We start from the raw sequence: 71,414 nt of genomic DNA, 5'->3' as shown, positions 1-71,414 counted from the left end.
TGCACTGACTCCCCTTGCTGTTGGCAAGGCGCAAAAAACTTGCAACTCTCTGGTGTGTTGTGACACTTGGCATCGTAGCAGCCCTTCAGAGCTGCAACTGCTTCGGCATACGTGATGAAATTGGGTGTCTGGCGCAATTCGGCCAGCTAGCACTTGAACTGTTTGCATGCTAAGAGCAGCCACAAGCAGCGGCCGTTGCTTGTTCATGTCGGTAATGTCACTGGCTTCAAAATATGCTTCTGCCCTTATGAGATATGGTTTCCACTTATCTCTGGTATCGCCGAACAGCAGTAGCTGGAGGCTATCCATGGCTCTCTTCGGTGCTTCACGTATCGGCAGTTCGTCTTGGCCCACTTTCATCATAAGGTTGGCATCTGTGATCTTCGTCGCCACTGTAGTAAATGGGCTATGACCAGGGCAATAGCATGAACAATACGCAGGCTCATAGAAAACAACATCTTTATTTATGACTATGGGCAAAACGAGAACAAGGTGAAAGCAGGAGCCAACGTTTCGACAAGTGGACTTGTCGAAACGTTGGCTCTTGCTTTCACCTTGTTCTCGTTTTGCTCATCATCTTGAATTTCTATCTCCCGCCTTCCCTGTGGTTTCCCCGACTTTATTTATGGTACCAATGCATTGTATGGGATGCAGTGCTGGAAAGGTTTGGGCAAGGGAAAAGGTAATAATGATATGGTCATTCAAGAACAGGGGGAGCAAAAACGGCTGGTCCGCAATGACGAACAACAAAACTTTAACACACAAAGGTCGCACAATCGACTGCGACTGGTGACCAAGGATTGACATAGAGTGACAAATGGTCACACCAGCTAGCTCAATTTGCCCATCACCGCCCAAAAATATGACAATCCACCTTTTTCATTTTCCTGTGCTGCCCTCTGCCACACGCCGCAGGAAACATTTTGAAAGGGTGCCAAGGCTTTTGCCAGTTGATTTGTGAAACTGCATTCATGCTGAGTGCATGTCGGTTGTGCATTTTGTGGATCACAACATTATTAATGGATTCTCCGAGGCAGCATGTCATTCCTGGAAGCCATTTAGCACTCACTCAATACTGGGTGAGCAGACCCGAGTGCACTGTTCTGCAAACAATGCGGCCGATAAAGGCACGCCAAGTTCTGTCTGCCGGCACGGCTGCCTTGGAGCTTGTTGTAGCTGATTTCTGCACTTGGGATCTCAATTTTTTTATTCTTTTACACGATTTAGACATTTGGCATATTCAAGAAGTCTTTGAGCGCAGCCTTCGGCGTCAGATTTACCAACACAGTGCACTTGTTTACATCGACATCTATTCCCAGAGATGATTGTTGGCATTAAATATTGTAGAAAAGGTGCATCACTGATATGAAATAATGTCAAAACGCAGCAAAACATACATATCTGTGCATATGTGCCGGGTTGTTTTACCCCGAGAAGAGTCGATATGAGCAGACGAACCACTTAAACAGCAACAGTGATACAGATAAATATATTACAAGCTGTTAATTTATAACTGATCATCGTTTTTCTTTAACTTCATCATACTTACAGTTTGCAAGCCATAAAGCATTCTTAGAGAAAACTGTGCTCACACAAGTACTCATTTATAGACCATGTTGTTCTCTCACGACTACGCGGACGCCATGACTGACACTATTGGTATAATCTAGTGAGACGGTTTATGCTGCTGTACTGAATGCACCATCTCTTGTTTCCTGTTGGACGCAGAAGTAAACAGTGCATGTCTGCAATTGAGAAATGTATCAGCTTTCCCTCAGCACAAGTACGAAGCTCAAGCAGTGGATGCGACATCACGCGAAATTTAAAATGTGCATTGATAAAAATCAGTGACTGACAACACATTCGGTGCTTGTTCATCCAAACATATGATGGTAATTAAAGAGTCATCCTCTCAGCAGAAAGCAGATAAACAGACTGAAGTTGCACTCCAGAATTCTTGGTGATTGGAAGGTAGGGAAGGTGGTTCCTGTCTATAAGTCAGGTAATGTACATTTTCCCTATAGTTACAGATCCATACAACTTATAAGCATCTCATGTAAGCTTCTCGAGCATGTTATTTATTCTCTTTTAATCAGACTTCTAGAAGACAATTCTTTCTTCACTAACTGCCAGCATGGTTTCAGGAAAATGTTTTCCTGTAAAATGCAGCTATTATATTTTACTAATCATCTCTTTATACATAATGACATGAGCTCTGACAGAGATTGCATATTCTTGGATTTCACTAAAGCTTCAGACACCACCTGACTTCTTAAATTAAGCAAACTTAACTTAGACACCAAGTTATTCACTGGATTAAGTTTCTTTCTGACTGCACACAATTTGTGACTGTTAAGAACTGTTCGTCTACTTTTTCTCCTGTCTCATCCAGTGTCCCACAAGGATCTGCGTTGGGACCCTTGCTCTTTCTCATTTGCAGTTACAACCTGCCTGACTGTACCGCATTTTCAACAACAAAACCTTTTGCAGAAGACTGTGTCTTCTATAAAAAAGCCCGACGCTCTGATCAGCAGGAAGTTCAAGATCTTATCCACTTGTCATCATGGTGCAATAAATGAATTATGTGTGATACGAATATCTCAGCGGGGCCACACTACTAGCAGCACATATTTTCTTGATGGACTCCTACTAGATACTGTGACTTCTTACAAGTACCTTAGAATCCACATCCACATCTTTCTTGCTACCGCAAGAAACCGCATGCTGGGTTAATTACGACATAATTTTTGCTGATCATCTTCATCCGTAAAACTATATCTATATAATTTATTTGTTTTGTACTGAAGGCTGGGGGCAGTGGGCATGGTGCTAGTGAAAGAGAAGATGATGAGAAGTGCTGGCTTCCCTGTTTTGATATAGCGCCGACCTGTTTAAGCCTACCGCTACAACCTAGAAATTAGTGCTGCTAGGCGAACACCCCCATTGTATTTGGTGGAGGTGCTGGGTTTCTCTTCGACATCCTGGAACTCCACAGTCGGACGCTACCACCAGCTATTGAAATGGATGAACCAAGACCGTCCCAGGCTGCTGCTCCCGTGCCCCCGGCCATCGTCTGCTCTGGCGTCACCCGGCAGCGCGATCCGGCTATATGTGGTGTCGTGCAGCGTGCACGACACCGCACGCTGCACCATGCTCAACCCGCTGCTGACATTACAGGTTCTGCTGTTCTGGCTGCCTGCTGCTGAATGCCCCTTCCCTCAAGTCCCGTCAACCGTTCACAGTGCGGAGTGCGCAGTCAACGACCGTGTGCTCGGCACGGTACTCAACGACGCTCCGAACCTAGCCCGGAAACCACTGCTCGCCTGGCAACCCATTCCTTCATCGACGTCATCAATCACCGGACCCGCCCACCCAGCATATATACCGTGACCCGCCACAGATTACCTGGGGCACGACACCGCACGCTGCACCATGCTCAACCCGCTGCTGACATTACAGGTTGGTTACCTGAACAATTCCATTAAATGCAAAAGTAGCAACCGCTGCCTTGTAGCGGTGTCTTGCCCCTATGTGATCAAGTGGCGTAGCGCTGTGCAAATGTGTTGTGACTGTATATTATCCCACCTGTTATCCCAACTGATGTTATACCTATCAGGCGACGTAGAGCTCAACCCAGGACCACCGACATTATTTGATAATTCATCCGTTCTAGAAGCCCTCAAACGCCTTGAGGACACACAGGTCAGCATATCAAATGAGCTAAAAGAATTTAAGGCTACGCAAGACAACCACGGAAAGCTAATATCCGAACTGAACAACCGCATTTCTTTGTTGGAATTTGCTCATAAGAAAGAATCAGCAGATTCGAAAATAGAAGAAACTAGCGAAATAAAACGAGAGCTTGCAGTCCTTCAGGCCGCCACTATTGACGCAAACAATCGTATGCGAAGAAACAACTTACTTTTTTTTGGCCTTAAGGACTGCGAAAAAGAAAGTTGGGAAGAATCTGAAAAACAGGTACGAGCCCTTTGCTCTACTGAGCTCGGTGTGCAACTAGACACAGGTAGTATAGAACGTGCACATCGACTCGGAAAATACTGTACGGATAAACAGCGCCCAATCATTATTAAATTAGCTCATTTTAAAACAAAAGAAAACATTCTGTCGTGTGGGACCAAACTTAAAAACACGGTCTACGCAATCAGAGAAGATTTTGCCCCTGAAACTCGCCTTGCTCGTTCCAAACTTCTGCAGTTCATCCGCCCCAAAAAATGTGCCTTCAAACTACGACTTGATAAGCTGCATGTTGGAAAACAATGCTTTACGTACAACCCCACTACTGACACGGTGACGGAATGTACGGCACGTGTTCCCAACGCCGACAGCAGTGAATGACGCGCAACAAATCATGTTCACAACAGACGTCCTCCATCTTACCTCGACATCCATATCGCATTTACCAACATAAGGAGCGTAATTCCAAAACGTGACCAGCTTCTTAGCTTCATCGACGACATTGACGCACACATTATCATTCTAACTGAAACCTGGCTAACTGAAGATATCCTCGATAACGAAGTCCTTCCCGCTAATCTTAACTTCACCATGTACCGTCGCGATCGCAGCAACCGTAGAGGGGGCGGTGTTTTAATAGCCGTAACAAATACATTGTCATCATCCTTAGTATACCACGACGACGTACTCGAATTATCATGGGTTCGTGTTCATACCTCATCTGTGAAAGCTATAATTGGCATTTGTTACCGGCCACCCGATTGTGGGACATTTTTCATCAACTCACTCTACCGTAGTTTAGCGTATATCAGGGATAACTTCCCCAAATCACCTCTTTTTCTATTTGGCGATTTTAATTTCCCCCAGATTAACTGGCCTCTACTTAGCGTACCTGGTAAATCGCAGTCCAGTGAGCCCAAGCAATTCCTCGATCTAACCCTTGATTTCAGTCTCCATCAAGCCATAACACTTCCGACGAGAGGGAATAACACCCTTGATCTCTTGCTGACGTGCAGTCCTGAAGACATTAGGGGTGTAACGGCTCTTCCTGGACTAAGTGACCATGCACTTCTACACATTTCCATATCATTACTGCTGAAAGTTAGATCAACCGCTGAAAAGATAATCTTTAATTACAATAAAGCGAACTTCGATGCCATCAACGCGGAACTTACACGGTTTTATGAGCATTTTCGCGAGTCTTATCTATCCAGAACAGTTAACCATAACCGGGAATTATATAAAACAGCAATGATAAACCTCAGAAACAAGTTCATTCCAAAAATAAATATTAGGTCCGACCATAGCAATGAGTGGTTTACCGTAAGCCTGAAACGTCTCCTAAACAAGAAAAAGCGTCTTTATCGATCAGCAAAGAAATCTAACTCCCCTACTACATGGGACCGATATCATCAATGTACAAAAACGTACATTGAAAACTTAGCTGCTGCAAAAAATAAATTCTTTTCCATCGATCTACATAAAATCCTACAGTCGAATCCCAACAAATTCTGGCGCATCCTATCCCCTAGTTCTCGCCCGAACCAAATCGCGCTTATGGGAACTAATGGAGAACCAGTCGAACCAGATCAGTGTGCCAGCGTTTTGAACCGCTATTTCGTCTCGGTGTTCGCTCCTGCAAGCATCTCTACCGCCATAACTTCACCAGAATCCTCATCAGTGGCGATGCCTATGATCCAGGTTGATACTAACGGTATCAGCAACCTTATTGCTTCTCTAAAACTGTCGTCGTCAGCAGGCTGTGATCATATCAATAGTAAACTACTAAAAAACACATCAACGACTTCGGCTCAGATACTACAATTGATCTTTACCCAGTCTTTACAATCCGAGGAAGTTCCGCATGATTGGAAAATTGCCCAAATCATCCCAGTCTTTAAATCCGGTGACCGCAAATTAGCCTCTAATTACCGTCCTATTTCCCTAACCAGTGTGCCATCAAAATTACTCGAACACATTATATCCACAAACCTAATGACACATCTTGAATCTATCAACTTTTTTTTTTTTTTTTTTTTTATGGTTTTAGGAAACACCTTTCATGTGAAACCCAGCTTGCAGAGTTCATACACTATTTGCTCCAATCCATGGATGCCAACCTCCAAATAGATGCTATATTCCTCGATTACTCCAAAGCATTTGATCGGGTCCCACACAATCATTTACTACAAAAACTTTCATCACTAGGAATACCCGTCAACCTAATTCGTTGGATCGAAAATTTTCTTTCAGGGCGCAAGCAGTTCACTTCTACAAATGATAGCCACTCTCCTCTTTCCAATGTAACATCGGGAGTCCCTCAGGGCGCCGGCCTGTCACCACTACTATTCCTAATTTACATTAATGACCTCCCTTGCAATATAAAATCGGAATTACGGCTTTTTGCCGATGATTGCGTCATATACAGAGTGATTAGGGCAACCAGCGATTCATCTTTTCTTCAGTCCGATCTCGACACTGTCTCCTCTTGGTGCGATAAATCCCTCCTCTCCTTAAACATTAACAAATGCAAATCCATGTCTTTCACCAGAAAACGCACCGTGAATCTGCACCAATACAGTATTGGCTCATTTTCCATTGATTCCGCATTATCCTACAGATATCTTGGCCTCCATCTAACACCATCGCTATCATGGGTAACTCACGTTCAAAACATCTGCGCTACAGCCTCTCGCACACTGGGATACCTACGCCGTAACTTGAAGGCCGCATCCCCCGACATAAAAAAACTAGCATATATAACATTCATTCGCCCAAAACTAGAATATGCCTCATCCATTTGGCACCCATCACAAGCGTACCTCGCCGCTGACCTTGAAGCCGTGCAGAATCGCGCCGTCCGATTTATATCATCATGATATTCAAGAAAAACCAGTATTACCGCGCTGAAACACTCCCTGGCCATCCCATCACTCGAGTCACGCCGCATTATATCTCGCCTCTGTCTTCTTCATCATTTCTACTATCACCCACACACGAGACACGAAAAGCTGCAACCCCCGCACAGGACGTCTAGCCGCCTAAGCCATGACCATAGCATCGCACGCATCAACTGTCGCACCTTAGCTTTAAAGTCATCATTTTTTCCGGACGCGATAGCACTATGGAATGGCCTGCCAAATACCATCGCATCATGCACTAACCGCAAATCATTCCGGGATAAACTAAATGACCATTTTTCATGAGGGCAAAAGGTTCTTCAATTCGGCACTCTGAACAGCTGATTACTTTTTATTTTTACTTGTTTCCCGTGTGATGCCTTTTTTACTGTATTTTTCTCGTGTATAATTGAGTGTTTCATATATATATCTATATTTTTCTTTTTTTCTCGTGTTGCAATCCCGTGAATTTTACTTTGCATTGTATACGCGTGACAAGAACATTTAACTGTTACATACTCTTTTTTTTGTTATTGTTCAAAAAATTGACCTTGATTTTGCTCCCCCCTTATGTAATTAATGCCTTCGGGCCTTTAAGGGAAAAATAAATGAAATGAAATGAAATATTTAGCGGCACAGACGACCACGACGTGGAAGACTGGCTCGCCAAATTTGACCGTGTAAGCACCTATAATAAGTGGGACGACCGCGCCAAGCTCACAAATGTCATGTTTTACTTGACTGGCGTGGCAAACCTATGGTTCCGCAACCATGAAGCCGATTTTACCACTTGCTCGGCTTTCACGACAACATTGGCTAGGTCTTCGGCAGTTCGCCGGCTTTATGCTGAGAAGCGCTTGCGTGGTCGAGCTCAACACCAGGACGAGACCTTCACCAGTTATATTGAAGACGTGCTCTCGCTCTGCAAGCGCGTCAACTCCTCTATGGACGAAGCTGACAAGATCAAGCACGTCATGAAAGGCATCGATGACCATGCCTTCTAGATGCTTGTCGCGAAGAGTCCCCAGACGATTGCCGAGGTCATACAGCTTTGTCAGCAGTACAACGAGCTACATAAGCAGCGTGCATCAACACGCGCTGCTCAGCAGGACACCGCGGATCTATCTCCGTTGCATTTCGGCCGCGACGCTGCCGACATCTCTGTTTTAATGCCGGAGAGAAAGCAGTTTATCCGTCAGGAAGTCGCCCGCCAACCCTCTTTGGCGAATAGCACACCTGAGCCGTCGACAACCTTGGCTCCTTCGCTTCGTCACGTCATTCAGACGCAAGTTGCCACAGCGCTGCCATCTGTCCCTCCTCCGCAGCCTGCAGCTGGACCGCTAACGTACGCTGACATTGTCGCCAGGCCTTGATGCTCCTGATGCTTACCGGGTCACCGGCGCTTTCCATGTGCCGCCACAACCTTCGCGTCTGATTGTCGTCCCTTACTCGGCCGCTGGAGCCCCTGTCGTCAACCCGTGGTGGACATCTAATAACTGACCAATATGCTATTCCTGCCATTTTCCGGGCCACATAGCCCGACTTTGCTGCCGTCGCAGCCCCCGTTTTCCTGACAGTGAGGCTTGTAGCCTGAGGCTACAAGCAAGCCTCGGGCTACAGGCCTGCTCGACTTCAGCGTCAGGGCCCATGTAACCTTCCTCCGGACTCGCCTTACAGTCGCCTCCCTTTCGATTCATGCCGGTCGCCTTCCCCACGTCGCCGATCCATTTCCCCAATAGTTCTTTATCTGCGTCTGGCAACCTCGCATCACGTTCAGCCGTCAGCGTCATGCATAGCCCGGGTCGTCATTCAAAGCGTTATGTCATCGAATTTGTCGTCCTACCTCGTTCCTCGCACGACGTTATGCTTGGCTGGAATTTCCTTTCGGTCAATCAAGCTCTTATCGACTGCGCTCGTGCCGACCTTACTTTATCAGTGCCATGCTTTGACCCTGACGACCATTATTGCTGCCTCTGACATCGATATCGCACCTTTCTCCGTCGCTCTGGCTCCTGTATCTTGTAACTCTGCTGCGAACTCATCTGTTCTGTTTACGCCGTTGGCCACTTGTGCGCGCCGCCAGAACTTTCTGGTTTCGTTTGCTATTGTCACTTTTTGCGACGGTTCTGCTGCCCTTTACGTGTGCAATCCGTCCGCCTGCCCATCATCCCTACTCCGCGGCGAGTGCCGTATCACCACGTTTGGTGATACGGCATCACTTCCGATTTGTGCCGTCACTCCTCCCACTTCGACCGATGCCCCTGAAGACGTCTTCGCTCGTGCCGTCGACGCTGAACTCACACCTGTGCAGCAAGCAGAAATCATCAAGCTCCTCCAACGTTTTCGTTCCTCATTTGTCATTGACCAACCATCCTTGGGCCAAGCGTCCGCAGTCTTTCACCGTATCGACACCGGTCAACAAACACCATTGCGCCAGCATCCGTATCGTGTGTCGGCCGCTAAACGCCATATCATCGACCAGCACTGTTGACGACATGCTGGAGCATGGCATCATCCAGCACTCTGTCCTTTGGCATCTCCGGTTGTCCTTGTTAAAAAAAAAAGATGGCTCCATTCGGTACTGCGTAAACTATCGCCGCCTTAACCAAATAACGCGCAAAGATGTTTATCCTCTGCCCCGCATCGACAATGCCTTGGGCAGTCTGCAGGGAGCGGAATTCTTTTCCTCGCTGGATCTGTGCTTCGGGTACTGGCAAGTGCCAATTGCAGAGACCAATTGCCAAAAGACAGCCTTTGTAAGTCCTGATGGGCTATATGAATTTACCGTCATGCTGTTCGGCCTGTGCAATGCGCCTGCCACTTTCGAGCGAATGACGGACACCATTCTTCGAGGGCTGAAGTGGAAAACGTGCCTGTTATTTAGATGACATTGTGGTTTTTTCCACCGACTTTGCGTCGCACCTCAGCCGCCTCGAGCAAGTCCTTGCGTGCCTCTCCACTGCAGGACTGCAACTAAATTTGAAGAAATGCCACTTCGGCGCTCGCACACTTACTATTCTCGGCCATGTAGTTTCAAAAGACGGCATCCTCCCGGACCCCACAAAACTTAGTGCCATATCCGAGTTCCCTAAACCAACCACCATGAAAGAGCTTCGCAGCTTCATCGGCTTGTGCTCATATTTCCAACGCTTCATCCGTAACTTTGCCACTATCATCGCCCCCTTAACAACGCAGCTTCTCACCGGCAGTTCTGACCTATCAGCCAGGTCCCCGGCGTGCGACGACGCATTCCAAGAACTGCGACGCGTTCTCACCTTTCCTCCAGTACTGCGACACTTCGATCCCTCTGCTCCAACTGAGATCCATACGGATGCCAGTGCAGTCAGGCTTGGCTCCGTTCTTGCACAACGCAATGATGGCTTCGAAGAGTACGTTGTCGCATATGCCAGCCGCAGCCTCACCAAAGCCGAGGCGAATTACTCGGTTAAAGAGAAGGAATGTCTGGCCATTATTTGGGCTATCGGAAAATTTCGTCCTTATGTGTACGGGCGTCCGTTTGACATTGTGACCGATTATGATGCCCTATGCTGGTTATCTTCACTAAAAGATCTAACTAGTCAGCTCGCTCGTTGGGCACTGCGCCTACAAGAGTACGACATCCGCGTTGTTTATCGCTCAGGTCGAACGCATTCAGACGCAGACACTCTATCCCGGTCACCCCTGCCCTCTGGTCCTGTCTCCTTGTCTATTTCCACCTGCGGAGCCTTCGCCCTCAACATTTCCGACAATGCCATCAGAGCAGCGCAAAGACCCATGGATCTCTTCGCTTATTGACTTCCTGTCTAACCAGTCGCCAGCGCCGATCTCTCGGACGCTTCGTCGTCAAGCTGCGCACTTCATCATTCGGTATAACCTGCTATACCGCCGCAACTACAATTCGAATGGCCAAAAGTGGTTGCTTGTTATACCCCAACACCTCCACTCCGACATCTGCGCCATGTTCCACGACGACCCACAATGCAGCCACGCTGGTGTATTAAAGGGAAGCTAAGAGTCTGTCGAATTCAATACGACGCTCATATATGGATGTGGGAACCTTATAAACCATGCAGGTAAAATTTTGGGGGGATTTTTCACTTAGGAGCGACGCAATCGTCGGTTAAAATTGCGCTGTAGCTCCGCCCCCCGTCGAGCGCCGCGCACTGCTGCTGACGCTGACGATGCGAGCGGAGACTGGATACCGCAGCATAGTGACGTCAGCACTGGTGTTCCGCTCCTTCGCAGTCTCCGCGACCGTGTCCGACCACGCTTGTTTCTGCGTGCGTGCCGTCATAATCTCCCTCGCTCGAGCCTGCATTCCTTTGATTGTGTGTATGTAGAGTGGTAGTTGACGTGCGCAGCATCAATTGAACTTGTAGGCCGATCATGCCGGCGTTCTGTGCAGCCTACGCTTGCACGAACACCAGCGGCCGCGACGACGTTCTGATGTTTCATTAGTTCCTGCAAGACAAGAAGCTTTCAGCTAAGTGGGAGGCTGCTGTGAAGCGAAACAACTTCAAGCGCTCAAGAACAACAGTGCTGTGCTCTAACCACTTCCGTGACAATTACTCAATAATGAGTTTATCAATAATGCGTGCTTTGGGTTCTCCCAAAAAAATCATTACCACGCTGAACGGAAGGTGCATGTTTATCTCCCACCCTTGACGCAGGTTTCATCGCCAAGCGCCGCGAATTTTCTATTCGCACGTGTGTTGTGAAACAGCCTGCATGCAGCTACCATAATGCAGTGCAAGCGTAAAGTTTGCATGTGTTGGAGAGCCTGCTCACGCCAGGACGCTGCGCTCCCCCTTCTCTCGCACACATAGACAAACCAACCCTATTGAAAATCCCAGCATTGCCCATCATAAATTTATGCTGGGCATGATGTAAAATGTGCTGGGCATGATGGAAAACATGGTGGTGATGGTGGAATTCATCGTGGGTATAATGGGTCGATGGTGGGTACAGTGGTAGATGGTGGGATGTATTGGTGGGATACATACTGGGTGACTTGTCTCAATGGTGGGCGGGCTGGGTGAATGGTGGGTGTAGTGGGTGGATGGTGGGATGACTACTGGGTGACCTGTGGAAATGGTGGGTGAATGCTGGGCGTGCTGGGAGGATGGTGGGTACATACTGGGTGAACTGTGGGAATGGTGGGTGAATGATGGATGTGCTGGGTGAATACTGCATGTACGTACTGGGTGAAATGTAAATGGTGTGCATGCTGGGTGAATGGTGGGTTTACTCGGTGGTTCGTGAAACACATAGTGAAGAAAAATTTTGCTTTATAGTACGATTTCTACAGCTTGATTGCTATGATATTTCAACCCCACTAGAGGCATTTTACTGTCAAGCAGGAACAGGACACTTATTGAAGAAGGCGAAGAAGACAAAATTAGTCATAATGTGACGTCATGTCCCACTTTAAAAACACAATCTAATCAATATTTAATTAAAAATTGAGAGACCTCTTTAAAGAAAATGTAAATTTATTAGTACAAAAAAGAAAAGTATAAAAAAAAACACCTTGTCAACCGGGATTCGAACTTGGGACCTAAGGATCACAAGCCTAGCATCTTACCACTGCACCACGGCGCAATTGTGTAAAAGCGTACATTTTAGCTATGTCGACAGTAAAAACCGCTGTCTGCGTTGCTGTTTACATTTGTATTTTAAAAGCCAAGATGCGGGTTCCCTCCTCCACGTCAGTTGCCGCATCTCTAGAAGAGCACAAGTGTTGTTACCATCGGCAGGTAGTAGTACATCGTGGAGTGATAGAACATCGATTTTGCTGTACGATATGCATATTGAATAAGAAATTCAGAAATAGACAACGGTGACCGGGGACATTGTTAGGGTTGTTACTGCTAATTTCGACAGTTGTCTCTCGCTCTTTACACTTTTGAGCGCGCACATAATTCGAGTGCTCAACGCAAAATAGCTACATAAACACTCGTGGATGAGTCTTCATTCTGACTGCACACTGGCTTCTCACGGCAGCGCTGTACCAGATTAATGAGACCCGAGCGAGACAGGTTTTCACGCAACTTTGTGGAACAACCGAAAACTTCTTTTCCGCTTCGCATAAGCTTGCGCAATAATTCTGGGAAATTAACTAATGTGACAATGTAACCGCACATGTAAGTCCACAGGCTTGTGTGCCACATCTTACCAAATAAAACAAAACGGATACGCAGCCATTCCCGCAGATGGTATGATTTTGATCAGCGGCCGATTTTGAGGAGGCGGGTAGGTGCCGCGTGGTCACGGCAGAACTATAACAATTGGCCACGTCGACTTTAATACCGGTGTCGGTGCTATCAGCATTGCCGGCTTGAGAGAAGCACGGTTGAATACCGCGCAAGAGAAAAGTACAGTGCACACCACCGATGCGAAACTGACAAACAATTTTAATGAGCAGCGACGGAAAGCGCTTCTGTTGCGACTTCAGAACTCTTGGCCGTCGCGACCGAATGTTTCTGTTGCGACGTCAGAATTGCTGTCGTAATGTCAGAGTCGCTGTCATGATAGAAAGCTGTTGTTCCGACTTCAGAACTCTTGTTGTCGCGACAGAACGTTTCTGTTGCGACTTCAGAGATCTTGGTCTTCGCGACAGAATGCTTCTGTTGCGACATCAGAATTTCTGTCGTAACGTCAGGAATGTCTGTCAACTACGGAAACGTGAGGAACTTCTGTCGTACAACAGAAATTTCTCTAGTTGCGACATGAATTCCTGTTGTCTTTATTAACTGGGGTACCTTGTGGATTCTATCGCAGACGCAAGTAAATCACAAAGCTAATGAAGAAACACTGAATAAAACCGTGCATAAGCAGCCGCGTCTATTCGCTGGAATGCACGGTAGCACTTGCCTGCGAACATATTGTACATACACCGCCGCACATTTCTGGCACCCACCACATAGGACACATTCACGCGGCAGAGACATATTGTGGTTTTTTCGAGGAATATTCGTGGGCCGCACGATAAATACAGAAGGCTTGGACGACAGGAGCGCAATACGCACACATTCACCACACCAACACGAAAGCAATGCGGAAGACAAGGGTGTAACCCGCGCCACACGAGCGATTAATCCTCGTAGATTTGATGCTTTCTGACTGAATAAGTTACAACGCGCACGGAAACATCGCACACTGGACGTGTACCTCCGAGATCATGTCAACGATTTCTAGTGCTAGTGACAAAAGCAACGTCGTTTAAAACGAAGTGACGGCGCAGGTTAGCACGGGTCAATGCAAGGGCAGTAGCGCAAGGCGTCGTGGGTGGGCATGGATGGGCTTCAAAACAGATGAAAGTAGGCGGCAAACTTTCCGGAAGGGAGCAATGGGAGACTTGGCTCGCCAGCCTCGACCAGGCACGGCGGACCGCACAAGCCAGTGGAGTTCTGGGCTAGGGGCTCCACCCCCTCGCTTTCCACACCTTTTTTTTTTCTTTTTTACTAAACCTTTTTATATATATTTCTTCAAATTACAGCCCAGAGAAGGCTTCCTAAGAATGGCATATGCGAATCTCGAAGGCCATCTTTTTACTGCCCGCATGCGGCGGAAGCTCCTGGAAATCGAAAATACGTCATAGAATTTCTTTCTGCGCTAAAGTATAGCGGATAATATAAACTGTGCGATGGTTGTTTATGCATTGCAACATCTATATGTAGTTGGGCGCAACAAGGCACAAAGCGAGTGTGTGCTGGTTATTATTTTAATCCACGCGAAGGCCAACCAAACTCCCAATTTCACAGGTGGCGCCACCCACCGCCCCGTTTCAAAGTGGTTGCTCATAGTATCCATCCGCCAATCTTGTTCCCTTGTTTACATGTGCTGTCGGTCGTACGAGTTGCTACGATGTGTTTGTTTGATCGTGTTTTTGCGTTTGCTGTAATGAATTGTGACTTAGTTCGCGTGCACAAAAGTGTCAGAAGATAGCTTGTGTCTCGCTGCAAACTCGCGGTATGCGTGGTGCGCCAGGCAAACGTGGACCAACGATTTTCATGCCATGGAGTGCGTTCCCTTTGTCCGTGGTGATTGTGGAAAGTTCGGTGGACGCCGCAAAGAAATGATGCGCATTATTAGCGTTCCGCAGGTCGTCCACTACGCAACTGCGTGTATGCGGGAATAACTTTGCAGCTCCGGCAACTTGGAGGGCGCTTTTCGACCGCATCGTACGTACCATTTAAAAGGTGAGTACTCGTGCTTCCTACCTACACGCATGCTGTGCGTGCTTCTCGTGTGTGCATAGAGCGCCTTGCGAGCGTAGGAAATAGGACTCCCGCGACGACATTGACTGTGCTGATGCTTGCTAAGCGCTGGTTGACATAATTTGGTTGCGCAATTTTATTGGCTTAATGCTAAATGAAAAATGTAGATGAGCGTTTCCTTCCGGTGAGAGGGGTTAGGTTCGGCAACAGTCCTCATTTGCGCGAGCTGCCGCTTTTCTGCTGAAGTTGGATAATAATTACTCATCTGCCTCTTCACCTATTCTTACTGCAATGACGTTTCCTCTCGCGTATGCTTGGAGGTTGTAAATAATCTCTGTTTACGCGGTTGTCGGTTTCCGAGCAGTTATAGGGAAAAAGTATAAACACCATGCAAGTGATCTTGCGTGCGACAGCGACGCGATGTAGATGGCTGTCGCGCTCGCTCGTTTCCTACAATCGGTACCCTATGCGAGCGACGACATTGAGAGCCGTCTCCCCGGTGTTGCTGGTATGAGGGCAGCAAATACGCGCCAATAGTGGTCAAACGTGTGCTTTATTAATTTAAGTTGCTGTGTTTTACTCAAAGGAGCAGCGTAAAACATTTCTTTAAAGTCTTGCAGTAGGTTCTTAACCTTGCACGTATCAAAATAGTCGTTTGCTCGTTCCGTGCAACAAGCAGTAGACTCGACTGATGTACATCCAGTTCGGGCTTCACGCTGTTGTCTAGTCGCCCATAGCACTTCTGGGCGACGAGCGACGAATTCTAGATTTCCAGAACCAGGCGACAAGAACGAGCGATCTGTTCGCGCGACGGCCCGTTTTCTCGCTCAAAGCCGTCGCGCACGAAATCTCCCTAATAGGGTTTGGGCTAAAAAATGTAAGCAATCACGGCTTGCTACTACTACAGCTTACGTTTTGAGACAACGTGTTTTGACATAACTTTGACATAACTTGACAAGGGAAAGTTGCTTTAAGTAAGTGATAGAAAAAAAATGAATTGTTACGTAAACAAACATTTGTTTGTAATCTACTGTAGCTGCATGTCTTAAAATTTTGCTGTCATGAAAGGGTCCCTATTATTACGATATTCATCAGTGACTTCGACCTTGTGCTCTGTTCCCACCTTGCAGTGGTGCAAACATTGTTTTTGTGACTTTTTAGGTGCTCCTTGCTTGTGTTCACAATGTGACTTTTTAAAGTGCCACTGCTATAAGTTAACACAGAACTTATCTTGCAGTGGCGAGGCCGTGACCAACAACAGTGTCCACGTCGGGGAGGAGCTATGGCTGCAGCAGCACGGTGTGTAATCGGATGGTCTGGTCAGGTATGACTGAAGTGTATGTTTGCAAAAGTAGGATTTTGGTATCTTTCGTCGATATGTTTATGGACATATTACTCAGCACTGCTTACTATATCGGCTAAATATCTGTTCAACTTTATTCAACTTGCTGCTTATTTGTGTTTGTAGACATTATGTACACATTACCTTGTTCACTTTCAAACTAGACCTAACCTGTCTTGAGGTTGTTTTTTTTTTGCATCAATCACTTGGCTGCATGTTACATCTTATTTTACTTAGTACACATTATATCTACCCTTTGTTTTATTGATTTGAAACTTTCCTATGTTATACTTTTTATATCCACTTTCCTTTCCGTTTATGCTACACGCTTGTGCTGTTTCTGCACATGTAAGGATTCAAAGTGTAATGGGCAAATATGTCACAGGTCTAAGCATGCAGCATGCTTACCACTGTTTACCAGGTTCTTCTCAAGGTACAACAAACACTCCTTTATCAGTGAGGGAGTGCTTACAGCTTCATCAGCAGCTTTTGAAATGCCAAACACCAAATATTTCCTTATCTAACTGCCTGGCAAACCGTCTGAGCACTTGCTTGTTTTGAAAACACAGGTAGCATTTACGAGCACATCTTCGGCAGTGGTCAGCCAAATTGGCAGTGCCTGCTAGAGCGTTCACAGCGTTCCGGTGCTCCCTAAGCCTCTCATTCAGGCACCTGCTCATTTGTCCAATACAGCACTTTCTACAGGGAAGTGAAATCTTGTATACCACCCCCACATTGCAGTTAAGAAAGTGAGTGACATGCTCCTTAGTGCATGTACCATGATTCCCGGCATTGCTTACCAACCTGCACATTCTTGCGAGCTTTAGTGGCGCTGAAGAAAACACCTGCACTGCACTGGTTTGCCACTTTCTTTAGGTGGTGGGACACCCCTTGTACATATGGCACAGCCACAGGGCGCCCACTGGGACGTGCGTTATTGCACCGAGCAGCTGCCAGATCAGTTTTTACCTCTTTAATGAGGCTCCTAGTAACTGACACCAAGGTGTTATCGAGATAGTTGGCCCTACATAAATGGCTCGCTTGTTGCTGAGTGCTGCAGGAAACCTGGTGCACAAGATTTAACCAGAACAGCTCTCGGGCAGCTAGGAGCTATGCATCTTTTAACATGGAGTGTTCCAAACAGTAGTCGAGCAAGGGCTTCTTTTTCCTAAGAGAGTATATATAAGAAAGGAAAGTATGATTTAAAATTATACGAATATCGAATGATTGCATGCGACCATCTTCTGGCAACTCGTGTGAACTTGAGTCCTACTGAACACTGTTCAAAAACACGCACAATGTTTTTAACAGCAAAGCCAGCACAACAAGAAAGTCATTGGCACTACCACATTGCCCACTGGACGTGCAGTAACGCATGTCCCAGTGGTAGCCGTGCAGCTCTGTCATACGTACACAGGGTGTCCCACCGCCTAGAAGAAAGGTGGCGAACAAGTGTGGTGTAGGCGTTTTTTTCAGCACCACTAATGCTCACAAGAATGTGCAGGTTGGTAAACATTGCCGGGAGTCAAGGTACATGCACTAAGGAGCATGTCACCCACTTTGTTAAATGATATGTAGTGGTGGCATACTACATTCCACTTCCCTGTGGAAAGTGGTATATTGAACAAACAGGTGCCTGAATGAGTGGCTTGTGGAGTACCGTAACGCTGTAAATGCTCTCACGGGCGCTGGCCATGAAGTCCCACCTCTAAGCGCCTGTGCGCTTGCGCCGCTTAGCTTCATTGCACAGCCATGCCATGCACGCTGGCAATCCGCGGAGTTCGGCCACTCTGCACCATCTTCGTACTAAGAATGGATCACCTTGTACATGGGGCAGACTGGCAAGTGCATCACCATGTGCCCAGGAGAGCACCATTATTCACTCAAGGGGCAAGTATGCTCGTCCCACTTGACAATGCATTGACACGACTGGTGATGCACGCCAGATTTAGATTGTTCATCTGTTTTCTTTACTTAAGGCAACCGATTGATCAACAATATCACTGAGGCATACCATTTAAAAAAGAGGGGCACCTGTCAGCCAGTGCTCATTAAGATTGCATTACAAAGAGGAATACTCTCTAAATGACACGGAATAGTGATCACTCCGTGCTTATTTGTTCTATTTTTATGCAAGTACTGTTTATCATGACTTTGTACATTTGTATTGCAACTTGTGCCCTTTGTCTTAAAAGATCGCTTGTGCAGTACAAGGGCACACGCAGTATAAATATTATATTTAATTTTTGCATCAAAATTAATGTTGAATTGGTAGCTTTTGTGTCCTGTTGTCTTCCTCCTGTCCCTTATATCACTCAAAAGATAAACTTTAACGTACACCAACTTTCTCAGTTACTTGCTTGTCAGTGTTGATAAACTTGAAATGTTGTTTTGAGCCTGAATATTCTTACTATTTCTCATTTCCGGTCAGCATAGTGCTACTCCTCCGGCTTTTTATAAAGCGTGCTAATATGTACTTCTCATTAATGCAATATTTAGTGCTAGTAGGTGATAGCTGAACTTGGACATCATGACAAGCGCAAAGGCACACACACACACACAGAGACACAGACTGGACGGGCGCTAGACATCAACTGAAGGGCTTAATGATAAAAAGCAGCAATGCACATATTGCGCAAAAACCTACAAAAAGATGTAGAAGGTGCAATTGTCACTCAAGGGAATTCCACTTCCGCATGAGATATGCGTTTTTCTTGTCATGCAAGGACTCGTTTATCAACTTCATTGTTAATGCGCAATGTTTCAAATATTTTTCTAGCTTGCTTTGCAAAGCTGCGCATGACACAGGTGCCCTGAAAGTCAGGCTTGCACAAGCATCGCCTGCCGTGATCTGCCATATGTTCACCCCCTGCCACCGACTTAACAGCAGTGCGGTGCTCTCTCAGACTTTCATTGGCGCATCGGCTGGTCTAGCTCGCATAACATTTGCCACATGAAAGTGGCATCCTGCACACCACACCCACTCTGCACTTCTCGAAACATCTAGTGTCCTGTGATCTGCAGTCTGCCTTGGCAGCGCTATTCACGACATTGCACATGCGTACAAGCCCTCCAAGTGCCGAAAAAATGACCAGGGTGGCGGATTTCCCAGCCACTTTCTTGAGGCGTTGGGTGAAGTCATGAATGTATGGCACAACAGGCCATGCCTTTTTAGTTTCAAGCTCATTGTGGTATGTCTGGCTCCCTCAATTCACTTCTTTAATCGGGCTTCCTGCTATAGAAGCCCATAATTTTGCAGGCATAGTACTTGGAGCTGAAGGCTGCATGCAACGTTATGGTCACAAAACTTTTTGAGAGGAGTATGCACGCACTATTTTGCAATGTGTCTTTTCAGAATTTTGCAATGGGCTAAACTGTAGCTAAGGACTGGCTTTTGGACCATGGATGGTATGAATAGCGCACCTGACCGTCATAAAAACAATATTGATATGAATTGAAGGCACCCCTCTTCAGGTAACTCAGACGTGAATTTGAATCTTTTGCCACAAGAATCAAAAGCACCAAGGACTTGGTTCACAAGCTCTTCAGTATGCTCAGGCCACACATCCTTTAGGATAACTCGCTAATTATCAACATATATGAAAATATGTATAATCTTAGATGCGCATGCTGTATCAAGGCATGTGCAAATATGTTTGTCACAAAATAATAACAGATCACTTAAACAGGAGCAATACATTGATTTAATACAAATCCCCTCCTTTTGAAGGACGGGGCTTTGATTACAAGGGACTGCTGTAGAGCAAAGGTAAAATCTTAAAAATTCCATAAGGTTGTCAATGTTTAAACGAGTACAATTTTGAAATGCAACAGGTCCAAAGCCATTGAGGTTTTCACGGAGAGCCCAAAAATGTTGGCTTTGCAGAATAGTTCGTTAATATGAAAAGTTTGTTAATGTGGTGTTTGTAGTAGCGATGTTTCACGGTACACTTCAGCCTCGAGAAACGTCACCTTCATGTTTGTTAATGTTCATGTTTGTTAAGCTCGATAATGGTTTAGTTTGAACTGTGCAACTTGTCATCAGCACAAAAAGGGGCATATAGAAAGGCACAGATACTGCTGAACACAAGCACTGAACTTCAAGGCTTTTATTCAAACAGTAGGCACTTTAACTTTAGGAGAAGATGAGCATGCTGATCTTATCTCCTGCTTTTGCATAGGGCCTTGAACCTTTTAAAAATCTTTCACAGGGACTGGAAAGTCCTTGAATATCCTTTAATTTCTCTCCCTGAGACTTTGTGAAAACCCTGGTTTAGGTATCTCAAACAGTTTTGGGTTCCGACAGTGGTGGAGGGCTCACGGATTATGCACACTGAAACTTCCATTCAGCCAGCTTCATGGGGAGGGGGATCAGGGGCTGTGACTGGAGGATGCTTGCTTCTGCTGTGCAATGCAACTCTTAGCTTTAGCTGCATTTGTAGTGCAGAAAAAAAAGGCGCGAGTAAGAAGTGTAGCGGAGAAGTGAGAAACAGTGGTGGCTTTCGGCAGTTTATCAAATGCCTTTACTTTTGCTGTTACTGGAGCACCATATTAAAAAAATTCTCGCAGTTGACATTCATATGCACTACAGTTCTCACTTATAAGAATCCCACATATAACGAATTGTTGGTTAAAATCACCATTTTTCATTGCATTAATTTACGATTTTCTAACCATGCTTGTTGAAACTGTGTCCACATATATGAACATACTCAATAGCGCTGTACTGTTACAACAAACACTTCAAACCTGGTCGCAGTAAAAGGAGCGTGCACACCAAGTTCGAAGTTGTGACGGGACTTGGCGCATTCGTCGCTGCAGTTTAGTCGTGACCAAAATATAACTGCTGAGATAAGTGAGTGGTGCAAGTGGTTTTCAGAGGCCGCAAGGGAATTCACTCGTTTTCAACCAGGCAAGGGTTATCGTACTTTCAAGGCATGTCTCCAGTGGGCTTTAGAACAAGGCCATGTAGTGTGTGATGGCAGTGGCCTTTGGAGACTGGCATGCGTAGCTCTCTAGGTAACATGTGCTGCACTGTTCTCTGCATTGCGGTGCACCTATTTGAATCAATTGTTTCACTTTCTTCGTTAATTTCATTATTGCAAGGTTAGAATGTATGAAATGTGAGTGTTTGCTGCCCTTAAAATGGGAAAATTTTATTAGTTTAATCTTTTACACAAAAATGAATTTCTTGGTGAGGTTGGGTTTAACCCCATCTTTTAAAACTTGTTCGAGGGGCAGTTGCATCAGAAATTGACGTACCTAATTAACGTATATCATATTGTTTAATACAAGTGTGTTTTAGTGTTAAGAGTACTGCTCAGGAAAAAGAAACACTTCATATCTATTGCAGGTACAGATTGGTGTGGGATTTGTGATGCCACTCAACAAGTGGCATTACATATTCAAGTCTCCTTCCGACAGAATGTGCACATTAGAGTTGGCATGGAACCTGTGGACACCACTGCAAGCAGATGAAAGTAGCCTGACTGGACAGACCTGCCGGACAATGTGCCACGCATCCAGGAAGCTTCCGGCAACACCGGAGAAAGTTGCTGCTTTGCAGAGTAAGTCAACAGTCACCTCATTTAAGAAACATAACTGCATATCTACAAGTTATCTGAATGAGTTAGCATTGCATGATGTATACAGAACGACAAGAAATGCCAAAGCAAGAATGAGGCAAGTGCCTATATGTATATCTTTTTCTTCTATTGTATATGCACTGTGTCTCGGCGCACAATTTAAATGTCTCTGTGGGTATGAAAAGCAGCACAAGATAATTTCGAGATATGGGTTTCCGGCGAAAACCACCCACAAGGTTTCCGCCATAATCAGTTTGAATGAAAAACAATGAAGTCGGGTGGCAGCTTGCATTCGCTTGCTGCTTATTGTCTTAATAACAGAATTGAACATTTAAGCACCTCATTGTCTTCAAAATTCTAATGGAGACTTGGCAAGTGTTATTGTAGCGTTCCATACTGAAGCTTTCATTTCACTGTTTTTGAAATAATGCTTCTCAAGAAAATTGGTTTCCGACACAGCTTGGAAATTGTAGTCTAAAAGAAGCCTTTTAAACCACTGCAGTTCCAAAGTGTTGACTGTGGCCACCTGATTTGCTGCTTTACAATCTGCAGCATTCACAGCCATGCAATTTCAAAACACTATTCTGATTATTGTGATGTAAAGGTTATAAACAGGGATAAAGTGCCTCAGAAAGGCTGGCCAACATTTTGATAGGACGACATATCTTCGTCAAAAGCTGCCTCGCCATTTTCGGTGTGTTAGTTTTAAAGGGTTAGCAGAGTGACGTCACGTGCAGTTGTCGGGAGTGGCTGGTTGTAAAGGGAGAGACTTGAAAGAGAATGAGTGCTGTCGCCTGATGTCTGTAAACATGATTCCTAAGACGAGGGAACGAGAGTGGGAGTGGGAAGGTGGGGAGAAAAGGAGACATAAAGAAAGAGACCAAGAGGGAAAGAAAAAAGAAAAGAAAAATAAGGGCATAGGAGGGTGTTCGGGAAGCGAGAGGTTAGGGAGCATTCAGGGGTGTCTTTGGCAGCATGTTCTCGTGGCTTTAAAACAGGCTGTCAGTGCTCGAGTAACAAAAAAGACCCAAAAAGACATCAGTTCAAAGAATGACTTCAGTGGCATAGCAGCAATGCGTCGAATAATTTAGGAGTTAAGATGGTGACAAGGAGTCTGGAATGCAGTGCATGGGGTAGCTGGAAGGCAGCGGCATGGTCTTTCTAGGGACTTTAGTCCCAGTAGCTCAACGTAGGTGTCGTCACAGCGGTATGCAAAAGTGGCGATACCCTGTGTCACTGAGGCACTGAAGAAGGTATCCTGGCGTCTGGTACTTTGGAATGTGGTGAGGGCATTTAGAAAAAATAACAACAGACAAATGTGGGGGCGAACCGAAACTGGAATAACAAATAAGAGGGCGACATGAGCAAAAGCGGGCTAAAGCATGTGTACATGGGAAAACATATTTATGCGAGCATATTTATGGTAATTCTAAAAGCAGATTTTCTATCGCGCTGCACTGACAAGCCCCACACATACCTACACTACATAAACGACATATTCATAATATGGGGACATGGTCAAGACAGCCTAGATAAATATGTAGGATTTCTAAATTCTTTTCACCCAACAATAAAATTCACATCAACACCTTCAATGGAGCGCATAAACTTTCTGGATACAACAATATATATTGACAATGGGAGACTTAAGACAATGCTGTATAGGAAACCTTTGGCAAACAGTAGTACCTAGAATATACAAGCCACCATTCCAGACATTGCAAAGAAGGCATCTTTAAAGGCCAAGCCACACGGCTACGTCGGATGTGTGTTGAAAACCAAGACTACATAGGTAGACTTGATAACATTAGAGAAACCCTATCAAACGGGAACCACCCCAAAGAGTGCCCTTCAGAAAGCCTACACCGATGCAACCAAACTTGACTGAGCCGAGGTCCTCAAGCCCCACCCTAGGATCACAAAATCAACGCCTCTTCTTACTACTAAATTCTCAAACACACTTCCAAACGTGAACAACATCCTCAATAAATACTGCCCAATTCTCACCAGCAACCAGAAACATAAGATTTTTCCCGCCCTGCCCACAGTAGTCTTGAGATGCAACACTAATAATAAGGATATTCTTGTACATGCCAAACTAAGGACAAAGACGCAGTTAGGAACAAGTCCCTTTGGCCACCCGGGTACTCTACATGCAAACATATTTAATCTGCTGCTACAGTAAAAAGTACAGCATCAAAGTACTCAAACAAGGTAACTTCGAGTTTCACCTGCACATCAAGCAATGTAGTCTACTGTCTAGAATGTGCCACTTGTAGCAAATAATACATAGGTGAGACTGGACAACAAATTCATAAAAGACTGAACGGTTACTGCGCAGATACAAAACACAATTTACTTAAAGCAGTAGCCAGCCACTTCAATGAACATGTCATATATGTGACAAAGCAAGGCTCTATATACTACAAACAAATTTCTGCTCACCTCGCTAGGGGAAATATACGGAATCATAACTCCTACACAAGTTTAAATGTCTACATCCAATGGGAATTAACACATAGCAACTTTGGATCTTTAAAAGCTTTAAAGCTGTAACTTAAATCTGAAAGTCTCATGTCATCAACCAAGGCACAAAACACATTGTGTCACCAGCTAAACTTAATTCTTAACCTCACCTATATCACCACTTCCAATTTTTACTTGCCTACTACTCAATTTAATATAGTCTTTCATGTTTTAACGTTTATATCAACTTTACGACCCTTTTTCCCATGCACATCTGCCTCAGCTTGCTTTTAATCATGTCAGCCTCCTATTCATTATTCCGGTTTCAGTTCCCCCCTTTTTTTTGTCTGTTTTGTATTATATTCTTTGAACACCAACACATTCCAAAGTCCCAGATGCCAGGATGCCTTTTTCTGCGCATCAGCCACACAGTTCTGTATACCACCATGACAACACCTACGTTGAGCTACTGAGGCTAACATCCCTAAAAGAGCATGCCTCTGCCTTCCAACTACCACATGCATTGCATCCCGGACTCCTTGTCGCCATCTTAAGTCCTTCAAAATTACCCGACGCATTGCTGCTACGCTACTCAAGTCATTCTTTCAACAAATGATAGAATGGACAAACCAGACAGCTTGCATCTTGCAGCTCTCCTGCATGCGTTAGAGACAGTGTAGCCAAATTGTGGCTCTCCCAATCTGACAGGAGTTTGGGCAGTCGAAGAGCAGACAAGTTATGCAAAATCAGAAGCCAAATATCGACCCATAAGGCTTTGAGTACAGCTGCCATGTGACTAAATTTTGCAGTTAAGCCAACCTCCCGATGAGAAGAGGCATGGCTTTGGCAAAAAACATACAAAAATCCCATGTGAATCTGCAAAACAGTGCGATGCATGTGTATGCATTCTGACTGCAAATAAACCTGTGCTGGCTTGCGCATTGGGTAGCATGTTTGTGTGTAACATTTGCTGCATTTTGTTATCTGAAACTTTTGTTGAATCGATCTTGCTATTGAAGTGATTGCAACAGATTTCCTTCATTCACTTATCGCTACAAATCATTGCAAAAACAATTTATTTCTACATTTATTGCACTCTTCCTTTAGGCCGCCTGGAGAAATACATAAGTGACCATCCAATGGGGCCACCAGCACCACCTCCGGAAAACCACCTTGCTTCTCTGCGGAAGCACCTTCGAAGCTTTATTTTACAGAAGCATATCGCCGGGGCAAGCAAGTGCAAAAGTAAATACAGTATAAGTCCAATGACGCTTTTTCAATAAAGTGTGATGATATGCTACATAGTATGGTGCTTTACAGATTGATTCATTATGGCATGGAAAAAGCCGTATACTTGGCCACATGTATATACAGACTGTACACTTCACAAGACTCAACATCACATAAAGATAGCCTGTCATGAGCTTCCAAATAGCAATGGCTGCTCCTTCAATTCATCACACAACTTGCCTTTGACGTGCTGTTCCCACAATGATATCCAACCCAGCGTCCACCGCGCCAGCCAGCATCCACCGTGCTGCCCAGCATCCACCGTGCTGCCCAGCATCCACCATGCTGCCCAGCATCCGCCGTGCCCAGCAACCACCATGCCGCCCAGCACCCACCGTGCCACCCGTCACCCACCATGTCACCCAGCACCCACCGTGCCACCCAGCACCCACCGTGCCACCCGGCATGCTACCCATCACCATAATCCACCATGATGATGGATGATGGATTCCACTATGCCCAGCATCGGGCAAATTTTCAATAGGGAACCATCTCACGTAGCCGACGGAATTCGCCGGTTACGAGTAGCGTGCGGATGGAGCGCTGATGAAGGTTCTATACTACACGTGCCACTACAGCCGGTAAACTTTTCCCGCGTTTAAACCGTCTGTGTAGATTGCCGACAGCTTTGGGGCAGCGCACAAATGCCGAAGGTCGCATCACTGCTTACGTTCTACGAGGAGGCATGCAGGAACATAACACTACAGTTGTTTTCCCGGAAACGTACTCACTGGAACGCTGAATGCAGCTTGGCAAAAAAATATACTCGCCAAAGAACATTTCCAACACAAGGAGATGCTAACACTTTCCCTTCGTTCGCTTGGAAAGCAGTGCTTGCACCAGCATTTTTCGCATCTTGGAGAGGCCGGCTCTTCGCAATCGGCTTGTACATGTAGGGAATAAAGTATAAACCCCTTACAAGTGATCTTGCACGTGACAGCGACAGCGCGACAAGCGAGGCGATGGCTGTCGCGTTCACTCGTCGCCTGCGAACCGAACTCCACGCGAGCGACGGGTTTGAGCGACGACTTCCCGGTATGAGGGCAGCAATATACGCGCCGAAACTAGCGTGACGCATGCTTTATCAATTTAAGTTGATGTATTTTACTGAAAAAGGAGCATAACATATTTCTGAAGGTTTTGCACTAGGTTCTTATTCTTGCACGTGTAAAATTCGATAGTTTGCTCGTTCTGTGCGACAAACAGTAGTATTTGAGTTATGTACATCCAGTTCCGGCTTCGCACTATTGGCTAGTCGTTCATAGCACTTCCGGGCGACGAGCGATCCTCAGAGAAACGCAAGCTCTCGAAATTTTACATGACCACCTCAGCAAAACAGCACCAAACTACCTTGCACCGTGCTTCGTGTGTAGCGGCAGCAGTTGGTCCGGACGAACACCATTGTTGACCTCACAAGGCGCCCGACCAATCACGGGCGGAAACGAGACGCGTGAGCTGGACGTGTTTGCTGCTGCACTTTTTGTCGAAATAAAATATGTTTGCGCTTTATTTCACTCAATTTTGATGCGATATTCGAATTCAGAGGGTTGAAAACTGCGACGTACTGCTCTTCACTCATTTTTTCTGGAAAAGCTTTCAGCTTCCCTTTAAAGACATACTCTCGCCTCCAGCTTCGGTACTACCGGCGCGGTATGTACCATTTCATTTGCCAGTATGTCCGGTCATGCCACATATGCCAACGACGCAAGACGCCACCTCAACATGCCACTGGCCCCTTGCAACCTTTAACATGCCCCGCGCACGCATTCGACCGCGTCGGCATTGACCTATACGGTCCGCTTCCCAACACTCCAAGCGGCAACCGCTCGGTTATTGTTGCTATCGACCACCTCACGCGGTACGCTGAAACTTCAGCCCTAGCATCTGCCACAGCAAAATATATTGTCAGGTTTATCCTTCAAAACTTGATTTTACGCCATGGATAATGAGACCATATTCTATAGAACCCAAAGTGGGACGCGGGGGGGGGGGGAGGGGGGGGGTAGGCAGGTAGGTAGGCATGAAGAGACCATTCAATCATACATTTTTATTTCAAACACGCAAAATCCATTTTCATTTTTCTAAACCAACCCGTGCGAAAAGTTTCTCCTTCTTTCGTACTTCTGGTTGGAATGTATTTTCTTTAGCAAGTGTTCCTTTTTGCAAGGTATTACTCGCACGTCATGCGTACATTTACCTTTAGCACAAGCATGGCTTTTAGTGTCGCCACTTTAAGCTGCGTCTTCTCTGCGGTCCATATCTTGTTCATGAGAGAAAACACCCTCTCTACTGGTGCATTTCTACCTGGCAGGCACATGCAATATTCCAGCACGGTCATCAAGTTCTCACAAAGCACATCATTCTTCTCGAAATGCCCGAGAATCTCCACCCAGCATTCCCCAACAGATATTTTCTGCGCCTTCCATTCCTTAATTTTTTCAGCGGTCACATAATCTGAAACATTATTGATTTCATCAAACATGGCATTCTCATCAACAGTGACATGATTGAACTCTGAAGTTATGAGTTCTACAGTTACCTGCACGTCATCCCAGCATGGGGGTGACCCAAGCGAGACCTATAGAAGGCTTCTGACTTCATCAAACTGCTGGCACCATCGGTCGAGGTATGACGCGCAAGTTGCATAAAACTTCACCACAGTATTCACAACCTGTTCTCTTCGAACTTGTCCCTATTCTTCGAGCTCTGTTGCCCTTGAGCACGCACTTGATGGCAGAAATGATTGCTCAAATATTTCTTGCACTTTGGTCTGCAGCTGGCTTAAGGCACTGTATACTTCCACAGCTGTCTTCGTGTCTCCTTCAATTTGGAGTACAGTAGCTTCAAACATAGCAGCTTGACTATGCAGAAAATAGAGCCATAGCTCTCCACATGGGTCTTCGAAAAACGACTTGATGAGAGACGGACACTTGTATATGGACAAAAAATATGCCTTTAAAGCTGGATAGAGCTTTAGGACCCTCTCAACAGCTGGCATCAATGCCAACCACCTGGTCTTGCTATAGCCCAGAAGCTGCTGGTACTCCACTGATGCAAAATCACAAAACTCTTTGAAAGACTCCACCCTGACCGTGCAAATGTAAAAGTACGAGTAGATTTTCACAATCACGGCTTCAATATCCAATGGTAGGCAATCGGCAGCAGTCTGAACGGTGTTGTGCACTATGTGCGCAGCGCAGCCAATTCCGAGGATCTTGTGATCCATAGAATCTTGCAATCTCGAGAACACATTGTTCTTCCCATTTCGCGCAGCACCACCAGAGTTGCAATTTGCGTTGTCGGCACTGAAAGCAACCAGCTTTCATGTGACTTGGTTGGCTTCGAGTGCATCTATTATGTACTGGCTCACCATTGCCGAAGTCTCACCTGGCAAGGTGTTAATCTCAAGGAGCTTCGTCTGCACTCCTGCAGCAGCGGTGAAATAGCGCACCATTATCGGGAGCACCTTCAAATCCTTGTGGTTGGAAGCATCACAGAACACTGAGATAAATTTAGCCTCCTGCAGGTCTGTCTTCAATTCTTCCTCTGCAAACGGGGCAAGCACGTTCAAAGCAATCGCTTCTGCCTTTGCGCGAGCGCAGGAAAATTTTTCATTGAACAATTTCTGCACAAGCTTTGAAGTGCAGTCCATTGATCGGAAACTATGGTTGTGAGCGATTGTGTGGAAGGCGAATACACCCTCTGATGCAGCAAGTTGGAGCTCCTTTTCCCCGGCACGTTCCTGTCTGAAGAACCAGGTTACTGCACTGGAACTAGCAGCCGCCGACACACACTGCTTGTGCTTGACAGAGCTGATGTGTTTTACTACATCCGAACGTCCACCGTGAGCGACTGAAAAGTCTGCCCCACATGCATCACAGCGCACATCCGCCTCTGACTTAGTTTTCTTGATGAAGGGGTACTCTTTTCCCAGCTGTTCCGTGAATTTGCACTTGCGTTTGGGCATTGTCGCCGCCGACACGACGAAACAAGTCGAAAACCCAAAAACAAAGCTGACAAAGTCACTTCGAGGCGCCGTCAACCATGCCATCAACAAATCGGGACAGTTGACTTTGATTATGGCTGCGGCTCGCTGGACAACGCAAGCCTCCGAGCTAGCACGGAAGCAAGCCTTGGCCGGCCTATCCAATATCTAGCCAGCCATGCAAGCAGACGAGAGTTTGGGGAGGCCACGGTCAGGCAGTGCTGCCGTACTGTGATGGATAGAGCGGATAAAGCCACTAGTGATGGAGACAAGGTATCTTTCTAGGCCGTTCCGAAAACATACGATTTGGAAAGCAGAAAAAGGAAAAAATAAACTTGCTCGCGTTGCTCGCACCGCCCATGTTTCAAAGGAGATGATCCTGAGAGCTATTTATCAACCAACGCTTCGTTCGGGAAAGCCAAAGCGGGACAAAACGCCGTCCCACAAGTACCTCAGTGGGACACCGGGACCATGGCTGCAAAAGCGGGACTGTCCCGCCTAAATCGGGACGTCTGGTCGAGGTGCTCCATGGCCCATGGAGCACCTCGAGAACTACTGAGCGACCGCGGTCGCGTTTTCCTTTCAGATGTCATTTTAGCATTACTAAAGGTGTGTCGCATCATTCACCGCACTACCACGGCATATCATCCTCAAACTAATAGGATGACAGAACGTTTCAACCACACCCTTGACATGTTGGCCATGTATGTTTCATCTGAGCACTCGAATTGGGATCGCATTCTGCCTTTCGTCACCTACGCTTACAATACCGCCACGCAAAGCACCACTGGGTTTTCCCCTTTCTTTCTACTTTACGGACACGAACCTTTAAGCACTATGGACACGATTCTACCTTGCCGGCCACATGCTTCGGAGTGGACGACTGTTTCTAGAGCGGCTGCTTACGCTGAAGAATGATGTCGCCAGCTCACTCGTTCGTTCACATCCCAGGGCCAGTGGCGCCAAAAGCATCGCCACGATTCATCCACTACGGCTATGTGCTCTGCTCCTGGCTCGCTGGTCTGGCTCGCGCTGGTCCAAGCTGCTCTCCAATTATCACGGTCCTTATCGGGTAGTGAAACAAACATCCGCTGTCAACTACCTTATCAAGCCATTAGAAGCGCCTTCTGACCAGCGTCGTCGCGGCCAGGAAATTGTCGTCTCCCGGCTTAAGCAGTGCCATGACCCCCCTGTGTTCTCCTTTCCTTAGGTCACCAGGATGGCTACTCTTTCGGTGGGGAGTGATTGTAATGAAGGCAGTGGGCAGTGGGCATGGTGCTAGTGAAAGAGAAGAAGACAACGAGAAGTGCTGGCTTCGCCGTTTTGATATAGCGCCGACCTGTTTAAGCCAACCGCTACAACCTAGAACTAGTGTTGCTAGGCAAACACCCCCGTTGTAGTTTGTTGATACTGCAATCCCCATATCGGGATTATCGCCGGGTGGGAAAAAGAAATAAGGGTGCAGGTTGAAGCTCTGCAGCCAGCATTAGGAACACAACATTTGAACAGACGTCAAACAGTAGACATAAAATATACAATAGAACAAAAAACTGACAAAATGCTGTAACACACAGTAGGTAATATATAACAACGTCAGTGACAGTTGTTTGCCCTAAATTAGATTACGCATGCACTATCTGGGACCTCAAAAACACTACACGTCCAGCAATTATTGAATGTCTAGAACTGCGCAGCTTGTTTCATTCTATCAAATCACCCTCAGCATGCCAGCGTATCATCAATGAAAGCAACACTTGACTTATTCGAACTATCTTTGTGCCGTAAATGCTCTTGCCTTTCATTGTTCCACGATATCTATGATTGTAACCAGATTCTAAACGACATTCATTTTTCCGTTCCCATCTACGTGTCATGGTGCTCAGACCAGAACTATAGTGCCTAGAATAGTACATTCTAGGCACTATACCAGAACTACTAAGTTGGTGTGCCGCCTTGTCGGACTAATACCTACAGCGAATCTTTCATTCCGAAGACTAGCAAAGAATGTAACTACCTGCCAACTTCCATCGCCGCCATCACCGACATCTTCAGGACTGCCATTGATAAAGCCTTTTGCTAATATGTTTTCTTTATTTGCTATGTAACTGGTTTTTTTTTCTTTTACGGTGCAAAACATTGGTTATTTACCACTCCTTCCTGTAATGCCCTCAGGCCTTGGAAGTATGCCACGACACTTTAGTCGAGATTACATGAAAACGTCCTACATCAAGGGGTTTATTTTTTAGCTTGCGAAGATTTGTTGTATGCTGACCTCTTTGAACCGCACACAGGCACGCAAGACAAACAATCACGTCCAATGCAAGCGCGATTTTTTTACGGTACAGCAGCACTAATGCTGCCAGTGCATCAGCACAGTTGTGACGTTCGTTTCCACGCAGTTAGAATATAGGGCAACGAAAACATTTTGCGCACTCGAACAGAACCGCGTTATGGTGCCGAGAAAAAGAACATCAGCATATGTCATAACCGCACTGATGGCATAACGAAAGCGGAGCAGTTACCGACGTCGTAGCTGTGAAAGCAAGAAGTAGTACATCGCAGCGAACGCAAACACGACACGCACACCGCCCTTACGTTCCGTACGTCAGTCGGGAGTGCGTTGACGTACAAGTACGGTGGCCGGAACATCTATGGTTTCGCGTGCCCCAGCAAGGAGCCTCTACCCCGCAGGAAACTGACGCTCACCTTGGCAACAGAAGCACCTCGTTACATTCCGGGCGAGCACCGAGAAGATGGAGGGCGCCGCTCCATCATAGATCAAAGAAGCATCTTGTGTCCATGGGAACGTTTTGGTCCATGGCGATGGTATCCGCAAGTTTCATAGGCACTGCGTAGCACCGTAGGCCTAAAGAGGCTAGAAAGCACTGTTCGACTGCTACATGCACTGCTTCGAGATGGGACGATGGCACCATAGCAGCGGCCTGGCAACAGTACGAAACTCTATGCATGCTATATGGCCTGACATAAACGCAATGAGCAGTACGGACGGTTGAAACTAGAGTGCATTTGAACCACTTGACAACCAGAAACAACGAAGCGACGTCTGAAGGAGTGGCGGCAGGACAAACAAACTTGTTATGACAGAAAATTTGCACACTGCAAATTCTATGCAACACATAGCACACTAATTTGCAGACTACAAGTTATTCTATGCGCGCGAGCGAGCGCATATACACGCGCACGCACGTGTCGCTCTTTTTTTTTTATTAGGTGATCTTTTCCATATCTTTTCTAGTTGGCCGGATCTAGTGTGTACCATAGAATAAAGAGTGTACTCTAGCCGGATCCTATCGCCCGCTTCAAAGGACAAGGGCATGGAGGAAGGAAACTAAGGAGAAGCCCAATCCCCTCCGCGCGCTAGGAGAGAAGTGTGGAAGCAATGACGTAGTAGGTTCTCCTCTTCTTTGCTGATTTTTTATTTCTTTGCCGTGGCGGCCAGGCCTTTCGGGCCACAATGGCGGCTTTGTTTTGGTTCTGTGCGCTCACACGTGTTGCTCTGTAGATTTCGTACCGTGGTGAAGGCGCTGTGCGGGCAGGTTCGCATTGGTCTCCGTGTTTTGTTGCGCTGCGTTAGCTGGACCGTGCTCTCCCGGATCTTGCTGTGGCCAGGTGGGACACGAGGAACTAAAGTTCGTTAAATGAACGCGCATGCAGCGCTGTACGCAATGTACCGCACCACGGCAATGGCAACGGACGAAGGAATATCCGCGGGAAATGTTGCCCTTTTTGGCGGAATCATGCTAACGTGCTAACGATTGTTTAGTTGCTGCGGAGCGCGCGCGTCCGAGCACCACGGTTGCGCGCAGCGCGGCGTAGTTTCGCGAGAAATGTAAACAAGAGAGGAGAGCTGGCCCGATAGGCGGAGCAACGCCAACTTCCGGCTTCACTTTATCTTCACAAAGAGTGACGTCAGGGCCTCTCCTGAGTTTCCTTCCTCCGTGACCTGAAGAGTGAGCCAGCAGCAAGCGCTTAATGGCAGTTCGGCGGCGCGTCCGACTAGCGTAGAAATTCATAGCTCTCTGTCTGGGTGTTAAATGCGCAAAACACTCGCAATATGGACCAAAATCTAGTTAAATCGTTGTTTCGCAGTCGCTAGCTGCATAGGCAACTTAGCAAGGGAGTCGGGCTTTGCACTACTCAATTACTGCCTCTTCGCACCGGCAGGTGGCGCTACGCGTCTTGCAAAACTCCAGAGTCTGACGTCCATGCACGGTACATGGGCGTTCTTGCATTTCGCCCCCATCGAAATGCGGCCCGCGGATTGGATCCCGTGAGCTCGTGTTTAGCAGGCATGAAGGAAACTAAGGAGAAGCCCTGACGTCACTCTTTGTGAAGCTAAAGTGAAGCCGGAAGTTGGCGTTGTTCATGGCGTTGCTCCGCCTATCTGGCCTGCTTTCCTCTCATGTTTACATTTCTCGCGAAACTACGCCGCGCTGCGCGCAACCGTGCTGCCCGGACCCGCGCGCTCCGCAGCAATCGTTAGCATGTTAGCATGATTCCGCCAAAGAGGGCAACATTTCCCGCGGATACTCCTTCGTCCGTAGCCATTGCCGTGGCGCGGTACATTACGTACAGCGTTACATGCGCGTTCATTTCACGAACTTTAGTTCCTTCTGTCCCACCTGGCCACAGCAACATCCGGCAGAGCACGGTCCAAATAACGCAGCGCAACAAATCACGGAGACCAACGCAAACCTGCCCGCACGGCGCCTTTGCCACGGTACGAAACCTACGGAGCAACACGTGTGAGCGCACAGAACAATAATAAAACCGCCATTGTGGCCCGAAAGGCGGGGCTACTACAGCAAAGAAATAAAAAAACAGCAAAACAAAGGAGAACCTACTACGTCATTTCCTCCAAACTTTTCTCCTAGCGCGCGGAGGGGGTAGGGCCATAGAGTTTGTCATGGGTAGGGCCTCTCCTTATAACTCTATGCTCTCCTTAGTTTCCTTCCTCCATGGACAAGGGCATTTGGCTTGCGCAAGGCCTACGTCATCATCATCACCATCCTAAAAGTAAAGGTTACATGATGTGGGATGTACCGATCTATAGGAGGCGTTGGATGTACGTGGTCGTGATATGGTTGTGGTCATAGAGTTTCATACATTAATGGTATGTTAATGGTTGTGGTTGGAGGCATTGGCTCGGAAATGCGAGCACAACCACGTGCACGTAGCGAGCCGCGCCAATTCAATGCAGAAGACAGAGGAGGAGGGAGAGCTTGGCGCTGCCAACATTGCAACTAAGCTCGGCGTAGGCCGTATTCCAGCAGTACTCTAGTTAGCGTTACCGCGTTTATTTTGCGCGTGGGTGCTGATGCAATTATAGCATATTAGCAGTTGGATGTGAAAGCTAGCAGTCGGCAGTAAGGAAACTGCGGTTCAAGGCTCATCAAGATCGCCGTGGCGGTATGCTCTCAGATATAATTCTCTTCGGGTAAGCGGCGACTGCAGTAATGAAACTACTCACGTTTTTAAGCTAGCAAGATGCTTTCTTTTACGTCTTCTTTCTTTATTTTACAGAACGTTGCTGCTGAATGCCGGTGCCGTTATAAACTTTAAGCTGTAAGTGTCATTCAGGGTTCCTAAGGCAAACGTGACCTTACTTTCCTACAGATAGATCTTCTAGAGTACACGATAGACGAATTTATATGTAAAGGCGCAATTATTGGCGAGACGAAGACAAAACCCCGTGTCGAAATGTTAGCTACAGTTACGTTTTTCTTTTTCACCCAGTGTTGATCGATGGAGAATGCCGACCACTGGTAGGCTGGCAGCAGTATGTGGCACAAACCATGTATCGCCATACTGTTCTGCGCATGTCGGCAACTGCCCCTTCTTTTAAAAATTGTGCTGGTAGCGTTATGTTCGGTACCGTGAACAAGGTTTGTGCAAGACTGCGCACGTAGGTAACTGCCTCTACGTTTGAAAATTGTGCCGGTAGAGTTATGTTCGGCACAGTAAACGAGATTTGTGCAATACAGCCTTAGAAACGTTGTTAGAGTAATAATCTTTTACAAAACTCGGAAACGGCGAAGTAGTGGAACTTTTGTACCCGCAGCGGTAGCCCAGTGGCTATGGCGTTGAACGTTGAACTGCTGAGCTCGAGTGGAACTTTTGTACTTTGTACTACGGAAAGAAGTTACGTCGCATCTTTTTTTTTGTTTTTGTTTTGCATAAAGTTACTTTTTATAAATCTCTAAAGCCCGTTTGTCGTTCGGAACGTTGCTTCTCAAGACGAAGCTCTAGCTCGTGCCCAACTCCGACGCGGCCTATTCAAATAATGTAAAACGCAAAAACGCTTTTCTGAGATAACGCCTGGAGCGATTTTAATGAAAGTTCTTGCATTTGAGAGAGAGTTAAATTCTAGTGACTGTTGGAAGCGGAATTTCGATTTCGGGCCTGAATTTTGTTTAAAGAATTAATATAAGCTCGTTTAGAAATTAATAGCTCTCCGCCAAGAACAGGTATCGCGGTTCTGTAAAGGGCATCCATTAAATCATTCAAAGCAGACAAACTCGTTGTGTCAATTTATATATTACGTCAATTTGTTACGTTATGTAGAAGGGTTCTGCAAAAGCTACATTTACACATTAAATTTGTTGAGATTCATGTGTAACCAGTGGCGTAGCTAGGTCGTCTGTAACCCGGGGCCGATAGCTCTTTTGTCACCCCCCCCCCCTCGGGTGTTGTCGAGGAAGGCGAGGATATCGACAATTTTCGGGTGTCTTCAGACATATGTAACACCCCCCCCCCCCCCCCCCCTCCCGTTGCTACGCCACTGTGTGTAACGTCGATTTTGTCCGTTTTAGGTTCAGTCATTATATTAAGTTTTTTTGTTTAAAGGCAACAAAGTTCAAGTTTGGTGCAGTGGTTAGCGAGAAAAACGAATTCTAATTTAGATGTATTTAGATAGGAGCACCCGAGCTAAACCTTCCTCTTAACAAATTACCTGTGGCAAATCCAAAGTTCCAGAATGTTTGATGGTTTATTAGCTATATGTAGCTGCATGTCACACATAACGAAAGCATTAGGGATGTCTTTCGTTCCCTGGGTCCAGCGGCTCCGCGGGGGGGAGTACTGGTTGCCAATCCGTCCGACATGTCACCTTTCAAGCATACAGAGAGCTTTCATGGACAGGCCACATACGGTGGGACAAATCTACGATTTGCAAAACTATGTACATACACTTTCGTGCATTTTTTTTCCTGATCAGAAACTTGTTCAGATTTTTTCTATCGAATGCACCGTTACTGACCGAACATTTGCATTCCTAGTCCACAAAGTTGCCTTGTAAGTGCTTGCTGGAAAGCCAACTTTGGTTCATTGCCCTTTCTAAGCATTGTTAGCCATGTGTTGTGAAGATTGTTATCCTTGAAGTAGAAGTAAAATTACACCCTGCTACTTCATGTGCATGGCGCATTGTGGCACACAGCACCAGAGCAGCAGGCAAAAAAAAAGAAAATTGGTCATGCTTTCCAAGCTTTTGGATGTCAGCGCACATGAACTGGATGTGAAATGAGGCTGATTGAAGTGCGAAACACAGAGAAAAAAACTTAGTGACGTTTCACTTCGTGAATGCAGGTGACGCGCTATACTATAGCAGAAACAACGCTATCGGCCCTCGGTGCGCCTATACACCACAGTACAGAGCTGTTTATTAACTGCACTGACGTGAAATGCATACAGAAAGACTATACCATGGAATAAGGTTTTGTCAGCTGCTATATGTTTGAAACTGAATTCCCATGTGCAAATGGATTTCAGAGCATGCCATGCTGCGAGTGAACTTACTACTGTGCAACGCAGTGCTCCATGATCGTATTTTTTACACTAACTGCACATTCTGTAGGGTTTTTCATTGCCAAATATTTCTTGTTGGCAGCGTAAGCAGCTACTTCCATTGCAATTTGCAGGCCAACTTCTCGGGATGAAGGATTCATAGAGAAAATGGAGATGACAGCTGGTATGATTCATTTGCACAGGGTATTGGCAGCATGTTGCATCACCATCTCTCCTTTCAGGCAGCAAGATTTGCAATCTCCTTGGCACCATTCGCTACTTCAGGGCTTTGATTGGTCTCTGGAACATCCTAGTGATGTTCCTTATGTTGGTGTGAGTGAGCCCTCAAGAGGACAGTAGACTTGCAAACTTATGACTGGTGCACTTGCTTTTTCAGGTTCTTCAGTTCCTGATGAAACCAAATGCTGCAACAGGAAAATGGAATGTGTTGATGAATAAAGTCTTTGGACAGCACATTTTACATGTGACAAAGCACAATATTTATTATTATGTGCACATGGCAGCGCATCGCAATAGCTCAGCTGTAGTTGCGCAGGCTGAGTCGTCCAGCCAGCTTGTAGCCATCTGGAAGGAGTGAATCAATCTTGGACTGCACGCCTGCTCTCTCAATGTAACGCTGCCCACAATTAAGTGTCCCCAAGGCAGCCATGTCGTCTGGGCTCAGCTCAAAGTCAAATACCTGCATGATGTGCTGCATTCACAAGCTGCTCCAGCCTCAAAGCAAGAACAGCACAACAGACATTTAAGACAAACACAAAGGAGTGGCACCAGATACGTGGAAAAATAAAGACTAGCACCAGGCAGATACATTTTTGTCAGCAGTGCAGAAAATTTAGATAAGTATCGCAAAGCACATGAATTCTTCACTCTCTTGTGATTTCCTATGCGAGTTGTTTACTGTTTTCTGCTACCACAGCACATATGCCAAATTCAAGGCGGCCCACACTTTATGACAAAATGTAAATTCTGTTATTTGAACCAGAATTCACCCAGCTCTTAATGGTTTTAAGTGCTCAGGCTTTCAGTTATAGCATACATTACGCAGATCACATGCACTGTGGGAATCGATGTAAGCGAAGCTTTCTGTGCCGTTTGCTTTGACAATGATTAGCGGTGATGTTGACTGCAAATGTTTAATTTCGTCAACGTTTAGTGCAACGCGAGAGTGGTGAGTTGACGTTAAACGCTACCTTACAGGCACCACTGCTGGTTTTTCTGTAGTGCACAGAACACATAGGGGAAGGTGTTTGCTTGGAGCGTTGTTGTACACTATATTTGATAACCTTTGAGAGGGTGGAGCATTGTCATTGCCTCACATGGCACATCATACCATGGCAGAAGTATTAAACTAATTGAATTATGGGGCTGTATGTGCCAAAACTAATCAGATTATGAGGCACTACGTAGTGGCCGACTGCGGCTTAATTTTGACACTGTGGTTTTCTTTAAAGAGTCTCTAAATGGAAGTTCCTTATATTGCCAGACTGTTGTAGGAAATGCATCCATTTTCTTTTATGTTTTTTGCGATATCTTATTTGCTTTCATTTGCCACAGCACTGATGTGCCCATGACAACTAAGTCTCCAAAGGCACAAGCAAAGCAAGCGCTTGGGCGTTGGAAAAAGATTCACAGCGTCTCTTATGTTATCCCCAAAACAACTTGAAGGTGAAAGCCCAACTGCAAATGCATTAAAGATGGGCACGTAATGTACACTCCCCCCCTTTAATTTGTTTAGTCTACTTCGCTTAGTCATCCTACTTTGCTTACTCATCCTTTTAATTCGCTTTCTTAATACGAAGAAAACATTCTGCAGAAATGCACTTTTTTCAGAATATGCTATCATGACCATGTAGTTCTACGTCAAACCTTCGCTCTCTTTGCACGCTCGGAAGTTGTTTTTGTTTGTTTCTCAGGCAATATGCTATCATGGCCATCTAGTGCTACATCACACCTTGGCTCTTTTTGCATGCGCTGAAGTTTTTTTGTTTCTCAGGCTGTCATTAAACAGTTGGTAGTTCGACACTTCACTGTGTTGTTTTCTGTCCCCTTGTCACGATACATATTTCGCGCCACAATCCCTGTGAATTTTCAGGTAGAGGTCCATTTTCAGGTCTCTAGCATCACAGCAAGCAAGGTATAGCTACCTACTTGGCACCCTGCCTCATGACCTCGCCATCAAAGTGTGCGACATCCTAAGTGCACCACCATGCCGGACTCCATACGATACGCTGAAGAAGGCCATCCTTGAGCGCATGGCTATTCCCGAACGAAGCGGCTGCAAGTGCTGCTATTGTCAACCGAGCTTGGTGATTGCCGTCCAAGTCAACTCGGACAAATGCAAGCACTTCTGAGCACTTGGGTTTCATGTTTCGACAACAGTCTACTAAAGGAGCTGTTTATTTAGTGCCTACCACCCAAGGTTCAGATGGTTTTGGCATCACTATCGGAGCTGAACCTGTCTGCGCTGGCCACCCTCGCCAACAAGGTATGTGAAATAGTGCCTTCCCAGCTATCCATAGCTGCTGCAAGTTCCGAGCGGCACACTTCTGCCACCCTTGCAGTAGCTTTGCTGACCAACCGATTTTCCACTTCAAAACCTACCTCACCAAAGCAAGATGAATCGCTGAGATTCGCACAGACATTCAACGTCTTGCAGATGTGGCAAGCAACCTCACAACACGGGACGACAACACCTAAGTGACATATTTCGGAGACAACGTTTTGGGCGATGACCATATCATTCACCAAGACCTTCCCACCGTCCTTCTACAGCTTCTCTTCGCAGTCATGGCCACATTGCTGGTATCAGCGGCACTTTGGACAGTTAACGTGGCATTTTACACCACCATGTGGTCCCCTCCCCGTCGCACGCCTCGACACCATTCATATGGACATTGTTGGACCTTTGACACCATTCGGTGGTTATAAGTACAGGCTTAGGTGTATTGATCGATGCACCCAGTGGCCTGAAGCGGCTCCCATACCTGGCATCATGGCGGGGACAGTTGCCCGCTGCACCACGCACCCTCTGCTTCGCTGACGGAGGAATGCCTACTGTGCTTGGTATGTGCACTGCTCACACTGGCACCAAGGGGCACCTAGTGGCTGTTTGCCGTTTTGGAACAATGCCCTTACGACGTTATACTGCGCATAGACTTTTTATCGTCCCGTTCAGCCCTGTTTGAGTGCGCGTCTAGTGTCATTCAGCTTGAACTGCCTCACGGCTGCTGTAGTCGACCAGTCACACAGCTACAGTTATGCTCTCCCAAAGACATCCGCCTGTCGCCTCAAGCCACTATGTAAGTTACTCTACTGCCATTACCATCTGCTCCTGATGGCGTCTGTGTACTATGTGCCACCGCTGACGTACTGCTTGAAAGAAATTTGGCCGTTCCCCATGCCATGCTTGGTGTTACAGGCAATCGAACTTCACTCCATTCCCTTAATTTTAACTGCTCGACTCAAATTGTTGCCGGACGCATGTCATTAGGCAACATCTCACCTGTGAACGATTGTGAGATATCAGCTCTTGAGGCCGAAATTCCGTCGCCCTCTACAGGAACCTCCAATTCACCGACTCTCACAGACTAACTTAGCAAGATAATTGCACCTGACCTTCTAGCATAAGCTGCTGGCCTCCGCCGTCTCTTGGAAACCTACTGCACCATATTTTACCTTAACGGCTGCCCTTTAGCCCAGACGTCAGTGGTCACCCATCGCATTTACACCGATGACGCCAAGCCAATACGTCGCCGGCCGTACGGTGTTTCACATGCTGAATGACAAGAGATACAATGAGAAGTCGGTAAGATGTTCATTAAAGGTGTTATCGAGCCATCAGTCGGTACGCGGGCATCCCCTGTTGTCCTTGTCAAGAAGGATGGCAGTGCTTTTGTGGGGATTACAGACACCTCAACAACATCACGCGCAAGGATGTCGAGCCCTTGCCCCATATTGATGGTGCCTTGGACTGCTTGCACGGAGCCAAGTACTTTTAATCGATAGACCTCCGATCAGACAATTGGTAAATCTCGGTAGATAACCTGGACTGTGAGAAAACTGCCTTCGTAACAAATGACTGCCTCTACCAATTCAAGGGTATGCCATTCTGCCTTTGCAATGCCCCGGATAGCTTCGAAAGAATGATGGAGTCCTTGCTTCACGGCTATTTTCCAACGCGCCGGCCTACAAATGAACTGATCCAAGTGACACTTTAGACGTCGAATTACCATTCGTGGCCATCTTGTCAGTGCCCCTGACATTCAACCCGACCTTGACAGGATTCACGCTGTCCAGAACTTTCCTGTTCAGTCTTCCATCACAGACGCAAGAAGCTTTGTTAGACTATGCTCGTATTTCCGTCGTTTTATCAAGAATTTCGCCGAAATCACTCGCCCCACTCACCTATTTAGTTAAGGACGTTGCTTTCACATGGAGCTTGCTCAAAACAAAGCCTTCTCCACCCTCTTATGCTTGCTCACGGCTCCTCTGTTGCTGGCTCATTATGATCCACCTGCCGTCACTGAACTGACAGATGCCAGTGGCATGAAATTGGGGCTGTACTTCTTCAATTGCAGTGTAACACAAACCGCGTAATTGCATACACCAGCTGCCTCCTGTCACCCGCAGACAGGAATTTTTCAATTACCGAACAGGAGTGGCAGGCATTAGTTTGGGCAGTTGCCAAATTCCAGCCCGACTTGTACAGCCGCACATTTTTCATGGTTACAGATGACGCCTTGTGCTGGCTCTCCTCACTTAAAGGAACACTAAAGTGAAACAATAAATCAGTTTAGACTAATGAAGCATTGTTTGAGAACCCTGCAGGCAGTCATTTAAAAAAAATAGTTTGATTATTTGATGAGAAAACGAAGGTCCAAGTATCAGTGTTTTAATTTCGCGCCGAAACCCCAGCGCTGGTACATCAGCGTGACGTCAGGGATTCCAAAGTATGTTTTCGCATTTGGGCCGCCTTGGCTGAATAAAGGTTCCCAAAACTTGCTATGTTTAATATTTGGTTCCTTTAGAACACAATGTAGTCAATCTGTACCGCTATATATAATTAGTAGGCCCTAGAAGATGCCATCAAAATCCAAGACGCCACAGCCCCCAAGTGCGGGAACTTAAGTAGGCGTTGCCACCCGTATTTCGTTCTTGCGCTTTTTCTGGCTTACCAAACATCTTAGCGTTGCAAGAATGGTGTTTTTGGTGTTGTAGAACGGTAATTTACTGATGCAGAAGAAATCATTTTTAGCTTTAGCATCCCTTTAAAGACCCCACTGGACAATTGGGTAGATGGGCTCCAGGGCTCTAAGAATATTAATTTGCAGTTTTATACAAATCAGGCCGTTTGCACAAGGACGCCAACTGCCTCTGCCATCATCCTGTCAACCGCCCTGAATTTTCTGTAGATTGTCCTCGCCATTTATGATGTGCGCAACATCCGTGATGAACGACGTGATGACTGCTGATGTGTTCTCATTGATCGTCTCAATTCTGGACATTCTCAGTCCGCGCTACACATGTTCATGCTCCGCGATGACATTCTCTACCGTCGCAGCTTACGCGCTGAAGGACCAGAATTTTTACTTGTACCACACCATCTCCGGGCATCAGTTCTTGAGGAGTTCCATGACACCCCTACTGGCCATTTCAGCGTTTGGCGTACTTACGACCGCGTGCGGCACCGCTTCTAATGGCCAGGCCTGTACGGCTGTGTGCACTGGCCGCTCGAGGCACTTTGCATGTATTAAGCAAAAGAAAGATGTATCGGGAATTTTTCCCCTTGCTTTAGAATTTGCTTATTGACACTTTCCATCTAATCATAATATTTTAGGAGTTAATCTTGAAGTCATGGCAAACAACATTATCTTGGTTCTGTCTTGATACAAGGCATTTGCAAATTTTGAAATCTTGGTGCATGATAGGACACCCTGTATACCATAACATATGATCCTCTGTAGGCATCACTCATCATGGCTTAATGTTTCAGTAAAATCCTTGATTAAAAAAAAAAGTTTATCGGAGCTAAAAATTGTGTGTTCTAGAATACTAGTCATCTTACCTTCATGCCGTTCAGTTATTCAAGAATGCAGCTAAAGATGCCAAGCATACTTTTTATCATAGCTAGTTCAAAATTCAAAGAAATCTTGGAGTGTTATCGGCATCACAAAAAAGAAAGAAGTTTCACTTGTTCATGCTAACAGGTAGCTGTTCCTTGTGCTGAATGCTATATTGTTATGAATGATGAGATTTCGGGGCTTTCGAGCAGCTGAATTCACTTGGCCCCTGTGCACCAGCACAAATGCATGTATGGACCCTATTTCAAATGATTCTTTTGCCGTGCTTAAGTTCATGCAAACATTAAAAGTGTAACCATTGTCATGTGCTGATGGTATTGATTCTAAATTTATAAGACACATCAAAATTCAATATTCTATAATTGTATCAAGCATTTTTACACAGTATCATTGCATCCCTTACCTGATGACTATAAGGTAGGCATGGTTAGGTTGTGCCAGTGTTTAAATCCGGTGATGCCAGTTCGCCACTAGGACGATATCCTTGACTAGCATACCATGCAAAATGCTCGGGCATAATATTTTATCTAGTTGTGGTGAAGAGGAAGACGAAGAAGGCGCTCTTGTGTCGGCTGTGCGCGTGATCAGCGTTCATCTACTGCCAGTGCTACTAGACTGTGCCTAGTGCCCCGTAATAAATCATTTTACTACATTTGGTGGAGGTGCGGGGTACTAGGCACAGTCTAGTAGCACTGGCAGTAGATGAACGCTGATCACGCGCACTTTCTAGTGAACTTTCTGGAAAACAATTCAATCCTTAGCCATTTTCAGCATGGATTTCACAAAAAAGTTTCATGCTGGACAATTTATTGCGTTTACAAATGATGTTCTTACTGCTTTCGACAGAGGGCTCGCCAGTGACTGCATCTTTCCGAACTTCTGCAAAGCTTTCCACTTAGTTGCCTATCACCTTCTCTGTTTCAAGCTTTGTGAACTCAACCTCGACCCACACATTCTTGCTTGGATCGAACATTTCTTAGTAACAGACTGCAGTTTCTCGGTGTAAACGAGCCCGATTCTCCATTAAGTACCACCATCTGAGGAGTTCTGCAAGGTTCCGTTTTCTGTGGTTTGTTGTTTCTCATTTACATCAACAAAATTGAAGTCGCAACTTGCACAGACGGATTAGATATTCAATGGCAAAAGCACAGAGGTTAGCCAAAAGCGTACCTGTGCGTTTTCGCGCACCCGGTCCCGCTGCGTTGACTTGGGGATGGCCACGACGCCTTTCTGCAGCGACCATCGCACCAGCACCTGGGCGGATGAGCGTCGGTGGTGCTGGGCCACACGGCACACTACGGGGTCGGCCAGCAGGCGGCCCTTGGCCAGTGGTGAGTAGCCCTGCAGTAGCAGTAGCGCCTCAGCGTAAAGGGCTGATACCCGAACACCCACTGCCTGCCTGGAAGAGGATGCCCTGGCTCGCGCAGAAGCGCAGCAGTTCCTCAGGCGCATGGTGTGGATGGAACTCGAGCTGGTTCACATGCGGCACCAGGCTGCACACGTCTAGAAGGCGCTCAAGGTCGTCTCGTTCGTAGTTGCTGACGCCCACGGCGCGGCACAGACCCTCATCATAAAGGAGCTCTAGCTGGCGCCACGTGTCGTCCAGCGTGCGTTGTCGGTCCACGCACTCAGTCGGGCACTCGGGCCAATGCATCAGGTACAGGTCTAGGTAGTCAACCGCGAGCCGTTCCAACGATCCCCGGAATGCATTCCGTGGCCCGTCGCCCCCAGCGCCCTGGTAGTCGCGCGGCCACAGTTTCGTGGCGAGGAAGAGCTCCTCGCGTGGCACGCCGCTCTCCGCGATAGCCTCGCCCAGATACTGTTCGCAGCCGTAGCGCTTGGCCGTGTCCACGAGCCGGTATCCACAGTGGCGCAAAGCATATACCACGGTTGAGTGGCAGTACCCGCCACTGTGCGATGTACCTGCGGAGATAACGAAGGCAACGTGCTGACAGGTGTTGCAAAAGTCGTGGGGCGCGTTTTTCGTCGGGACGATAAAAATATAATCACGCCCAGCAGCCACCTTCTGACGCTAAGTTCAGCACTACCTACCAGCTTCAAGTTTGTACTCACCCAAGCCAAGGATGGGCATGCGGATGCCATTGCGGAGAGAAACGCCCGCGTGGATAGAACTGCACTCAAAAGGCGCACTCATTGGAAACTGAAATTTAGCGCACCGGCATGGGCTAGGCTCAGTCCTTGATTGCCTTGGTTCAGCTGCACAGCTCATGTTGAGTGATTGACTCTAGCCATGGCTAGCTATGGCTCAGCCACAGAATTAACATATACTTCGACAAGGGAAGCTGTACCTTTCACCGTGCGTCGTGAATAATAATAAGTGATCCTAATCCCTTTTGACTCGAGGCAGGCGTTTGCCGACGCCACAGAGTAAGACGTAGAAAGCTAGAACACAAAACAAAGTTTCGCCACAGTCAGTCTTTGAGACCGTCTGCTAGGTCAGGTTCACTGACGAGGCGTTCATTTGAGGCATCGTCCGACGTTTGTGCGCAGGCGCGAAAGGGAAAACGTGGGGGATTTGGAAACTTATGGCTGCTTAACGCACGTCAGTGAGGTCTAAAACCTTTATTCAAGTCGTAAATCACATACCCTAATAACAGAAATAAACACAATTGTCTAATTCTTTTGTAAGAAATGACATCGTAACTATATTTTTCGGTTATATATGTTAATTTATCAAATATTTATCCGCGGTGAGCGCCCCTAGTTGAAAAAATACGAATTAAAGTATACAGTCAAATAAGCTAGTTCAGTTTCTCTCTATAATAATGTAGTGAGGAACTGTGGAGAAACTCTACGTTCATTCTGTGCTTTGGTAGGCGCCGGGCGTTTGTTGGGCATGATGACCGCGAGACTGGCGTCACGCCTAGGTGAGTACGACGTATGGCTGGCCAGACGCTGGTTCCTTACGAAATATGCACTGTAATGAGGTATATATCGCAGGCACGTACTGGAAGAGCCTGCTGCAAGACTACGGCGCTGCTGTGAAGGACATTGTGAAGGATTCAAGGAGCCGGCCAGGCAAGGCAGCTCTCATGCTGGCAGGTTCGCTTCTGTAGAATCCAGCTTTTGTTAAGCTTTGACGGTTTTAGCTGCCGACCTCGACGCATCTGCAGTCGGCTTCTTCGCTAAACATTTCGCGCAATATTTCGAGTTGATCGCATCGTGCTACAGTTCAATGACACACTGACGGTCAAGGGTTCAGCAAGACTACATCCTTTCGCGCTTTGACCCTGCTATTATAGCAGGGTGGTTGGTTGTTGGAATCTCGGCGAGCCCCATCCCATGGACCAGCCCGGGTTTCTGCTTTGATGTCCTGCAGGGACCGCCAATAATAAGAAATAATGACACGCTCTTGTAATTACAAAAGGCGGTTGAAAAATATAAAGATTAAGTCAATTAAGCATCTTTACGTGAATTGAATGCGAAAGTACTCTTATTTGGTTACGTCCACAATACGTGACATACAGTCACGTGCCATTCGTAACTCCACCTTGCCGTAATTTGTACCAACCTTAATCCACTTCACACTAATTGGCTAATTGGCGAAGTTCTGACTGGTGTTGCAGAAGTCGCGGGGCGCGGTAGTGCTGAACTTAGCGTCACAAGTTGGTGGCTGAACGTACTCGTTTCACTCGTGTTTTTTACTAATTGTAACAACGTGTCATTATATCGCGTTATTGGCGGCGCCTCCAGGACACCCAAGCTAGAACCCGGACGCGTGCCAGGGGTGTATAAGATCGGCTGCCCGCTATCGCGGACAGCCAATTTTTTATGCGAACACCCCCTGGCACGCTTACGGGCTGCCCTACTTCCAGCTTTGTACCCCTTGGGTGCCATGGAGACCCTGCACCGCCTCCTTTATTATAATTTCAAGTGCTCTCCTGAGGCGTCGGTTTGTCGGTTACATGTTCCCTCCTCTGCGCTTGTAAAAAATCCAATCTATCGTCGCGACGAAAAAAGCGGCCCGCGACTTGTACAACACCAGTCAGAACCTTGCCAGCTAATTAGCTTTCCTCTGGCTTAGGTCACCTTACTCTAACATTATTTACCCATAGTTACTACTCATAAACATTGTTATATCATTCACTGTGTTTATGGCTACCGACAGCAAGCAAGGCGCTGATGACGTCCCCTTGAACAAGGCCGGCTTTTCTGCCTTGTGGGTCATATAATGCTTTCACATTAATAACGCCCACCTACCAACTTGCGACGCCAAGTTCAGTGCTAACGGGCAAAACCTTGCCATATGTTGCCATCCAGCGCACTGTTTACAACAGTAAGCTAGCTGAAGGAGTGGAGGTACAGGTTCGATACATAGATAGTTTCCAGCAGGATACATTGGTAAAATATTGTAACGTGTAAAATACCTTTCATTTGAAGTGCTGTGTTGTAGTATACAAGCTTTTTGACAAAATATTTGCATCCATGCGCAAGGCCAGCACTTCACTTACACGAAGTACAGCAGTATGACGATGATTATTATGGTGACGAAAATACTATTTTCATTCCTGCATCCACATTTGTCAAAAAACTGAGGAGCCATTCCACCCTGTGAAGGTGGTTGACCAGTGAAGTTGTTATGGTGAAATTATGTTGGTATAGAGTTTTGTTGATATGTAAATATACATACTGCCTACTGCCATCGCTCTTCCAAACGTAAGCAGTCGATTTCTGAGAGGTTGTTATCAAATCACAATCGATCACATGCTCGACAGCTTGATCTGAAGTTGTGATCTAGAAAGTATCTCTGGAACTATGCGTATGCGCTGTTGAATCCCAGCCCCGTGCCCTGGTGGAGTTGCTGACAATTGGCTTCGTTCTCGGCGGCGGCGGCTCTTGCTTGTTGCTTACTTAGGGCACGCTCTGCTACTAGGGCTGCCGGGTTGGCACGATGATGATGGTCCGCCTCCCGCTGTTGCTCTCGACGTCGCTCATCGTAGAGACTTTGCTCTTCAGATGTATGAATTGCAGATGGCCTTTCCATAGTGAACGGTGGAGTGAAGTGGTACCAATATCCCCCTTGGTCACCTTATCAGGCACACACTACATCACTCACTACGTCGTACATACAGAGCTACCGCGAAGGGCTTTTACAGCACTGCTTAGACGTAGGTGGCTGTTGAACAGCCTCAACGCGAGCGACGATATGCGTTGACCGAGGCGCAGTCCAAAGGAGTGCACGAAACTAAACACATTTGTTTAGTTATTTGCGATTGAGCATACTTCCTAGTTAATTATCTGAAGAAAACTTGGAAGGCCTAAAGTTTTATTCTAGCAGACAAACACGGGGCTGTTCGTTTCCCTCCCGCAGAAGCTCATGTATTGACAAAATAAAAGGTAATTCCACAATATTTACAAGTTCGCTGTGAATTACATAATCGTGACAACTAAATGAAACCTGGCGTAATGTTAGAGTTGTCTTAGTGGTTAATTGACATATTTCTTTCAGGATAGTTTCAATAAAACAAGTTACAGCTGTTTTTTTGTAACCATACTCCCATGTAGATGCCGATGTATTGACAGTAGATGGGAATTCTGTAACATTAAGAACTGCACTCAAAACTATATAATTATGAGTCCTAACAGCCAATTTCAGTATTTTTTCCCAGGTAACCTACAGAGCATTTGTGAGAAAGTTGGTGTTGGCACAAGATGTTTTCTGTTTGCCGCCACAATTTCTCCAGAGGGTGGCCGTAGGCAGCTTTCCTCAGCATACAAGAAAGGTCAAGTTGTGCGGCGCTGTATTTAACTACAATTTCCAAGGGAGCTGTGAAGCATGCAGCTCAATTCCGTGCTGTGCTCGCACGATGTACTAATAATATGTTGCAACAGAACTGCTTGTTGGCCTAGTTGGTGCTTGCTAAAAAGACATGTTTTTTGCCGCAATTTACACGAACTAAATCTAATGAAAGATGGCGTGGCACATTTTGCCTGCGCACTGCAAGGCCTGCATGTGCAAACCGCGTTTTTCTAATCTTAGGATTCTTGGCAGAAGCAGATTTCAAACAGCACGTGAGCTAATGGAAGCTTACTATATAAAAAAGAAAGGTACAAATTGCATTAGCGATACATCTATCGTGCTCTACAAATCGGAAACTAGATTGTTTGACCACTGGGTAACGTAGATTTGTGAACAGCCAGCACAATGTGTGTATGTGTACATATATTCATGGGTCACAGCCCAATTAAACCAGTGTTGTCTTTATGTGTCTTCCTTTTGTGTGTGTTAAATTGCGGCAAAAAAACATGTCTTTTAGATGTACTAATGTGGCACCAACAGTACCATAGCTTCTCAAAAAACTATCTAGGAGGCTATGATGGCAGTAACGAGAACAAGTACACAAAGTGTAGCCAAATTGGAGACCTGCGGGGGAGGGGGCAGCCTGGGCCTGGATTTATCTGCCATGCGTGTAGTTGTCCCAAGACGAAGGCCGAAATATCCTGCGGTACTAAAGGCAGTGAAGTGGTGTTAATCTGTCATGAATCTTGCAGTGGCTTTCTGTCAAACAGTGCGTCAAAGGGGTGACCTGCCCAGCAGACAGGTTCTTACCAGAAGTGCATTACCTTGATGGTATTTTCAAACCTGTCACCCACAACCTCTTCTCAACCGAACATCTCCACCCGACGTCAGAGCCACTGATCTACAAAATGCATGTTCGCTGCCTGCTACCTCCGTCTCGGGCCATGCTGTGAATGGGGCCCACGCGTCACCCATGCACTGCCTCTTGCGATCCCCCAATTAGCTAGGCAGTCGTGCCACACGTCGCTACATTTCAATGTGCAATACGGTACATACAGTTTGTCTGCCCCAGCTACACCACTTCCTCTTCCTAATATTAACCGTGTGCCTATATAATGGTAATACAAAATATTGAGACATGAAATGAAAAGCCATATAGAGCTGCGCTCAAATTTCACGTTGAGGAGTATCGTAATCGTCGGTGACTTTCTTTAGTTTTTGTAGTTCCCTGTGTGATGTCGGCCGCATCAGAGGTGTCACTAATCACCAAAAAGCCCAATTTGTTCACAGAAGTAAAATTCCTTAGTTTCACCCTCGTTGGCACAAATGCTTTTGTGAGTATCCAACAAAGCAGAGAGCAGCGATACCTGTCGACTGAGGTCATCGCTAGATTTCAGAAACACTTGTCAACATTTCTGCAAACCAAAATTCTGTAAAAGTACACAAAGAATCGAGATAGATCTCAAACAGTCTGAGCACATCGCCTAGGAGCATTGCTGAAGCAGTTTCTAGCTCGCTGGGGTTAAGGAAGAGCTTTCAGTTTATGCCAATTTGTGAATATGGGGCAAATCTGGGTGAGGAGCAGGTGTCATGTAGGAAAAGTGGAGTTAAGGAGCACTAAGGAGAAAGACAAAAACAGTTTAGACTGATAAGTACTCTCTGAACACTCCATTTTCATTATATTATACACTAAGAGGTTCATTATTAGATGAGAAAATAAAGTTCTACCTATGATGTTTCAAATTTTGTGTTCAACCTCTAGTGCGGGTGCTTTAAATGCATCTTTTTCTTTTCTCTCTCTCTCTGTTTTTGTTGTGTCACAGTAGAAGTTTCCGAAACTTCAAAGTTCTATCCTTGGCTCCTTTAGGTAACAATTTAAAAACTTGACTAGGCCATGCACGCACTGTCAAAATGCAATAGGTAATGACGAGCTCGTGCGGAAACTTCAAGGTGGCATCACCATCTGTATAGATTTTTGCATCTTTTCTGGCTTGCGAAGCCTACAGTAAAAGTAAGAGTGGCCTTGTTGGTATTATAGAACCATAATTTACCAATACAGTGGAGTTTCTCTTAAAATGTCTTCCGGTTTTTGTGGCTTTACTACTTATTGGATAACCACTGGAATAAGATATTTTGCATGGTTTTACGTACCGAGTGAGTGAATGACAAAAGGATGATTGTGCCCCATGCAGGTAGTGGGGCACTGTGCGTACTGGTGGCCACCAAGCCAGACCCAGATTCATTCCTTGATGCACTGGGCTCCAGTGCAAATGACCTGCTGCTGCTGAGTGACAGAACGCGCAACCCAGAATCTGAGGCACATGTGCGGCACCTGGAGGCATGTTGCTGCCATGGTGCTTTGCGTTCCTGGGACTTGCTGCTGGCAACAGTTGTGTGGGAAAGTGATCATGGTGAGGGATGCGACTTGTATGCAGCACGCTGCACGTACCTGCAACCACGGCCATTGTTTGAACGGCATCGACTGGTTGATGTTGGCCTCCTTGGAACATGGCTCAATCTGAGGCGCAAGATGCAAGACTGTGAAATCAACCACTCACAGTGGCAATGAGACTGGTGCCAAGAGCAAAGCAGACTGTCATGCAGATGTGCATCCACACACTGTCAGATAACCATATTAGGACAAAACAGTTGTGGGAATAAAACCTGAGGCTTAATTGAGTGCACTGATTATGAATAAATCAATGGTTAACAAATGAGAGATCATGTTCATTCTTAATATGCACAACCTGTAGGAACACCTGGAGTAACTTTGCAATGTTGCTAATACATTTGCCATGTTACCTTGTCGATTGAATAAGCAAATATGACATGAGCTACATCATAGTAGGTCCTTTTAGTTAGTACCATATAATGATGCACCGAGCTGATATATGCAGAGTGTCGTGGCAATAATTTTTGTGGTGATGAGACAAAACATGCTAAATGCTACTGAGCAGCTGTAAACATCTTGTACATCCCATCCACATTCAACGGTACTGCTGGACACCAAGGCAGAGGTCACTGGTTTATGCTCGGTAAGGACATGGAAGAAGCGTCCCTCGAGAAAATGTCGAAAGTGTTCCACAACCAAGTAGATGGCGAACAGCTCTCGGCCGAACATGCTATAGCGGTGCTCAGGGGGCACCAGCTTCTTGGAAAAGAAGGTGATGGGCTGCCAAGCACCAGCAACAAACTGCTGCAAGACTGCACCGACAGCGGTGTCCGATGCATCAGCCGTGACAGATGCTGGGGCATCGCATTTAGGGTAGACAATGAGCATTGCACCGGCAATGGTTTCTTTGGTGCCTCTAAACGTGTGCTCGGCAGTGTTCTTCCAGGCCACGGGAATATTCGGTGTCTTGAGACCTGAGAGAAGGTCGTGTAGTCGATGAGGATAGCAATAGGGGCTTGTTGGTACGGCATATCTATTTGTGTAGAGGCTGCAATATATTGGCGCTGCAAGGAATGAAGCGAGCGTAATAGTTGGGGAGGCCAAGAAATTCAGGCAGTTGCCTGGTGGTGGATGGCTGAGAAAAGTCAGAGATGGCTGTGATGCGGGTCAGGAGTGGACGAATGCTGTGTGCAGTGACGCGATGGCCGAGGAAATCCAACTCTGTAACGCTGAACGGGCTCTTCGGACCATTAACTACAAGACCAAACTTGCAGAGTCTTGCGAGCTTTGGCTGTGGTGCTGTAGATGAGGATGTCATAAGATAGGCAAAGCAGCACGTCAAGCCACGTAATACCTGCTCAACGGAACGCTGAAAGGTCTGGGCCACATTATGAAGACCGAAAGGCATGTGCAGATATTCGAACAGGCCAAAGGATGTTATAATAGCAGTCTTGGGATGAGGATTAAGCGCGAGACACATGGTGCGATTTTCTGCGCGATCTGTCGTACGGCGCTTCGTGTGCGACTTGCCGCATGCGGCGCTTCAGGACACATGGTACGAATGAGCGAGCGGCGGGTAGCTCCGCCCAGAACCGGCGCCCCTGCGTGCAAGTTCGGACTGCTGTGTAACTTCGAACAGAATGTGAAAGCAACCGTATTTGCACAGTTCTGTTGTTTGAAACAAACGATGACAATATAAAGAAGTCTATGCGAACACTGTAGACGTGTTTCCGCAAGGCCGCGTTAGCAGTATTGGATCCGTTGACAGCCGCCGATGGCCAGGAGCCGGCAGGCATGGCTCGCCGGGCCATCGAATCCGACACCAGTGGCGCTGGTGGCACGATCGCTTGCAGCTCGTATAATGAAGCGCCTATGTTAGTCGGCACAACGTGTACAAAGTTATGTCACGCTTAAATTGCAGCACATTTGATTTCATTGGCGCCGACGGAAGCGAACGGGCATGCCAGGCGAGCTTGCGATCGCTGGGATACGATGTAGGCCTAGCTCGCCGGCCGTCTATCCAGGGCCGAGGGTCCTTGCGATGATTCCGCAGCTCGTAATAATGCGCCTAAATTCGTCAGCACAATCAATGCCTGAACATTTGTTTCTCTTAAGTGAAAATACGGTTACTTTTCCTGGTGCCGTTAGTAGCGAAGAATAAAACACGCCAGTCAGGCGAGTTGCTTCGTATACAGACGATTGCTGGCGCGTCTGCGCTGACCGCGTCCGAGTAGAAATCACGCCAACGACTATTTCGCACAACGTTTATTAACACGCACTCTTTCGAGGTCACTTTATTCTAGAAGTTATTTCGTGTCAGAAACAAATTGTAGCCGATTTATGTGCCGCCGTCAGCGGCGAAAGAGGCCCGAGTTTCGACCAGGGAGAGAAAAAAAAAATAGACGTGATCGGAGCGGCGAGGCGCCCGCTCGCCGGCCCCACCCCGCCGGGTCTACACGTGGCCATGACGTTCACGCTACCAGCGCTGTCATTGGCTGCGGTCGTCTGACCGTGCGGCCGTCGCACGACCACGCCCGACAGCAAGTTGGTCGCATACGCGGCGTGCGATTCGGCGCCGCGTGCGGCGGATTTGGTTGAGAACCTGTTGAGTGCGACTGCCGATGCGAATGGTCGTACAACCGATCGCACCATGTGTCTCGCGCTTTCACAGGAATCTGGTGGTAGGCTTTCACCAGGCCGACCTTGCTAAAAATGGTGCAGGGGCGCAGTGCCAACGCATCCTGAATGCGAGGTATTGGTACTGGTCCGGGACAGTGGCATTGTTGAGAGCACAGTAATTGCCGCAGGGGCGCCGGTCTTCTTGGGCATGACATGGAGTGGCGAGGCTCACGGATTGGAGGAGGATGAATGAAGCCAATGTCAAGCATGTGTCCAAACTCCTCTTTGGAGACAGACGATCCGGCACAAGGCGATGAGCCAGGGCAAACCCCGGAGGGCCAGTGATGATGATATGATGTATAACGCTCTGAGCGACCGCGGACTGAAAGGAGGAGGGTCGGAAGACGTCCAGAAACTCGCCAACAACGGCTGACCATGAGTTGAGAACAGCTATGTGCGCCTGGAGAAGCTGAAGTGGTGGAGTGCAACAGGAAACTCCTTGGACGGTTAAGTTCGTCTTGGAGTCCAAGATGCACTGGGCTGCTTGTCGGCAACCAACTTGTAGTGCCAAAGAAAGTCAACTGTGATGATGGGCTGGCGCACGGTCGCAATGACAAAGATTGAGTGAAACGTATGTCTGAGGCCGATGTCAAGAGTGACCGACTTTTGTCCGTACGTCCGGATGGTTAATGCACTGACTGCAGTGAGAGGAGACGAGTTGGGAGGATGGCGTTGCTCAGCCAACGTATAAGGAAGGACACAAATCTCGGTGCCAGTGTCAACGAGATAGCGGACTTTGCTGATGCGGTCGGTGACGTGAAAAAGGTGACTGGATCCGGGGTCGGGAACAGCGGTCGCCATCAGTGTTCGGCCCAAACATTTCCTGTGTAGGAGCAGGGCTAGTGGCACTGGTTTGCATGAGAGCCATAGCAACGGTGGTACCAGCAAAGCATAACGGGAAGAGAACTGCATTCAGAGTGACTGGGGCTGGGGCGACGAGGTCGTGATGAAGAACGGTGCTGTCAGCTGTCCTCAGCTCTCAGTCCTCAGCTGTCAGTCGGACTGTCAGTGCCGAGAGTCATCATGCGATCAGTTCTCGCACAAGTTTTTTGCTGAACAAGCACCAAGTTATTAAGCACTGCTGAAGCTATTTCTGATAAAGTACCCTCGTATAAGATTAATAAAAATCCTTCTTTGTCCACAAGGATGTGCTAATTATTATTCTAGATTGCATGAATTTTGAATGTTTAGCTTCTGCTTTCAAAATTGCGAAGCACTCTGACCTTCACAAGTTTTTTCTATAAAAACCCGCAATCCTGATATGCCATTCAGTGCCATTTGTCTGACAGGAGCATGTGGCAAAGCATAGTCTCACAATATCTGCAAAAGAACCTGTTGCATTTGACAATTTTGGATCCTTATCATGTTAGCAACTCTGAAGCGGTGGTGGAAGTTATTGAAAACATAATCCTAAAAGTTGCACTGCATTACTAATGTTATTCTATCCCACACAGTGAATTAATGGCTGTACTCAAGACAGTGGCCTGCGCGAGGAAATGCATCACGGCGAATAATGATGATGAATGTATTTGCTTGAATAGTGAAATTTTCGTCCCAAGCTTTTCCGAGTTGCTCTCCTATCACTACCGTTGTGTCCTGGGGCAAAGGGCTTTATGTTCAACATTCTGGAACTTCCATGTCAGTCACTTTGATATTGAGTACAATCTTTTTAGGTATGATTAATACAGAGCTGGAATGTCATATTTCTTGACTTGTGAAGATTGTATATACATATACGTGGATGATTTACTAGTGTTCAATAATTCTGATAATTGCTCCCGCGATGCTGTACATATTTGAAAACTTTTTTTCATTTTTAGTTGCCCCATGAAAACCAAGCAACAGTTTCTCGATTCAAGATTGGTTTTTTAAAACTATGTCGTCTACTGGTATTAACTAATCTGTTAAGCCTATCCTTGATTACAGGTCAGGCCACTCAAAACTGGTGAAAAGAGGAATCATAAAAAAATTGTGTCAGGATCTAATGAAATTCAGTTTACATTATAAGGTCGACAAATTAGAACGGGCTGGCTATCCACAGAATGTTATCAGATCAGTTTATGTTAACACGTAATGAAAGATTACAACGAAGGTGCCAAATGCATAACATGCATAACCAACTCGCCCACCAGCACATGCTCAGTGACGTAATGAAAAGCATCGAGCAAAAGCCACACAGCCACAAAGATGATCTGAAAAAAAATTTCGGTCATTCGATAGGACAGCTCATGAACTAAAGCCTGCAGATGCGAGGTGTAAAGTTGATGTCCTGTTTTCAGCAAGAAATAAACATCTTTGCTTGCATGTGCTCAGAAGTCCCCCTGAATGTACATGTAAACAAAAAATGTTTTTGCAATTTCAGGCATTGTATACTTGATTCGGTTGAAATGTTGGAAGGTGTATGTGAGCCAATCTGGTGACTCCATCAACGTACATCTAAGAGAGCACCATGCATGGCTTAATCATCCGGGGCACAACATCTGGATGCCCATTGTAAAGAGTGTGAGTGCTATGGCGTGTTTAATGAAACAGGTTGTTTTTAAAAGCAATAAAGAGATTATGCGAGAATCTAGGGCATCACATCTGACCGGCCATTGTAAAGAGTGCGAGTGCTATGCCATGTTTAATGAAACAGGTTGTTTTTAAAGCAATAACTAGATTATGCGAGAATTAGCAGAGACCTATGATGTTAGAAAAAGAGGAGATGCTTGCATCAGCCACTCTTCTGTGTTGCTACACGATAACGAATTTACTTTTCTTGATTGTTAGCATATATATAAGTTATTATTTTGATTCGTTACCTCTGCTTTGGTCTGTATGCGTGATCACCTTTTTGTGTATATATATGTAAAGCCTGTTGAATAATTTTTTCAGTTGTGAGTAAGTGCCTTGTCCTGTGGTTTTTATTTCTTCTTATGTTTATTCTTTTTGTTGTGCTTGAGAAAGTTCTCAAGCTTAACAATAGTGGCCACTCTACTATCAGTAACAATTTTGAACTAAAAATAATTGGGTGACCGTGTCAAGGCCCCTTTAAATCAAAAATAGGTTTGTGCAAATATAACTTGCAAATCGTTTGAAGGTGCATTCATATTAGCATCAGAACAAAATGGCAGCCAAAATAACAACAAATATGTTCATTTATGCTTTCTGAAGAGAAGCTATGCAAAACAAGACATTTCTTTCAGCTACTGTGTTGTAGAGGTTAGGAATACCCTGCAGCTCCGATGGGCATGTTAGGTTGAGCAGGATCGTGCAGTCATATTCCGCAGGGTGGCCTCCCAGGCCAATAGACACTGCACACAAAGACAGTACTTTGTCACTCACCAACAACATTAACTTGTGGTATCAACAGCACCCTTACCCTTGCAAAGACAAAAGTGCTGTGATTGGCAGTGGCTCTTCACATTCAACAGGTTTTCAGTCAGTCTTAGCGCTGCACTATAGGTGAAGCAACCGAGCTGATTACTACAAGCGGTGTGGCAGAAAAGTTAACACTATCAGCACACTATTGCCCTGACGTAATAAAGGCTAATGCAATGACAGTTTCACAGGCAGCACTGAAAGATCAAAATAAAGCTTGTAACATTTATTTCGAAGGTATTGCATTTGTCCATTTAGTTATTTATTCGCGGCGCAACATGTTTTAGGCATAGAGACCATTTATTTTATTTCAAAATACTGCAGGCCAATGTGGTGGCCCAAGCAGGTGTGGGTTACATCCAACATGAATGTACAAAACAACAGACAGCAAAAGCAAGAAAGAAAAAAAAGGAAAAAGAAAAAGAAAGTTTAAGAGAGAAGGTGGCACTCCAACTCAGCGCGAAAATTACTGGAACCAAAAATATCAGACGGCAATGAATTCCAATCTTCCACAGTTCCAGGAAAATAACTGAATTTGAAAGATTTTGCTCGGGCAAAGATTGTGGTTAGTGCAAATTCATGGCCATGGCGTGAACGTCGTGTTGTTAGAGATTTTATACTGTCAGGCAGATCAATTCTTTGTTACCAAACATACAAATATAAAGAAACGAAAGGCGACTAAACTTTTGCGGGCTTGTAGAGTAGGAATACAGTTTAATTGCATTAGGTCGAATGGGGAATCAAGTCTACGATATTTGCCAAATATAAACCTAACAGCCTTTCTGTTAATACGTTCAAGTTGCATGATATCTTTCTTTAAATAAGGATCCCAAATGATAGAAACATACTCAAGCTTAGAACGAACACAGGTATTATAGGCTAAAAGCTTTGTTTGCAAAGGTGCAAATTTCAGCTTTCTTTTACGGAACCATAACTTACGTAGTGCAGATGTGCACTATATATCAGAAATGTGGGTTGACCAAGTTCAGGTGCTTGTGAGAGTGACACCTAAGTACTTATATTTGCCTACAATCGAGATCAGGGTGTCTACCAAGTTGACATTTCCAAATTCCCTGTTCCCCGAGTTTTCCAGGTTTTCCAGAGTGCCTTTGCAATATTCCCCGAGTGTCACAGAACTTTTTGTTTTATGTCAAGACGGGCTCGAACCCTACATCATGTCACCCAATGGTGTCAGTCTCTAGTAAGCATGGTAAAAAAAATGAAAAAAAAAAATTTATCCCGTTTGAATAGTGAGGGGTAGTGTTTATTTTATTAAAAAAAAAAAACGGAAGGGAGAGGTTGTGTAAAATGCACAGCGAATAAAATATCTTCAAAACAAACAGTAAAACCCATTGCAAGTCGAGTCGAACATTTTCAAATACGAATAAGAAAGATACATACACAATATTTTGGAATATGAGCTATTTATATCAACTGATAGCAAGGTAACAGGGTTGAGGTCCGAACTTTATCACACGTGAGATTCTGTCGCAACAGCTGCATGGTAAGTCAACCTCAACTGTTAATTCTGACATACTGTCAGCCCGTGCACAGTGCCTCAGTGTTGCGCTTCACTGTTCTAAAGAGATTTTTTTTCTTTTTCTTTTTTTGTTTGGATAAGGGACACCTGCATCTCGGCATCAGCCAACGATTCGCTTTTAGAGTGCAAGCTCCTTCAAAAAAGCGGCGGCATGCTTTCTTTCCGGTTCATTGTTCAATGCATACGTCTTGTGTCTTGTTCTCCTTCTGCTGAGCATTCACCACACGGACTATTTGAAGCATCCCCTTGGACAGTTGTACAGTCAGTGTCCGATTTTTTGGGCCCCGAAAGGGTCCGAAAAAAATGAATGCATGTGTTTTACAGCCCTTAAGGGCTCAAATCGCCACAGGCACGTCCGAAAAACCTCTGAAGGCCTGCCAGTACACTTATTAGGCATATCGGTACTTGTACTGCAACGGGGGATAGGCTCCCTGCAATGGTCAGGCGGCGTGGCGATCGGCTCAGCCGTCAGCGCCACCGTGTCAGTTGCGGGAAACACCGAGGCGGCCGCTGTTGCGGAGGCATGCTTTTGCGGCGCTCGTTTGAAACCTTTCGGACGTTCTAAATTGCGGTTTTAATGCAATCGAAAACGTCGAGGCCCATTTTGGACCACCGACGCTTGAGAAAGGACGTAAAATCTTTTACTACAACCACGTATACCATGTCAAAGAATTAAACAGCACGCACATCACAGTGAGGTGCTTAAATTAAATTGTGGTGTTTTAGGTGCCAAAACCACGATCTGATTAGGAGGCACGCCGTGGTGGGAGACTCCGCAATAATTTGGACCGCTTGGGGTTCTTTAAAGTGGACCTAAATCTAATTACACGGGTGTTTTGGTATTTCGACCCCATCGAAATTCCGCCGCCGTGGCCGGGATTTATTCCCGCGACCTCGCGCTCAGCAGCCCAACACTGTAGCCACTAAACAACCACCGCAGGTGGCGAAGTATTTGTCACAACAAAGTAGGTATGCTTACGACGTCGATCTCGAAGTGCGTTAACAAATAATTATTTTATGCCACTAAAGTGAGCAAATACGGCCGTGGACGTCTTTGAACTGTCATTTGTCGCTTCCTTACTTGGAGCGTGCCTTGCCCCTCACATTGTGTAGGTTTTGGCGAATTGGCAGGTAAGTGCTTTGTTCTCCGTTGACGAAGTGCCTCGAGCATATTCTGGTATTGTCGTTCGGGCTCGACTGTGAGAGGGCATTACCGCTGAAGCATCATAGAGAGCAATCAGCTGAGACTAAACAACGTGAACACTGAACAAACATGCGCTTGTGTGCCCGAGGGAAATGCTAATTTTCGAATACTCGACGTGTTCTGCAGTGTACTCCAACCTTAGTTCTGTTGTTCTAAGCGCGAGAAAACATCGGCACGAATGAGCTCTGTTCCAGCATTCGTGTCTTGATCTTGGCGCAGGAAGAAGCACAGCGCATACAAGCGCTACGAAGCTAGATTTGACACCTAACAACTACTGCAAGTTTGTTTTGAAGCAAGACGAGCTAAACAACTATCAAAACTGATTTACAACAGCCGGAATCAGTTCACGTATTTTTTAAGCAGTTGACGCTTTATTGTGTATTTTTACAGATGCCGCTGCTGGCTCATTTTCATTTCTTTTTCTTGTTTTTGCACTTCCGTCTTAGTTCGTTTAACAGATATTCGCAAGACCGACACGAACCGCGACAATCCACTTCAGCCGCCGGGTTGTTTCCCCCGGTTTTAAAGGGAAGCGGTACAATTTGATGCCGACATCCCCTTCACGGTTGTGACATTTCTTAACGCGGAAGTATCTGCGCTTGTTCTTTTTGTTCACACTTCTCATGAAGAAGCTGCCAAGAGGCCGCGGGGAATCCATTGGAAAATTGGAAGAGCAGGCTTGCAGGCGGGCCTGAGCGCACCACGGACAATGGTGAAATGACGGTGAGGGCCTACCCACGGGTGCTCACCGCCGCTGCCAGGTGGCACATGTGCAGGCGAACTGCATTGCAGGGTGCCCATACTTTGGCAACTACTCCAGCCAACGAAAGGCGTCAAAGACCATTCATTACGATTCCTCTCTGTTACTTGAGCCAGAATTACCACGACTTTCGTTTCCTTTAAAAAAAATTACAGCTAATTTTCCCTGATAGAAGCACAAATTACCCTAGTTTTCCCTGAGTTTTTCCAGACCACTCAAAATCCATGAAAATTGCCGGTTTTCCCGGTTGGTAAACACCCTGGAGATACTATTGTTTCTAAGGGAATAACAGAACTGGCTAGGATTTAGTTTCCTGGTGATACGCAGTACTACTGTTTTCTGAGTATTCAGTTGCATGCCCCATTTTTGACACCAGTCGTCAATAACATTCAGTGCATGTTGGAATTCAATGTGATCTCTGGGCGATACGATTTGTTTGAAAATGATGCAATCATCCGCGAACAAATGTACAGACACATTTTCGGGAATAACATCAACCAAGTCATTACCATAAATTAAAAACAAAAGTGGTCCCAATACACTTCCCTGTGGGACTCCAGACGTGACATGAAGAATAGCAGATTATGAGTAATTAATTACAACATACTGTTGTCTATTCTGAAGATAAGCCCAAATCCATTTAACTATTTTTCCTGGTAACCCCAAGCACTGTAATTTGTACACTAATTTCCCATGTGGCATTTTATGAAAGGCTTTACAGAAATCTAGAAAGAGAACATGTATTTGTCCTGATGCATCAAGCACTCGTGAAAATTCATCCACAGCTGTAACTAGTTGTGTAACAGTAGATAACCCTTTTCTAAATCCATGTTGAAATTTTGATAGTACGTTGTTATCGCTAAGGAATTCATGAATGAAGTTGGCAATAACATGCTCGAGAAGTTTACAACAACTGCTTGTAATAGAGATAGGACGATAATTCTCAAACGACAAGTGGTCACCTTTTTTATAAATCGGCTTAACGTGTGCTATACCACAGTCAGCCGGTATTTCCCCTGAAGACAGTGAACAGTTAAAAAGAGCAGTTAAAAACCCGGATAAATACTCAGCGTACCAATTAAGAAAGGCATTAGGGATACCGTCAGGCCCAGCAGATTTTTTAGGATTTTTTTTTAACAGCATATGTATTACACCTTCCCTCGTTACTTCTATGTCGGTATCAGTTTCAACGACTGAATTCTGAAATTCATAATTATCGCTTTTAGTAAAAACACTGTGTAAATATGCATTAAAATGTTCAGTAATAGCACAGGAGTCAGTTATCACCAAACCATCGACATTCATTTTGCTAATCCCGGTTTTGGACTCACTTAAGTACCGCCAAAACTTTTGAGGAGTTAGTTTGAAGAAAATCTGTCAATGTATTAGTATAAAAATATTTCCTTGCTTTTGCCAAGTTTGTTTGTAGCTTATCTTTTAATTCTGTAAACTGGGGAGTCATTGTTGCATGCTTCTTGTGTAGTCTTTTAATTTTACGCTTCATGTGGATAATTTCTCGGTTAATTTACGGGTTTACACGGTGCTTACACATTTTTCTGCTGGGTACAAAATTATCAAGACAATAATGTATGGTTTTAAAAAAGTGTTGCCATGAGGTCTCAACATCGTGTGATAAGGTTTCGATATGCGTGTCAAGGTAATCAATTATAACGACATCGTCAGCCTTAGAAAATTCCTTACAACAGTGGCTGACTGAGTTTCTTTAGTTCGACCTAAAACCTTATCCCAGGTAAAGAAGATTAGCTTATGGTCAGAAATACCAGGCTCAATTACAACGGTGCCGTCAATGAATATTTCACTGATAAACAGTAAATCCAAAATTGAACAGCCTCGAGTATAGTCAGTCACCGCTTGCTTAAGGTTGAGCAAAAACATGATGTCAAGAATAGAATCACCAGTAGAAGAACAGCCATAATGTAGGTTCTCCCAATAAATCGATGGTAAATTAAAATCACCAGTTATCAATATGTTTTTATTACGCGAACCTAATAGTCGATCGTATAGCTTATTCAAAAACAAATCATCTGCATTGGGTGTACAGTACATGGCACAAAGGAAAAAGGGAAAAAATTTCAAGCATTCAGAGCATGGGCCCACCACTTAATTTTTTTCAGTCCTCTCTGGCCACTGGTACACGAAGCAGGGAGTTGGTAAAACACTCTAGAACCAGCCGTAATTTCAGCGACACCTTTGCACACCGTGCCTAGCCTTACGTGGACCTAGCCTGAGTGTTGTATCATGATCAGTAATCTGCAATAACCATCCCCATTTACTTGGAGCACTCTTCAGTTTTATTGAGAGCAACGTTTATGGACAAATACTTTATTCATGAAAGAGAGAAAAGTCTAGAGGAATTTGACTTTCCACAATTAACGCCGGAAGAAGTGAAGAAAGCCTTGGGAGCTATACAAAGGGGGAAGGCAGCTGGGGAGGATCAGGTAACAGCAGATTTGTTGAAGGATGGTAGGCAGATTGTTCTAGAAAAACTGGCCACCCTGTATACGCAATGCCTCATGACCTCGAGTGTACCGGAATCTTGGAAGAACACCAACATAATCTTAATCCATAAGAAAGGGGACGCCAAAGACTAGAAAAATTATAGACGGATCAGCTTACCATCTGTTGCCTACAAAGTATTTACTAAGGTTATCGCAAATAGAATCAGGAACACATTAGACTTCTGTCAACCAAATGACCAGGCAGGATTTCATAAAGGCTACTCAACAATAGACCATATTCGCACTATCAACCAAGTGATAGAGAAATGTGCAGAATATAACCAACCCTTATATATAGCTTTCATTGATTACGAGAAAGCATTTGATTCAGTCGAAACCTCAGCAGTCATGGAGGCATTACAGAATCAGGGTGTAGACGAGCCATATGTAAAAATACTGAAAGATATATATAGCGGCTCCATAGCCGCCGTAGTCCTCCATAAAGAAAGCAACAAAATCCAAATAAAGAAAGGCGTCAGACAGGGAGATATTTCTCCGATGCTATTCACAGCGTGTTTACAGGAGGTATTCAGAGACCTCGATTGGGAACAATTGGGGATAAGAGTTAATGGAGGATACGTTAGTAACTTGCGATTCGCTGATGATATTGCCTTGCTTAGTAACTCGGGGGACCAATTGCAATGCATGCTAACTGACCTAGAGAGGCAAAGCAGAAGTGTGGGTCTAAAAATTAATCTGCAGAAAACTAAAGTAATGTTTAACAGTCTCGGAAGAGAACAGCAGTTTACGATATGTAGCGAGGCATTGGAAGTGGTAAGGGAATACATCTATTAAGGACAGGTAGTGACCGCGGGTCCGGATCATGAGACTGAAATAATAAGAAGAATAGGAATGGGCTGGGGTGCGTTTGGCAGGCATTCTCAGATCCTGAACAGCAGGTTGCCATTATCCCTCAAGAGAAAAGTTATAACAGCAGTGTCTTACCAGTACTCATGTACGGGGCAGAAACCTGGAGGCTTACGAAAAGGGTTCTACTTAAATTGAGGACGACGCAACGAGCTATGGAAAGAATGATAGGTGTAACGTTAAGGGATAAGAAAAGAGCAGATTGGGTGAGGGAACAAACGTGAGTTAATGATATCTTAGTTGAAATCAAGAAAAAGAAATGGGCATGGGCAGAACACGTAATGAGGAGGGAAGATAAGCGCTGGTCATTAAGGGTTACGGACTGGATTCCAAGGGAAGGGAAGTGTAGCAGGGGGTGGCAGAAAGTTAGGTGGGCAGATGAGATAAAGAAGTTTGCAGGGACAACATGGCCACAATTAGCACATGACTGGGGTAGTTGGAGAGGTATGGGAGAGGCCTTTGCCCTGCAGTGGACGTAGCCAGGCTGCTGCTGATAATGATAACTTTATTCATGGTGACTGAACTGTGATTCCTTTTCCACAAGGTTTGAAATGACCCTCTCCGCCATCAAACCTGTGACGTAATTTTTCTGTTAGCAAAAAGCTAAAACAATAGCACTCACACATCTTTAAAGGTCAACTAGAACAAAATTTTTGGGTTTAATGTGAGTGTGGCTAAAGAATAGTAACGTCTACAGCATGGAAGGATGCATATAATTTCTTTTTCAAGGCACCTTCCCTTTCAAAAACGAAAACCAAGTAACTATTTCACTGAGAACCACTATAGTGTGCAAACCTTTGCATACCTTCTGCTGGCAGCTCAATTGTATCTGGGCCATGTGCAGGAACGTCTGGGCTCGAGTGGCAGCTGAAGAACTTGCAGTGACAGCGGCCTGTAATACTCAGACTGGTCTAAGAGCGCATAAGTGCAGCTATGATTTCTGAATTTCGCTCAGAACTGGTCTAAGCAAGGCTGTAAAAAAGAAGAAAACATTTTAAACCTCAAGCTCATTAAAAGGGCTGAACAACTACAAAGCAAGCTTGCACTTAAAGGGGCTGTGCAATGCAAATTAATTGCTTTTATTTCAAATCTGCAGACTAAGATTCTAGAATGCTTCATAATAAAGTTGTTTCTCTCTCTTTCTATAATGCTACAGTGGCAGTAAAAGTTCCAAGGTCGCAGCATTTACTATTTTAATTTCATCCAGGAATCAGTTTCTGTGTTGATTGCTACTTCCCACATCAACAATTTTGACAGCATGTGTGAAGAGGAAAGCATGTGGCGCCAGGGTGCCAGAACAAAATGTTGTTTGTTCTGGTTTCATTCCACTGAAAAAAGTTGTGTTCCGGTTCCGCTCTGGAACAAACAATAAATGATCCACAATGGTTTGTAACGGGTTTGGTTCGCATGCAAACATTTTCACAGCAATGTAACGATAAAAACATAGTATTTATTTTTCCCAATCAGTGAATTATAAATTTTTGTGGTCGCACACAACTATTATCATCAATGGCTCATACCTCGGTAAGCACTGACACCCCTGTAAGCAAGCAAAAAATTCAATGGCTCATAGCCCCGTAAGGCAGAGGCTACAAGCACTCAGTAAAGTGAAGCGAACAGCGCTTGCATTATTTCGAATCAGGCATACAACATGCAGAACAGCATGTTGAAAACTGTCATCATAAATGGATCACACCCCCATAAGGAAACAAAGAATGCAATGACTCATAGCCCCATAAGGTTCATGGCTACTCACAATGTGTGGGTTAGTTGTGATGACACTACCCCTGTGGTCTTCATAGGTGATATTAATGTGGATGTGTTGGGACCAAAAAGGGAGTGGCTTAGGTGTTTCGCGTTGCAGACATACGATTTGCGATGCCACACCAATCCAGTCCAACCGACCAACCAGCGGCATACGTGCATTGATGTGACATTATCAAAGAATGTGTCTGCAGTTGCGAGTATGCTGATCAGTCTATATCATAGCAACCACAAAGCCATTGTGACTGTCATTTTTATGTAAAGGCGACTGATGCAATAAAGTGTTTACCACAATTTTTCTTGCCATGGCGTATACAGCTCCGCTGGTCAGCTACCTTCGCAGGGTGGCATGGCCTTGATTTTTTTTTGTTGCTTCATGTTTTTTCCCCTTTTCCCTGCCATCATCGTAATATCCACCTGTTTCAAAGGGAAACACCATAGAGTTTCATACAATAATTGCTAGAGCGAACTCTGGCGCTGCAATCGCTCAGCCACCATGAGAATCATGCAGTACATAGATTTGTCCAATTTTTTTTACTTATGGATTCAGACGTTAGTGTGGCTCTGTTTATTACGCTTTATCTGTCTTCATTGTCCTAAATTTCAAAGTGACCTTTACTTTTCTAACTGCAGAATACTCTGCGAACATGCACGATCGCTACTAATTTCAGCGGCTCAACCTGTCAAGGTGGCCAAACTGAAACACGCCATGCATTTCAACACACTAGCTTGCTTGCAAGAAATTCATAAAGGTGTTCCATGCTGCTTGACGATGCATGTGCCGGTATCGTGATGGTTTCAGTATTGGGCTTCTGCGCTAGAGGTCCTGTGTTCGAATTCTGCTTTTGGAAAATTCTAATAATGTTCATTTAATTATTTATTACACAGTACTTTGTTGGAAAGGACCAATTTAAAAAGTCGCAGAGCCGTTTTGAAGCCAAATAGATGAAGTTTTGGCAAATCCATGCACTTCCCACAATTCCAATGCTGCCTGAATCAGTCAGATTGCAGCTCCCGTAGCAATCGGTAGCAATGGATTGCAGCGCCAGTTCCCTCTAGTAATTATTGCATAAAACTATGGGAAAGGTACATACCACTTCATCATCAGCATCATCATCGATGAGTCCAGCGTTTCCAGCATGCCAGGCAGCGGCTAGTGAAGTTGGACACGTCATGCCGAAGATGCTAAGATCGCTAAAATTTTACCCTGCACTTTAAACATGACCAGTAGTAGCATGGCAATCAGTTTGCCACAGCACCACTTGCCGCAGCACTTGCCGCAGCACCAGCACACAGAGAGTGTTTCTTTGTTTGTCGAAGGCACAAATCCAACACCCTCACTTCAGTGAGCCCAAACTGTATATAGGCCAGTATGCTGCTGGTCAGCCAAGCTAGTGTGTCGATGCATCCTGTTCAAATGGCTCTGGCATGTGATAGGAAATGTTCTAATCCTACGCCAGCCACACTAGACTATACAGCGTACAATTTTCACCGATGTAGCTGAACTGCGCCACGCGTGGATCGTGTCCGCGTTAAGACACACTGCACCTTTAGCTTGGCTACTCCAATGCACTCTTCTTTGAGCGGAGGCAGGATGCGTCATCCGCTGTTGAACGTAGACAATCAGATAGAGAAAGCTTGCTGGACTCGGAAATTACTTAGCATTAAAAGAACATCAGGGGTGCTAACAGCGTTGGCACAGTGCACGAAGCAGCTAGCAAAGTATACTAACTCTGTGGCTAGCAGACATGCGGTACCTGTTCACGGATACAAGGTAATGGTACACAAGCAAGGGAAGCAGACGACCCAGGAACTGCTTCTGTACAGTCTACAAAGTACGTCCCTTCCAGCGACTGGTAATGGTGGAGTTTTTTTAAAGCGAAGCTTTCTTTGCCTCTTCCTTCGACCTTCCCACTGCTGCTGCTGTTGTGGTCTGGCACGCCACTAACGCAGGTCGCGTCAGGACGTAGTTGAGACGCAGGCCACTAATGCACGCCACATCAGGACTTGGTTGAGATGTGGCCATGTCACAAAAACATAAAACGCATGTGCTGTCAGTGTTTTGTTTCATGACATTTGTTTATGAGCTGTTATCCTCAAAATCCCGAGGAATAACTTTGTAGACAATATAAGACAAAGTATGCGCCACGTGGAGGGCCTGCGCGGTTGTGGTTCAGAATGATTATTCGCCAAGCGATGCCCGCGGTGTCGACACTGGATTTTCTGCGACACGGGGCCCTTAACGTTATCGCATTAGTACATGACAAGAGTTTGGTACAAAGGAAAGACGACCAGAGAAGCTCGTGTCAAGATTTACGCCGCATCGCATCTGCAGAGTGCCCTCTGGACGCCTATCTAGGCATGAACCCTCACAAATGCTGTGCAGGAGCTGCCGCACTTGTCTCTGTGCTCACCCACAACACCAACGACAGTAGAGTGAGGAGGTGGTAAATATATATATATATATATATATATATATGTATATATATATATATATAGAGAGAGAGAGAGGATGCAGTTTTGTGAGCTACAACGCTACAACCTAGAATGGCGCCGAAGCATGCACTTACTGCTGACAAGACGAAAGCTCGCATAAAGCGTCGAGCGGAGCAAGAACACAAACACAAGCGGCGCAGGCAAGTTAACATTTCACATCCCGTCATGGCTGTCGTATGCTGTCAATACACCACAGCCAAATAACGTCAATAAACGCAAACAGCAGACAAAGCTTCGCTTACATCAATTCCCACAGTACGTAGGATCTGCATATTTTTTCCCCTTTAAGTATGAAAAACAACTATTTTTGCGAGCGTTTACAGAGGCTACTGTATGTCTAAATTATCTAAAACAGTGCTTTTTACGTGGTCCATAATTTTGTTGTATATGGCCTTTAAAAGAACATAAACGCACAATAAAACTTCGGAAATAAAGCAGCACAATAAAACTTTGGAAATAAAGCAGCACAATAAAACTTTGGAAATAAAGCACTGTCATCATCATCATCATCAGCCTGGTTATGCCCACTGCAGGGAAAAGGCCTCTCCCATACTTCTCCAACTACCCCGGTCATGCACTAATTGTGGCCATGTTGTCCCTGGAAACTTCTTAATCTCATCCGCCCACCTAACTTTCTGCCGCCATCTGCTACGCTTTCCTTTCCTTGGAATCCATTCCGTAACTCTTAATGACCAGCGGTTATCTTCCCTCCTCATTACGTGTCCTGCCCATGCCCATTTCTTTTCTTGATTTCAACTAAGATATCATTAACTCACGTTTGTTCCCTCACCCAATCTGCTCTTCTTATCCCTTAACGTTACACCTATCATTCTTTCCATAGCTCGTTACGTCGTCCTCAATTTAAGTAGAACCCTTTTCGTAAGCCTCCAGGTTTCTGCCCCGTACGTGAGTACTGGTAAGACACAGCTGTTATAACTTTTCTCTTGAGGGATAATGGCAACCTGCTGTTCATGATCTGAGAATGCCTGCCAAACGCACCCCAGCCCATTCTTATTCTTCTGATTATTTCAGCCTCACGATCCGGATCCGCCGTCACTACCTGTCCTAAGTAGATGTATTCCCTTACCACTTCCAGTGCCTCACTACCTATCGTAAACTGCTGTTCCCTTCCGAGACTGTTAAACATTACTTCAGTTTTTTGCAGGTTAATTTTTAGTCCCACCCTTCTGCTCTGCCTCTCCAGGTCAGTGAGCATGCATTGCAGTTGGTCCCCTGAGTTACTAAGCAAGGCAATATCATCAGCGAAGCGCAAGTTACTAAGGTATTCTCCATTTACTCTTATCCCCAATTCTTCCCAATCCAGGCCTCTGAATACCTCCTGTAAACATGCTGTGAATAGCATTCGAGAGATCGTATCTCCCTGCCTGACGCCTTTCTTTATAGGGATTTTGTTGCTTTCTTTATGGAGGACTACAGTGGCTGTGGAGCCGCTATAGATATCTTTCAGTATTTTTACGTACGGCTCGTCTACGCCCTGATTCCGCAGTGCCTCCATGACTGCTGAGGTTTCGACTGAATCAAACGCTTTCTCATAATCCATGAAAGCTATATATAATGGTTGGTTATATTCCGCACATTTCTCTATCACCTGATTGATAGTGTGAATATGATCTATTGTTGAGTAGCCTTTACGGAATCCTGCCGGCTCCTTTGGTTGACGGAAGTCTAAGGTGTTCCTGATTCTATTTGCAATTACCTTAGTAAATACTTTGTAGGCAACGGACAGTAAACTGATCGGTCTATAATTTTTCAAGTCTTTGGCGTCACCTTTCTCATGGATTAGGATTATGTTAGCATTTTTCCAAGATTCCGGCACACTGAAATTCATGAGGCATTGCGTATACAGGGTGGCCAGTTTCTCTAGAACAATCTGCCCACCATCCTTCAACAAATCTGCTGTTACCTGATCCTCCCTAGCTGCCTTCCCCCTTTGCATAGCTCCCAAGGCTTTCTTTACTTCTTCCGGTGTTACCTGTGGGATTTCGAATTCCTCTAGACTATTCTCTCTTCCATTATCGTCGTGGGTGCCACTGGTACTGTATAAATCTCTATAGAACTCCTCAGCCGCTTGAACTATTTCATCCATATTAGTAATGATATTGCCGGCTTTGTCTCTTAACGCATACATCTGATTCTTGCCCATTCCTAGTTTCTTCTTCACTGTTTTTAGGCTTCCTCCATTCCTGAGAGCATGTTCAATTCTATCCATATTATACTTCCTTATGTCAGCTGTCTTACGCTTGTTGATTAACTTCGAAAGTTCTGCCAGTTCTATTCTAGCGGTAGGGTTAGAGGCTTTCATACATTGGTGCTTCTTGATCAGATCTTTCGTCTCCTGCGATAGTTTGCTGGTATCCTGCCTAACGGAGTTACCGCCGACTTCCA

General features: G+C 45.7%; 4 protein-coding genes and 1 long non-coding RNA gene across 6 annotated transcripts; 3 read left to right on the top strand and 2 right to left on the bottom strand.

Annotated features, from left to right (window-relative positions):
* Nucleotides 1-13,850: 13,850 nt before the first annotated feature.
* On the top strand, nucleotides 13,851-25,814 carry LOC129381369 (uncharacterized). Its single transcript, XR_008609560.2, has 4 exons — nucleotides 13,851-15,076; nucleotides 16,332-16,418; nucleotides 21,790-22,003; nucleotides 25,595-25,814. It is a non-coding gene; the product is annotated as an uncharacterized lncRNA (long non-coding RNA).
* Nucleotides 25,815-29,099: 3,285 nt separating this feature from the next.
* Nucleotides 29,100-29,810, bottom strand: LOC126517472 (uncharacterized). The gene has a single exon (XM_050167195.3). It carries the CDS (start codon nucleotides 29,742-29,744, stop codon nucleotides 29,100-29,102), a length of 645 nt encoding a protein of 214 aa, XP_050023152.1. The 5' UTR covers nucleotides 29,745-29,810.
* A 5,193-nt stretch (nucleotides 29,811-35,003) lies between these two features.
* Nucleotides 35,004-38,046, top strand: LOC140214407 (protein SMIM7 homolog). Its single transcript, XM_072285776.1, has 5 exons — nucleotides 35,004-35,220; nucleotides 35,307-35,348; nucleotides 37,700-37,749; nucleotides 37,808-37,898; nucleotides 37,963-38,046. The coding sequence occupies exons 1-5, from the start codon at nucleotides 35,195-35,197 to the stop codon at nucleotides 37,976-37,978; spliced, it is 225 nt and encodes a 74-aa protein (XP_072141877.1). The 5' UTR covers nucleotides 35,004-35,194; the 3' UTR covers nucleotides 37,979-38,046.
* On the bottom strand, nucleotides 37,889-46,054 carry LOC140214406 (uncharacterized oxidoreductase ZK1290.5-like). Of its 2 annotated transcripts, none has more exons than XM_072285775.1 (4): nucleotides 45,740-46,054; nucleotides 45,066-45,589; nucleotides 44,837-45,007; nucleotides 37,889-37,990 (listed from the first exon to the last, which is right to left on the bottom strand). In XM_072285775.1, exons 1-4 carry the CDS (start codon nucleotides 45,894-45,896, stop codon nucleotides 37,889-37,891), a joined length of 954 nt encoding a protein of 317 aa, XP_072141876.1. In that variant the 5' UTR covers nucleotides 45,897-46,054. The 2 variants fall into 2 exon arrangements, with proteins under 2 accessions (XP_072141876.1, XP_072141875.1); XM_072285774.1 differs by lacking the exon at nucleotides 37,889-37,990 and adding an exon at nucleotides 38,042-38,265 and having other exon boundaries at nucleotides 45,740-46,043.
* Nucleotides 46,055-46,491: 437 nt separating this feature from the next.
* LOC140214403 (mitochondrial import inner membrane translocase subunit Tim29-like) lies at nucleotides 46,492-52,007 on the top strand. The gene is made up of 3 exons (XM_072285770.1): nucleotides 46,492-46,554; nucleotides 46,628-46,729; nucleotides 51,620-52,007. The coding sequence occupies exons 1-3, from the start codon at nucleotides 46,524-46,526 to the stop codon at nucleotides 51,994-51,996; spliced, it is 510 nt and encodes a 169-aa protein (XP_072141871.1). The 5' UTR covers nucleotides 46,492-46,523; the 3' UTR covers nucleotides 51,997-52,007.
* Nucleotides 52,008-71,414: the final 19,407 nt, after the last annotated feature.

The sequence above is a fragment of the Dermacentor andersoni genome, unplaced genomic scaffold (assembly GCF_023375885.2).
Source record: "Dermacentor andersoni unplaced genomic scaffold, qqDerAnde1_hic_scaffold ctg00000033.1, whole genome shotgun sequence".
Classification (NCBI taxonomy): domain Eukaryota; kingdom Metazoa; phylum Arthropoda; class Arachnida; order Ixodida; family Ixodidae; genus Dermacentor; species Dermacentor andersoni.
Note: the sequence above shows the minus strand (reverse complement) of the source record. Positions and strands in the feature narration are given on the sequence as shown.

Coding starts and splice junctions, on each gene's coding strand:
- LOC140214406 (XM_072285774.1), bottom strand. CDS start 45,896: ATGAGCTGTGCAGCTGAACCAAGGCAATCAAGGACTGAGCCTAGCCCA. Junction 45,590..45,739: donor CATGCCCATCCTTGGCTTGG/GTGAGTACAAAC, acceptor TTATCTCCGCAG/GTACATCGCACAGTGGCGGG. Junction 38,266..44,836: donor GGGTGCGCGAAAACGCACAG/GTACGCTTTTGG, acceptor CACATCATGCAG/GTATTTGACTTTGAGCTGAG.
- LOC126517472 (XM_050167195.3), bottom strand. CDS start 29,744: ATGCCCAAACGCAAGTGCAAATTCACGGAACAGCTGGGAAAAGAGTAC.
- LOC140214407 (XM_072285776.1), top strand. CDS start 35,195: ATGCTCTCAGATATAATTCTCTTCGG. Junction 35,221..35,306: donor TCAGATATAATTCTCTTCGG/GTAAGCGGCGAC, acceptor TTTATTTTACAG/AACGTTGCTGCTGAATGCCG. Junction 37,750..37,807: donor GAAAATGGAGATGACAGCTG/GTATGATTCATT, acceptor CTCTCCTTTCAG/GCAGCAAGATTTGCAATCTC.
- LOC140214403 (XM_072285770.1), top strand. CDS start 46,524: ATGATGACCGCGAGACTGGCGTCACGCCTAG. Junction 46,555..46,627: donor GAGACTGGCGTCACGCCTAG/GTGAGTACGACG, acceptor TATATATCGCAG/GCACGTACTGGAAGAGCCTG. Junction 46,730..51,619: donor GGCAGCTCTCATGCTGGCAG/GTTCGCTTCTGT, acceptor TGCCCCATGCAG/GTAGTGGGGCACTGTGCGTA.